This window comes from Gossypium arboreum, chromosome 2, assembly GCF_025698485.1.
Source record: "Gossypium arboreum isolate Shixiya-1 chromosome 2, ASM2569848v2, whole genome shotgun sequence".
Lineage (NCBI taxonomy): Eukaryota > Viridiplantae > Streptophyta > Magnoliopsida > Malvales > Malvaceae > Gossypium > Gossypium arboreum.
Window position 1 is genome coordinate 70649730 of NC_069071.1, and position 60948 is coordinate 70710677.

The following is a 60948-nucleotide window of genomic DNA, read 5'->3' on the forward strand; positions in this document are numbered from 1 at the left end:
GATTTGATTTGAACTAATTGCTTAGCTATGTTTTATTTTTCGTTGCAACAATTAAGTTCTATGTTATTTGATTCAAGTTTTAAAAAAAACTTACATACATATTAGTAGTAATTCGTCATTTTTGAGCTTGAGTGTTAATTCCATATTCTGAGAAGAAGCTCACTTGTATTCAACTAATAATTTGTTATTTTTCTAGTTAAGTGATTTCTTCAATTCAATCTCGATTCTAACCTTTTCTTTCAGCTTGTGACCACACCCCCTAACCAAAGCCTCATTACAACCCTCTAAAGGCCTTTTTGATTAATGTATCATCTCAATATATAGTGGTGGAGATTTGATTTTCATGCAAGCCTATGGTAATAACTTTTCATATTGACTAATGAGTACTTTATTTGATGTCCTTAAACACCTCGAGTGATTATAGTGAATCTTTAGTGAGGATGTTAAACTCTGTGATATTTTGATCAAAGGTGATTACTCAGATGAGGGGGGACACCTATGTTTTCATGATAAAATGCTCAACTTAGAAATGTTTGAAACTTTGATGTACTTTTAGTTGAATTTTCAATGTATGGTTACTTATGGATTATTTTGAGATATTATTGATAGGGATTATAAATTGAGTAGAATTTTTTGATTGTGAGTTGAGGATTTTGCTTGAAGACAAGCAAACGCTTAAGTGTGGGGGTATTTGATAAATCGTAATTTATACATATTTTTATCCCATGATTAGCACATTTATGGATGGTTTCTCCTTAGACTTGGTGATTTCGATGCTCTTAGTCCTTTAAATTCATGTTTTATATTAGGTTAGCATAGGAGAGTACAAAGAGCGAGAAACGGGCTAAAAACGGAGAAAATGGACCCACATGAGAAATCAACACGACCAGGACTTCCTCATACGGGTGTGTCACACGGTTGTGTCCATTTGGCATGATCGAAGCATGACTTACACGAGTAGACTACACGCCCGTGCCTATTCAACAGCCTTGACCATAGGCTGGAGTAATCGCACGCGGGCGTGTCATACAGTCGTGTCCTTGCCGAGCCCAAGCATAGCCATATTCAGAAAAGGCCACTTTTGAGGGCTCTTAGGCATTCTAAAGCCTATTTAAACACCAGAGGAGACACTTAGAAGGGGACACGGAGTATGAGGCAAGGAATTACTCAAGGGAAGCTGATTGATCCATCGCACAAGCCGGATTCATCGTTAAAACTGAAGATCTCCCTTCAATTTCCATTCAAGGGTTTTGGGTTTTCTTTATGTTTTGTTATTTTTATTCTTGTGAGATGTTTTCTTTCATAAGTATGAAATAAACCCCTTAAATACCTAAGGGGAATGAAACCTAAAACAGATCTTGTTATTATTATCTAAATTGTATGATAAATATTTGACTTGTTCTTAATTATGTGTTCTTAATTCTTGTTTTAATATTCCAGGATATTGATTCAAGTTTATGCTCTTATTCAAAGGAGGAATTGACCCTGTCTCAGAGTAAATTTGTCATAATTAAGCGTAGTTGATTACACGCCTAGAGATAGGGTGATAAGATTTTTCCGTATTAGGTGAAACCTAATAAAGGGATCCATAGATCGAGTTAATGCAACACTAGGTCATTAATTAGAAAGAGATTTTAATTAATCAACCTAGGGATTAGTCTCGAGAGATAATAATATAACTTAGGGATTTCTACGGGTCAAGTCAAATGAATAAATCGTCTGATTCAGAGTCAAATAACAAGTGAAGTCTAGGTAGATTTTTCCTAGGGTATTGTTTTAATCAATCAAATTTTCCCAAAAGCTTTTCCCCAATTTCTCTCTGTGCATTCTTAGTTTAGTAAGTCAGTTTAGATAAACAAATCCCTTAATTTTTAGGCTAGATAATAAGAAGAAAGTAATTACTAGTACTCTTGGTTCCTTTGGGTTCGACAATTCGGTCTTGCTGAAGCTATACTACTGTTTGATAGGTACACTTGCCATCATTGTGATAATAGTTAGTTTCAAGAATGATTAATTATAAATTTTTAAAACCTGTCGCGAATATCACGTATTATAAACATACAACATAATGTAGCTCAATGACACATACCATCAAATGATACTAGTAATCCATTCTCATTCATTATCAAAGGTAACCAAAGGTACTTTCTAAAACAAGCATTTCAACCTATTATCGATACATGACACCAATACACAAACACATTTAGTTATTAACCTACATATTCATCAAACATCACTTTTAAGCATCCTAAATACATTACAACCATAAATCAACTACATGAGTTTATACATGCCATTACTCTAGGAGATACAAAAACTACAAATATCGATGGATAGTGTGAGCTGAAGGTTTGATCCGTTAAAAATGTCAGCAACAATGATTTGTAAAACAATCCACAAGAATGAATAAGCTTATAAAGCTTAGTAAGAACATAGTATATCATTTAATCTAACAATAAATTGAATATGCTTAATATATTATTCGACTCAGAATTACCAAAGTTTAAACAGGGTACAAAAGTGCATTCAAGGGTACCAAAGTACAAACAGGGACACAAATGTGCAATTCAGGGGGTGATGAAGTACAAACAAGGGCATGTATGTGCAATTCATGGGTACTGAAGTACAAATAGAGGCACAGATGTGCAATTCAGGGGTATCGGAGTACGAACAAGGGCACGTATGTATAGTTCAACAATATTCTTCCAAATACTTAATAATTAAAACATCATAATTGTAACACCCCCACACCTGAAACCGTCACCGGAGTCAAGCTTGAGGTGTTACTAAACTTATCTTACCTTTTAAACAACTCTAAACCACTTATTTTAATTTTCGGAATAAACTATTTTTCTGCGTCATGGTTGCTTAAAAGTTTATTTCTCGAGTTTCAAAACTCAAAATTAAGATCTGTAAATTTTTCCTGAAACTAGACTCATATATCTATCTACTACTTTTTTTCTAGAATTTTTTACTTAGCAAATTAGTACATTTTATTAGTTAAAGTTACACCTGTTTCAGAATTCAACTGCACTGGCCTCTACTTAATACGAACCACTTTTCTCTCTGTAAAAAAATCATATGACTATACCATTTGTTTCTATTAAAACTAAATTCAATAAGGATTCTAACCATATAAATTAAACCACCTAATTATTTTAAAATTTATGGTGAATTTCTAAAGTTGGAACAGGGGATCCAAAATTGCTCTGGCCCTATTTCACCAAAACTCGATACCTATAAAATACAAAACCTTTACCTATTTTGCTTATTCCATATGAAAATAGACACAACGAGCTTTAATTTCATATATTATTCACCATCAACCCATGTCTCTACAATTTCTTGTGATTTTCAAAATCCGTTATTTCGATACTTGAATCATTTTTAAGTTACTTTCACATTTTCTTAGTTTTCATGTGATAGTTACTACTTAATCATACATACTATTAAACATGTATATCATCAGCCACTCTATTAGCTAATCACTAGCAAGTATTTACACATCATTCATTGATCATATCATATCAAAAGAAACCAAGTTCCTATACATGCCATACACAAAACGAAACGTCTAACTATACCAATGCGATTTCTTCGATAGTGTGATCGGGTCTCCGACGTTTCCTTCGATCCTCGAGTGGCTTGATAAAAACTATAAGAAAAAGAAAATAAATAGAGTAAGCACTAGGCTTAGTAAGCTTACAAGCAAATAAATTACAACATTCAACATAATGAATAATTATACATAATGTCACCTAGCCTCATAAACTTTCTTTACTTCTCATTTTCTACCTTCTTCTTTACTCACTTACCTTATTTCTTACCTGACCTTTCACTATTCATAAATATAATCTACCTTCCCTTTTGCTTATAATTCACTGTAATTTAACGTGTACAATGACCCGTTGAACCACTCAGAATACTAAGGATACTAGGGTCGTTCCTGTCTATCAATATCCTGCCAATGCCATGTCTTCGATATGGACTTACATGAATTATTCCTGTCTCCAATGCCATAAATATATATATATATATATATATATATATAATATGGGCTTACACGGCTCATTCCTATCTCTAAAGCCATATAACTGATATGGACTTATATGGCTCATTTCTGTCCTGTCCTGTCTTGTCAACCCCAATATCCTAACATTCCTAAGTTTCAAATGGGGCTTCCTAATGCTTTTTCTCTGTCACTTCACCTTTAATTCAACTTTAAATATTCAAAGAAAATAAGTATATAAATACTGGAAATTGACAATAATAATGTAAAATAAAAGAATATTGCATTTATTTACTGTAAACTTACCTTGATATAAAATATGACTAAACTTTACAATTTAGTCCTTTACTTTTTCTTTTCCCCGATCTACTCCCGAATTTCGCTCTTCTTGATCTATAATAGCAAATTTAACTTATTTAATATTCACATTTATCAAAACAGTCCTTGACCCAAACTTTGGCAAAATTACATTTTGCCTTAAACTTTCACATATTTGCACTTTTCCCCAAGGCTCGTAATTTAAACTTCATCCTATTTTCTTATGTTTTATGACATGCTGATCATTTTTCCTTCTATGACAATATCAAATTCACACTCTAACATGTACTTATGACTATTAGGTATTTTTACCGATTAAGCCCTTTTACTCGTTTTCACTTAAAACCGAGTAGCACAAGTTGTCTAACATAATTTAAAACCTCATATTCTATCATAAAACATCAAAATAAACACTTTTCACCTATGGGTATTTTTCCAAATATGAACCCTAACTTAAATTATTGCTAGCATAAGCTTTATCGAGCTATCGGGACTCCGAAAATGTAAAGAACATTAAAAACGGGGTTGGAATCACTTACTATGGAGCTTGAAAGCTTGAAACAAACCCTAGCTATGGAGAACCCTTGAAATTTCGTGCTAATGAAGAAGATGATGAATTTTGGGTTATTTTTCCCTTTTTATTTCATTTAATATCCAAATGACCAAAATGCCCTTCCTTATTTAACTTTCAAAAATTCCATCCATGTCCTATTTTGTCCATGAACTTAGAAATTGGTCAAATTGTTATTTAAACCCTCCTAATTAATATTCCAAAGCAATTTCATACTAAAAACTTCTAGAATGCAAGTTTTGCAAATTATTCGATTTAGTCCCTAATCTCAACTTAAGCACTTTATGCATAGAATTTCATCATGAAATTTTCACACAATAATGCAATCATATCATGAACCTCAAAATAATAATAAAATAAAATTTTCTAGCTTGAATTTGTGGTTTCGCAACCACTGTTCCGTTTAGTCCCTATTTCGGGATGTTACAATAATATAGATACACAATTAGAAATTCATTTACATATTAAAACAATATGAACATACCTTAACGACTAGGGCGGAAAACAAAGTCAAACTAGTCTGAGGCTTTAGCTTTTCCCTGATCTAAATCTATACGCGATCTATCCTAATCTAAATAGAAAATTTCAATCCATTTAATATCTCTATTATTCAATTCAGACCATATTTCATATTTTTCAAAATTACTATTTTACCCCTAACATTTTAACTTTTCATAATTTAGTCCTTAAACTCATAAATTGAAATTTAAACATTTTAATCCTCTTCTCATGCTAGTCGAGTTCTCTAAGGACCTCAAGCAATCCAAAAAATTCATCATTTCACAAATTGACCATGAACTTTAACCATTTTTAGAAATAAGTCCCTAAATACAATTTTCATAATAAATCTCTTGACAAAACTTGTTTATTTATCAACAAGGAACCATAATCTACCATTAGACATCAAGAATCACAGAAGAGCATTCATGGTACAATTATAAATCTGTAACAGTTTTGCAAATTGATCATCGGACTAGCTAGATTAAGCTACAACAACTTCAAAAACATAAAAATCATTGAAAACGATATCTAACTTACTTACATTCAAGGTAATTTTTCTTAGTCGAAACTCCTTCCTTTCTCAACAATGATGGACGGTTCTTAAGTTTAAAATGATGAAAATGATATTTTATTTCATATTTTATCATTTACATTAACTTATTTTATCTAATTACAAAATTAGCCTTCATAACTTATTAAAATTTCATTAAAACCACATCATGGGTATCCATTAACCACACTAATGGTCTAATTATCCTTTAAGTCCACTCACTTTAAAATTTCGTAGTCATTTAGCCCTTTTAACAAATAGAATTTTACTTTTGTACCTTTTACGATTTAGTCCTTTTCATTTAATTAAACATGCAAACGTCGAAATTTTAAATGAAGTTTTAATATGACCTTACTAACATCCTATAGACATTAAATTAATAATAAAATAATAATTTACTTGTTAGATTGTTGTCCCAAAACTACTGTTCCAATTTAACTTAAAACGAGCTATAACAAATTGCTAAGGAATGAAAAATTTTCCATTGTGGTAAGACCGGATACTGGAAGAGGAACTGCCATGCCTATCTTGAAGAGGTTAAGAAGATAAAGGAAAATGGAGCGTTTGCTTCAGGTATTTATATTGTTGATATAATTTATCAATATCTACTTATTGGGTATTAGAATACTTAAGCTTAGAGTTTGACGAGTTTTTCAAAGAATGTGGGATTGTCTCACAACTTAGACCTCATGGTACTCTACAATGGAATGGAGTTTCTGAAAGGAGAAATCGATCACTATTAGACATGGTTCGATTAATGATGAGTCATGCTGAACTTTCTACTTCCATTTGGGGACATGCACTTGAAACAACTACTTTTACATTGAATCGTGTTCCATCTAAATCAGTTCAAAAGACACCATATGAGATGTGGACTGAGAAACATCCTAGTATATCTTTCATGAAGATTTGGGGTTGTGAAGCTTATCTACTAAGCTCAAACCCAAATCTCAAAACTGTATTTTTTTGGGATATCCTAAGGAAACTAAAAGATATTATTTCTTCAATCCTACCAAGAATAAAGTGTTTGTTGTTCGAACAAGACTCTTCATTGAAACAGAGTTTGTCTCTAGAAAAAGAAGTGGTAGAAGAATAGAACTTAGAGAAATTCAAAAACAACAACAGATCACTGAATCAAAGATTGAACAACAACAGGTCCTATAAGTTGTTGCTGAACAAACAATTATTTTGGAAACACAACTGTCGTGAAGATCTTTAAAAGAACGCCACGTATCTTAGAGATGTGAAATTCTCATTACAACACATGGTGATATTCTACTTACAGATCAAAATGAGCCTATGACTTATCAAGAAGCGGTGGTAAGCCTAGATTTTGAGAAAAGGCTTGAGGCATGGTGTCTGTGATGGATTCCATGTTAGAAAACCAAGTATGGATCTTGGTTGACACACCTCAAAAGGTTAAACCCATAGGGTGCAAGTGGGTTTTCAAAAAGAAAAGCAACATGGATGGTAACGTACAAACATACAAATGGTGATTAGCCGCTAAATGTGTTCTCCAAGTTCATGGTATTGACTATGATGAAACCTTTTCTCCTATTGCTATGTTTAAATCCATCCAGATCTTACTTATAATAGCTACATCTCATGATTATGAAATCTGGCAAATGGACGTCAAAACAACTTTCCTTGATGGGAAACTGGAAGAGGATGTTTATATGACACAACCTGAAGGTTTTTTCGAACCAAAAGATGCTGGTAAGATATGCAAGCTACAAAGATCCGTTTATGGATTAAAGCAAGCTTCTTGAAGTTGGAATCTTCATTTTAATGAAGCGATAAAAAAGTTTGGTTTTATAAAAAATGAAGATGAGCCTTGTGTTTACAAGAAAAACTAGTGGGAACACTATTGTATTCTTGGTACTTGGAAACATAAAAAAATTTAAACATTTTCAACTCCTCTTTAGCCCTAATTCATGTAGTTTCATAGTATTTTTATGTCAAAATTCATACTTTAATTACAAAATAATTAAACTGCAATCAAATTATGAACATATTAAATTTTCATTATTTTTATGATATATTTACACAGATTTAATTTATTTTTGACAATTTTGCACAAAGGGTGAAAATTGACTCGGCAGATACCTTAAGAAGTTTGAACCGTTGAGGCAATTTTTGTACCAAGCAGCATAATAGCATGGTAGATTATATGTTTCAGCCAAGGGGTAGTATAATAATAATCATTAGACATATTTTATAATTAATTTTAATCCAACACAAATTAGCCCATGTTGTGCTAAGTGAAGAGGATTAATCCACAAAAAAGATGACAATCCAAACCGTCCACATTAGCTAACCCAATCAGCTTATTTTAGCTGATTTTTATACTTTCAAATCAGCCCTTTGACTTTTCCTAAATGCCACTCAAATCCCTTCTCTTTTCATGCCCTCTATTTTTATCCATAAGCAAAAAATAGCAAGTTTGAATTAGTCAAACCTTCCACGTAGCATGACTAGCCATGAAAAGGGGGATTGGCTGCTATTTTTAGCTAATTTTAGTAGCCATCTCCCACTATAAAAATCCCTCTTCACTCCCTTATTTCTCATCCCTCACTTCACACATCTTTCTGTCATACATTTTTTCTCTTTCTCCCTTCTAATTGCCTTTTCATTCCCTTTTTTCCCCTCTTGAAAAAGATCTTGCACGCCTCTTGGAGTACTAACAATCGAGTGTTTGTGAAGGCCTTGGATCATTAGAATAAGTGGAGAAGAGAGGAGTGCACTAGTTTGGCTTCAGAAAACCACCGAGATTTGTTCTTCTAGTTCCCTTCTCTTAAACTTTGTTTTAAGTTTTTTTTTATCATGGACATGAATATTTGTGTTATTGTTCTTCAATTAATTAAAATGACTTAAATTCTTTCTGTGTTAGATTAATTGCATTCTATTCACTTAAATTATTAAAAATGTGTTTGTGTTGTTATTAGGTCTTCGTAAATTGTTCAATTAAATAAAACCATGCTTATGTTATGCTTGCATTTTAATTGTGAGGTAACATTTGAATTAATTATTTAACTAGATTGAAATTATAATTAATGGACGCAATATTTAATTGGTGCATGTTTAATCTTCTAAGGTAGATGAGGGCTAAATTAGTGACGATATTAAACAATACATTATCCCTACATAACTTGAAAGAATATTATAAATGTAACACCTTTAACTTGTATCCATCGCTAAAACAGGTTTACGAAGCATTACCGAAGATTTTAATTCAAACGAACACATATTTATAAACATATCATAACATATTAAAACCAATTCAAAACATGCACATTGTCCCTTAAGCGAGCCCTTAAGGCCCAAAATATACGTTAGAAACAAGTCAAAAATAAATTGAAAAATTAGAGAATTTTTCAGAAAACAGTGAAAATTTTAAACACTGTAGAGGTCACACGGCCGTGTGGACATTTGAAGTAGGGACACACGGCCGTGTCCTAGCCTGTGTCTGTGCCCATGTAACTCACTAACTCGGGTCACACGGCCAAGCCACACGCCTGTGTGCCAGGTCGTGTACCCTTCAAAATAACCTCATATGCCCGTGTGCCAGGCCATGTACTAGGTCATATAACAGCCTGAATTGCAACCCTTCAAAAGCTACAAGGGATACACGGTCATGTCACCGGGCCGTGTGTCCCACATGGCTAAGACACACGCTCGTATGGACGAAAATAGGTCAGTTTACAAGCCATTTTTCTCACCCATCAAGGCATATGCCTACAACCAAAAATGCACATAAATACAAGCTATAACAAGGCACCAAATTCATGCATATTTTTGCTCTATACATATAGTATAATCACATACAACCAATATGCCCTTAGGCACCTCAAATGACAATATGTAAACATGTATAATCATGTACTCTATTTGACCAAAATACTCAACTAACTTTTAGGCGTATTTGGATCAATACATAGCATTGAATTTACTTACTAATAAAAACTTACCAAATGGTGTCAAATATACCATTCAACGAATAACATCAATAACCATATGAGCCATTCAAAACAAAGCACCAATTCATCATATTTCCAAACAAGACACATGACATATATAATATGGATATTTAAGCTATAACTTCATCTTCTATAATTCAAGCATATCAAGCCAAACATCATCCATATTAAGGTTATTGTTTACATGCCAAAACTAAGTTCATCTTATCACCAAAATGCCATAACCCAAGCCAAACCAATTGGCTATTTCATCAACCAAAACGCATAGGCCAACATTAGCCAAAATACCTATACATGCCATTATAACCAAAATTAAACATCCAAACGTACAAAAAGAGCTAATGGATAGTGTGATATAGCTCCGACAAGCTTCGAACTCCAATGATCTTTCGATTCACTATAAAACACGGAAAATAACAGAGTAAGCATTTAAGCTTAGTAAGGTCGTATAACATAGAGTAAAACTTACCATTAAGTCACATAATAGGTAAGTAAACATAGCATATCCCAACATAATTTGGCAAAATCCCTAAGCACATATACCTCAACGATGTTAGTCATGTAAATACCTATATAAACTAATAATCATGGATGAGCAATGTAACAACCCATTTTCGGTGACATCAGAACAGTGGTTTCGAGACCACAAATCCAAGCCAAAATTTAAAATGTATTTTATTTTATTTTATGGTTGGCATCATGATAGGAAGGTCACATGAAAATTTTGGTACTAAAATTTGCCGATTGTGTGTTCAATTAGGGAAAGGAGTAAATTGCATAAAATGCAAAAGTTGGGTTCTAGTAGCTGTAGGTATTAAATAACTACGGAATTCAAAACTTAAGGTCCTTATATGGTAATTAGACCATTAAGGAGTAGTTAATAGATATTTTAAAGACTCGTCTGTGGAAAAATTAGAAAAGGGTAGGGACTAAATTGGAAATCAATAAAATTATTAGATGATAATTAATTAAAAAGAAAAAAAATCATCTAATTTCATACCATCTTCCCCAATGTTTCTATGGAAACCTTAGGAGAGAGGAAGAAAACTTTTCAAGCTCAATAAGGTATGAAATCAAGTCTCGTTTTTAGTAATTTCTATACTTTTGGAATCGGGATAGCCCAATGTCTCTATTTAAGGGATTTACTTGAAAAGTTATCAAGGTATGAAATTTTGGTCATGGATGAATATGCTAAAAATTAGAAACTTATGGTAGAAAATGAAAACTTATTCATAGATAAACAACTTTTACAAAGCAATTTTTGATGAAAACTTGATTTAGGGACTAAAATGAAAGTGGGAAAACCCATGGAAAATTCTGAAATTTGTGAAATGTATGTGCTGTAAATGTAGTATATAAATTTTGACTAGGCTTGGAAATAGGGTTAAATTTCATGAATTTTATTTTCCGGGCCTAAGGACAAAATCATTTTTTTTGAAAAAGATAGGGGCAAAATGGTAATTTTGCCTAGGTTGTAATAGAATGAAAATGTAAATGACATGTGAGAGATTGAGGAAAGGAAAAGGTTTCAGATTCGTCAAAAAACAAATACGAACCATTTTCAAGGTAAGTTCGTGTAACTTAAATATGTATGTTAATATGCTTGAATGGAATTGTATGATTGTGTCGATATGTGTGAGATGATATATACATAATGAAATAGTCCTAAGTTGTGAATTATGGACAAATTGTCATGTTCCGGTTGAATGTTGAATTTCGATGGATTAAGGTAATTTCTTGAATAAGAATAATACTGCATGTGTTGCAAATATAATTTAGCCTGGACGGGTAATTCTAATGTAAGCACTCCTGAGCTTATGTTATAGATTGGATTTGGCCCAGACGCGTAATCCAAATTAAGCTCTTTATAGCATATGCTACGGATAGGATTTAGCCTGGACTGGTAATCTTGTTGTCAAATGTGTGGCTCAAGAGTGTGCCATCTTATTTTGTACCCTAATGGGTACTTTTGGCACATGAGTATATTACCCGGACATCCATCGAAATTTCAATTGTTCGACGGAAAAGACTCTTGTAATGTGGAAAGGTGAAATTAATGGAAGCTTGTAATGTGATGAGCTCATTTATGTTTACTTGATATTCATATGAGATTATGTGACTAACTTGTTTGAATAAGTGTATGTGTTTAGGTAACTTACCCAAAATTTATAGAATGTAAATTTATGTATGCTTGTATTAATAAATATGACCTGTAAGTTTATTTTCCATTATACAAAATTACTAAGTATAAAATGCTTACTCTGTTTAATTTTCCCTATTTTCTAGTGCTCAAAGCTCAAAAAGTTGGAAGTCGGTTAGAGCAGTCATCACACTATCACTATCTCATTTTGGTATAAATAGAAATCTTGTTTTGGTATAATGACATGTATAAGCTTATTTGGCCAATGATGGCTTGTAATTGTGGTTTTGTAATCTAGCCATTGGAGTGGCTAGTGATGGTCTAAGTTTCGCTATTTTTGAAGTAATATTTTGGTAATCACATAAGTGCTTATTAGGTGTTAGTTTATTGGAATTATGTTAGCATATTAGTTTATTGGAATTATGTTAGAATATAAGTTTATGTTAAGAGTAAGTTCATATCCTTTGATGCATGAGATAACACCACATGATTGATGGCTAATTTTATGTGAATATGATGTTGGATTAGTGGATATATGCTTGAGTGTTTTGGTATAGGAAAATGGAAATTTTTGGGTGACAAATGAGGCTAGGAAATAGCCTTATTTTGTCCACAGGGGTAGACACACGGGTGTGTGTGACACATTGTTAGTCCCATGGGCATGTAGTCCGGCTAAGCGTCCCTTGCATCTTAAAAATGAGAAATAGAATGCCTATAATTGCATACATAGACAGAGACACAGGCGTGAGTCTCATCCGTGTAACACGGCCATGTGAAAACTGCACCTAAAATTAAAAAATAAAATTTTCCACACGGCCTAGCACACAGGTGTGTATCTTGGCCGTGTGACTTAAATTTCTTCTTGCCTTAAAAGTTAGAGAGTTACACGGGTTAAGGAAATGGGCGTGTGTAGTCACACGGCCTGACCACACGGGCGTGTCCCTAGACCACATGGGTGTGTGAGTCTTGCACCTTAGAAAATTTTTGAAATGCCGTGAAATATTTTTTGAGTTTTCGAATAAGTCCCGACTCGATTCTAATGCTCCTATTGGACCTCGAGGGTCCAATTTGTAACAGCCCGATTTAGGGCCAAAATGAAAGAGTGTTTCAAAACCACTGTAGAATATGAATGTTTGAAGTTAGGAGAACGATCTTTTCTAAGCGATTTTTAGCGAAAACGAGCAAAACGGCATAATTGGTAAAAATACCTATTGTTCATAACTATGTGTTAGAGTGAGAATTTGATGTTGCCATAGAAGCGAAAAATGATCATCATGTCATAAAACATAAGAATAAGGGCTGAAATTAAATTTCTGAGCATAGGGGTAATATCATAATTTTGTAAAAGTTAGGGGGCAAAAATGTAATTTTTCTATAATGTGATTTTTGGATTGAAATAGATAGTATAAGTGTTAAATGAGCTAAATATGTTGTTATAGATCAAGAAAGAGGTGGAATCGACCTCGAACAGGGGAAGGAAAAGATTTTGGACTAAATTGCAAAATTTCCATATTTTGCGCCAAGGTAAGTTTGTATGTAAATAATACATTATCTTTATTTATGTTTTTATATTGCAGCATATTTTATATATTTTAGCTGATTTTGAATCATAATAGACTATTGGAAGAATGAAAATAAGTAATAGAGAGAAAAATCCCGGTTGAACTGTGACAGCCCAAAATTGACCCTAGTCGGAAGGTGGTCTCGGGACCACAAAACCGAGGCATAAAAATAATTAAAAATTTATTTTGATGCCTATAATATGTGTGTGCTCATGTATGACATTTTATGATGATTGATTTAGTGTTATAAGGGTGAATTCTACAAGAAAGGACTTAGTAATGAACTTTGAAAGTATGATAGGAAATGTGTGATGACTAATTAAAGCATGCATGCAAAATAATGGACTTGCATGTCAAATTCCCCTTTTATAGGTGGTGGCCGGCCATGACAAGGAGGATGGGCTAAACATGTCATCAAACATGTTTTGTTGGTGCATTAGGGTGAAATAATAAACAAAGGTGTATGGGTGATAAAAAATGAAAAAAAAAAATGTGTGTGAGTGTGGTAATCCCCCATGGCCGTGAGTTGTAGAGAAGGAAAGAAAAAATTTTGTTCATCCTTTCTTTGAGCCAAAACTAAGGAAGAAGGAGGATTTTTGCTTCATGCTTGGTTTGGAAGAGATCTAGAAGGAGATTTGGCTAAGTTTGCATCAAGATTAAGGTATTATGAGGTTGTGTTAGGAGTTTCATGCATGTTTTGGTTGCTAACTTGATGTGCATGTTAGCCATGGCTCAAATCTTTGTTAAGCCATGGAAATGGTATTTGGCCAAAGTTGTTATGGTGATAAAGCCATTGCATGCTAAGTGTGAAGCTTGATGATGATGCATGCAATGATGGATTGTCTACTCTTGAGTAAGATTTTGAGCTTTCTTTTGTTTTATCATGATTGAAGTTGAAAAGGAGCATGATTGTCATATTCGCCATGATGCATTCATGAGCATGGTTCATGCTTCTTGCATGTTAGTTAAAATTTGTGTTTTGGATGGCTATGGACACCTTGAAATTCGGCCATGCTCATATATGTATATATATGTTTGCACATGATGTTTTGGTTATGAAGGAAGTGATGAATAAGTTTGTTTAAAGAAGAAGATGTTGAAGAATAATTGTGAAATTGTAAGCACATTCTGCCTAGCACACATATGAGTGCTTGATGCTATATTGTAAGTTTTGAGCTACAATATGCAAAGCATTAACTAGTAAAATGCATGCTGTTTTTGTGTGGTATTAAGTGCATAATTGGCCTCAACATGGACAAGTATATTCGGCCTTGGGTAGCCTATTGAAGGCCTTAGCTTTTCCTTGATGCTCGAATAAATTGTATTGAATTGCTTGATGTAGTATAAAATGTGCATGACCATCGTGTATTCAAGCTAAAGGGTGGCCATATGACCATTTAAATTCCTTGTCATATTCGGCCATAAGCTAGCACAATGAGGTTTTGATAAATTGAATTTGTTTGAATTAGCTCAAGAGCTAAGAGGGCCACAATTGGAAAAGGGGAAGGAAAAAGTGATCGAATAGCCGTAAAAGCCGTTCGACAACATCCGAGGTAAGTCCTCAAGAAGTGACCTTACTTGAATTATGTGGAATGAAATATGGATGTATTGATTATTGATTTATGTGTGTATGAGTATTCGAATGATACCGGGCTAAGTCCCGAAGGCGATTATGTTAGTGATTATAATTGTGTTTGAGCCTTAGTAACGAAAATAAATATGTATGTCCAATGATTATTGATGTATGTGTGCATGAGAAATTGATTGATATCCGGGCTAAGCCCAAGACAATTATGCTGGAAATTATAACCGGGTTAAGACCAAGGCAATTGTGCTAGTGGCTACATCCGGCTAAGACCAAGGCATTCGTGCGAAGTCATTCTATCTGGGCTAAGAGCCAAGGCATTTGTGTAAATCGTGATATCCGGGTTAAGTCCCGTAGGCCTTGGTGCGGGTTACCATAACCGGGCTATGTCCCGAAGGCGATTGATCAAGTAGCGACATCCGGTTAAACTCCGAAGGTATGTGATTTGAAAATTATAAGCTTGCTGTAAAATTTCAGCTAATGCACTTGTGAAATTTCCCAATGACAAGGTAAGTGCAGTGTGTGCTTTGCGCGCTAGGAGTAAGAGCGTGTGAATATCCGCTCCTATGATGGAACGAGTTATCGGCCTTAATGAAGCCGTTATTTGTGTATGAACATAAGAGTTGGGATGGTGAAGTAAGTATGATTATGTGAATGTGCATTAATGAAATGATGCATTTAACTATGTGAATGTATTGCTGTAATTAGAGTTGATTATATTCCTTGAGACTTACTAAGCATAAAAATGCTTACTCCGCTGCTTTGGCTCTCAGTTTTCTTGATTTCGCTTGATAGCAATCGGATTCGGGATCGTTGAAGTCGAAGTCCTCCACACTATCAAGTCCCCATTTTGGTATAAATTCTTGGTTGAACTTGAAATGGCATGTATAGGACTACCCCTTGTTGGTTTAAATATGTTATGATGTATATGTGTACGGCCATGCGAAAATGGCTCGTAATAGTGAAGTATCAACTTAAACTATTTGCGGTTTGTATATATATATATGGTGTCATGATGTGACTATGAATTGGAAATGGGAATGTTGGTCACATGATCAGCCATTGGCATGGTTAAAATGATCATATGTGGACCTATGTAAGGCAAGACTAGTTGGTTCATGGAGACTACAAAATAGGTAAGACCTACCTTAAAACAGATGCTGCCAGCTGCAGTAACGTGAATGTGAAAAATCACCAAAATTTGTAGGAATGGTATTAAATAGTGAATCAGCTATGTAAATGAACATTGATGAGTCTATTTTCATATGGAAGAAACGAAATGGTCATAGGAGTTACATGTTAAGAGATATTAAAGCTATTGTGAGACAGGGCCAGAACGGTTTCTGGGTTCCCTGTTGCAACTTTAAAAATTTACTATAAATTATCCAGAAAGAATTAGGAGACATACCTTATATGTACAGATTCAATTTTTAGACTAGTTTCATTAGAAATAAACGGCACCAGCATTAAAGCCCTGTACAGAGATATATTCAAGTTATACGGCGCGAAGGTCAGAGCAGTCGATCCCTGTAACATGGGTGAATTTAACTAATAAACTGTACCAATTGGCCCGACCAAAAATTCTAGAAATAAATAAATGGATGGATATATGAGTCTAAATTCAGGGAAAATTTACGAAACCAGTTTCCGAGTTTTGAAACTCGAGATATGATTTTTAAGGCGACAGTGACGCAGTTTTTCCAGCCTGACCGAAATGTCCAATGGATGGGCAAAACAAGTGAACTTGGCTTGCTACCCTCGTGTCCGATAACCGGCGATGGTCTCGGGTTCGGGTGTTACAATTTTATTGGTATCGAGCCACGGTTTAGTCGATTCTAGGACTACCGTGAGGTGTTTGGGGTCTAGCTATACATGCCATTAAATGATGAATCGATAGTGTGGTGATTTCGACAATTTGACTTTGAGTTTGTTTATAGCAATGGATCCCGATCCCAACCGAGCAATAGCTGATGATGTGGAGAGTGTGGCGCTGCTCCCCACAAGGGACAGCGCCGCGGACTCTCAACCTATGGCCAACAATCCGAATGATGAGGCTAGGCAAGCCTTTTATAGTGTGATGAACGAATGGTTTAATCAATACATTCGAACTAACACGGCTGTCCCACAACCTCCATTCCCGACAAATGCAACCCCAGACCTACAATACCTCCGGTAATCGACCAAATAAGGTCAAGTAAGCCCCAATGATAGGATTCAAAACATGGGGCCACTTGAATTTAAAACTACGGATGATGATGATGCCGAACGAGCTGAATTTTGGTTGGACAACACTATCCGGTGCTCGATGAGCTATCTTGTACACCCGATGAGTGCTTAAAGTGTACCATCTCCTTGCTACGTGATTCCACCTACTATTGGTGGAGTACTCGACTTCGTGGTACCTAGAGAGCAAGTGACTTGGGAATTCTTTCAAACCAAGTTCTGAAAAAAAAAAGTATAATGATGAGATTCATCGACCAAAAGCGAAGGGAATTTCTTGATCTTAAGCAAGGTTCTATGTCGGTTACCGACTATGAACGAAAATTTGTGAGGCTTAGCCGACACTGCGAGAATGCATTTCGTCTGAAGCTATTATGTAAACGCTTCGAGGATGGGCTGAATGATGATATAAGGATGTTCGTTGGCATTCTCGAAATACGAGAGATCGTAGTACTTGTTGAGCGAGCTTGTAAAGTCGAAGAGCTTAGAAAGGAGAAACAAAAGGCGATATGGGAACCGGAGAATTCGAAGAGGTCTCTCAGAAAGTCTCTTCAACAGCAATCAAGAGATTTCGAGATGATGTGAACCGGTCTAGAGGCGCTTTGGGCTTTTCTAGACGAGGACACGATCGACCCCCTGTGACCACACGAGTCACTTCGATCGTCATCATGGTGGAAATGATCGCCAGAGAGAGGGCGAGTGTCAACATTGTGGCAAATGGCATTCGGGAGCTGTTGGTTTCGTGATTGCTCCTGCTATAAGTGTGGATCGGCCGACCACTTTAGGAAGGATTGCCCGAGGATGCTTGAATGAATGTGAGTCGAGTGGAAACTCGGGTGCTACCATCGCCGAGGTAGGCCACCTAGAAATATGGGCAATGTCATTGGCGGTCGAGAGGATCTAGAGATGCTACCATCGATCTCGAGGCTCGTGCTTCTGCGAGGACTTATGCCATACGCGCACGCCGAGGATGCCGCCTCTCCGATGTCATTACGGTGCTTTCACTCTTTTCAATACTAATGTGATTGCTTTGATTGACCCCGGTTCTACTCAATCTTATATATGTGAAACCTTAGCATCCAAAGAAGACTTTGCCTATTGAGTCTCATCGAGTTTGTAATTCGGTGTCAAACCCTTGGGTCATTACGTGCTTGTCAACAAAGTGTGCAAGAAAAGTCCCCTAGTGTTCCGAGGTTCTTGTTTCCGCGGACTTGATGCTTTTGCCGTTCGATGAATTCGACGTTATTCTTGGTTTGGATGGGTTGACCATGCACGATGCGGTCGTAAATTGCAAAAGCAAGACTATCGATTTGAGGTGCGCGAATAACGAGATAATTCGGGTTAAGTCTACGGACTTAAAGGGTTGCCACCGTAATATCGCAATGTTGGCCCGAAAATATGTAAGAAAAGAGTGCGAAGCGTACCTTGCGACGTGTTCGATGACAAGGAATCGAAAAGAAACCCGAATCTGCGCCGTGGTTTGTGAATACCCGGATGTTTTCCCAAGAATTACCTGGGTTTACCATTGCTCGGAAATAGAATTTGGCATCGAATTGGTACCGGTACCACTCCAATTTCGATAGCTCCGATCGTATGGCACCAACGGAATTAAAGGAGTTGGAAGCTCGATTGCAAGAATTGGTGGATAGAGGTTTTGCTCGCCCGAGTTTTTCGCCTTGGGGTGCGCCGGTGTTGTTCGTGAAAAGAAGGATGGAACCATGCGGTCATGCATCGATTATCGCCGACTTAATAAAGCGACAATAAAGAACAAATATTCGTTGCCACGATCGATGACTTGTTCGATCAACTAAAGGGAGCCTCGGTGTTCTCGAAAATAGATTTGAGATCGGGCTATTATCAATTGCGAATCCGAGATTCTGGACGCACCCAAGACCGCCTTGAGCGAGATATGGTCACTATGAGTTCCTAGTGATGCCATTTGGGCTCACTAATGCCCTCGCGGTATTTATGGATTTAATGAATCGGATCTTTAGACCATATTTGGATCGATTCGTAGTCGTGTTCATTGATGACATCTTGGTCTATTCAAGAAATGAGACCGAACATCTTTGAACACCTACGGTTAGTGCCGCAAATTTTACGGATAAGCAATTATATGCTAAGTTCAACAAGTGTGAGTTCGTTAAGAGAGGTTAGCTTCTTGGGTCATGTGGTATTCTGATCGGGTATTCGAGTCGAACAGAATAAAATTTCAGCCATACTTAATTGGAAGCCTCCGAGAAATATTATCGAGGTTCGAGCTTTTTGGGGCTTGCTTAGGTTATTACCGACGATTTGTAAAAGGCTTCTCAACGATAGCCATGCCGATGACGGTTACTCCAAAAGGATGTTAAGTTCGAATGGATTGAGAAATGCCAAAAAGTTTCGATCAATCGAAAACTTATTTGATGAAGCCCCAATTCTAGTGCAACCCGAGTCCCAAGCAAAGAGTTTGTCATCTATAGCGACGCCTCTTTACTTGGGTTAGGTTGCGATTAATGCAAGAAGGTCGAGTTGTGGCCTATGCGTCGAGGCAATTAAAGCCACATGAGAAAAATTATCCGACTCATGATCTCGAATTGGTCGCGCCATATTCGCCTTTAAAGATTTGGCGACATTACTTATTTGGTGAAAGGTGCCATGTATACTTGGATCACAAAAGTCTCAAATATTTGATGATCCAAAGAGACTTAAATCTGCGACAAAGACGTTGGCTCGAGCTGTTAAAGGATTACGAGCTGGTCATTGACTATCACCCGGAAAGGCGAATGTGGTTGCGGATGCCTTGAGTCAGTAAATCATTATTCGCTTTACGAGCGATGAACGGCACTTGTCTGCTTGATTCGATAGTGTGTTAGTAGCTGAATTGAAAGCCAAACCACTATTGATACTTCAAATTCGAGAAGCTCGTAAAGTCGACGACGAGTTGGCTCGCAAAACGGGCCGAGTGTGTTCGAACAAGGATTCGAGTTTCAAATCGATGATGACGATTGTTTGAGGTTCAAAAGTCGTCTGTGTGTTCCAAAGAATTTGAACTCATTTCGATAATTCAATGAAGCCCATTGTAGCCGAATGGCAATCCACTCGGGAGTACGAAGATGTACAATGATTTGAAACGCGTCGGTTTTAGTGGCATGGTATGAAGCGAGACATCTCCGACTTTGTTTGAGATGTTTAATATGTCAACAAGTGAAAGCAGAACATCAGGTGCCTTCAGGATTACTTCAGCCAATCACAATACCCGAGTGGAAATGGGATCGAGTCACAATGGACTTTGTATCCGGACTGCCATTGTCAGCAAGTAAGAAGGATGCGGTTTGGGTCGTAGTAGATCGATTGACTAAGTCGGCCCACTTTGTCCCCATACGCACGGATTTTTCAATGGACAAATTAGCTGAATTGTACGCTTTCGATTGTGAGATTACACGGGTGCCTATTTCCATCGTGGTCGGATAGAGATCCGAGATTTACCTCGCGATTTTGGAAAAAGTTGCAAGAAGCTTTGGGTACCAAGTTGCATTTCAAGACCGCTTTCACCCCAAACCGATGGTCAATCCGGCGGATAATTCAGATACTTGAGGATATGTTAAGATGTTGCGTCCTCGAGTTTAGTGGTTCATGGGAACGGTATTTGCCGTTGATTGAATTCGCTTACAACAACAAGCTTTCAATCAAGTATTAAGATGGCACCTACGAGGCCTTGTACGGTCGTAAATGCCGTACACCATTGTTTTGGACCGAGCTCGGTGAAAGCAAGATTTTCGGTGGATTTGATTAGGGATGCTGAATGTAAAGTGAAAGTAATCCGTGAAAGTCTCAAGATAGCCTCCGATCGCCGAAGTCGACGCGACAAGCGTAAGGATATCGAGTATCGTGGGTGATAAAGTGTTTCTCAAGGTATCGCTTGGAAAAAGATACTCGATTCTACCGTAAGGGCAAGTTGAGCCCGAGGTTCGTTGGGCCATATGAGATATCCGATCGAGTCGATCCAAAGGGCATATCGCTTGATTTTGCCCCTCGAACTCGAAAAGGTTCACGATGTCTTTCACGCTTCGATGCTTCGACGCTATAGATCCGATCCATCGCACGTGATTAGTCCATCGAAATTGAAATTCAAGCTAATATGAGTTATGAGGAAGAACCGATTCGTATCCTATCACGAGAAGTGAAAGAGTTGTGAAACAAGCGGGTTCCGCTAGTAAAAGTGTTATGGCTCAAGCACGGGATAGAAGAAGCTACTTGGGAGACCGAGAACTCTATGAAAGAGCGATATCCAAACCTATTTACGGTAAGATTTTCGGGACGAAAATTTCTTAAGTGGGGAGAGTTGTGACAGCCCAAAATTGACCCTAGTCGGAAGGTGGTCTCGGGACCATTAAAACCGAGGCATAAAAATAATTAAAATTTATTTTGATGCCTATAATATGTGTGTGCTCATGTATGACATTTTATGATGATTGATTTAGTGTTATAAGGGTGAATTCCACAAGAAAGGACTTAGTAATGAACTTTGAAAGTATGATAGGAAATGTGTGATGACTAATTAAAGCATGCATGCAAAATAATGGACTTGCATGTCAAATTCCCCTTTATAGGTGGTGGCCGGCCATGACAAGGAGGATGGGCTAAACATGTCATGAAACATGTTTTGTTGGTGCATTAGGGTGAAATAATAAACAAAGGTGTATGGGTGATAAAAAATGAAAAAAAATGTGTGTGAGTGTGGTAATCCCCCCTATTGCCGTGAGTTGTAGAGAAGGAAAGAAAAAATTTTGTTCATCCTTTCTTTGAGCCAAAACTAAGGAAGAAGGAGGATTTTTGCTTCATGCTTGGTTTGGAAGAGATCTAGAAGGAGATTTGGCTAAGTTTGCATCAAGATTAAGGTATGTATGAGGTTGTGTTAGGAGTTTCATGCATGTTTTGGTTGCTAACTTGATGTGCATGTTAGCCATGGCTCAAATCTTTGTTAAGCCATGGAAATGGTATTTGGCCAAAGTTGTTATGGTGATAAAGCCATTGCATGCTAAGTGTGAAGCTTGATGATGATGCATGCAATGATGGATTGTCTACTCTTGAGTAAGATTTTGAGCTTTCTTTTGTTTTATCATGATTGAAGTTGAAAAGGAGCATGATTGTCATATTCGCCATGATGCATTCATGAGCATGGTTCATGCTTCTTGCATGTTAGTTAAAATTTGTGTTTTGGATGGCTATGGACACCTTGAAATTCGCCATGCTCATATATGTATATATATGTTTGCACATGATGTTTTGGTTATGAAGGAAGTGATGAATAAGTTTGTTTAAAGAAGAAGATGTTGAAGAATAATTGTGAAATTGTAAGCACATTCGGTCTAGCACACATATGAGTGCTTGATGCTATATTGTAAGTTTTGAGCTACAATATGCAAAGCATTAACTAGTAAAATGCATGCTGTTTTTGTGTGGTATTAGTGCATAATTGGCCTCAACATGGACAAGTATATTCGGCCTTGGGTAGCCTATTGAAGGCCTTAGCTTTTCCTTGATGCTCGAATAAATTGTATTGAATTGCTTGATGTAGTATAAAATGTGCATGACCATTGTGTATTCAAGCTAAAGGGTGGCCATATGACCATTTAAATTCCTTGTCATATTCGCCATAAGCTAGCACAATGAGGTTTTGATAAATTGAATTTGTTTGAATTAGCTCAAGAGCTAAGAGGGCCACAATTGGACAAGGGAAGGAAAAGTGATCGAATAGCCGTAAAAGCCGCTCGACAACATCCGAGGTAAGTCCTCAAGAAGTGACCTTACTTGAATTATGTGGAATGAAATATGGATGTATTGATTATTGATTTATGTGTGTATGAGTATTCGAATGATACCCGGCTAAGTCCCGAAGGCGATTATGTTAGTGATTATAATTGTGTTTGAGCCTTAGTAAAAATAAATATGTATGTCCAATGATTATTGATGTATGTGTGCATGAGAAATTGATTGATATCCGGGCTAAGCCTCAAGACAATTATGCTGGAAATTATAACCGGTTAAGACCAAGGCAATTGTGCTAGTGGCTACATCCGGCTAAGACCAAGGCATTCGTGTAAGTCATTCTATCCGGCTAAGACCAAGGCATTTGTGCAAATCGTGATATCCGGGTTAAGTCCCGTAGGCCTTGGTGCGGGTTACCATAACCGGCTATGTCCCAAGGCGATTGATCGAGTAGCGACATCCGGTTAAACTCGAAGGTATGTGATTTGAAAATTATAAGCTTGCTGGAAAATTTCAGCTAATGCACTTGTGAAATTTCCCAATGACAAGGTAAGTGCGGTGTGTGCTTTTGCGCTAGGAGTAAGAGCGTGAATATCCGCTCCTATGATGGAACGAGTTATCGGCCTTAATGAAGCCGTTATTTGTGTATGAACATAAGAGTTGGGATGGTGATGTAAGTATGATTATGTGAATGTGCATTAATGAAATGATGCATTTAACTATGTGAATGTATTGCTGTAATTAGAGTTGATTATATTCCTTGAGACTTACTAAGCATAAAAATGCTTACTCCGCCGCTTTGGCTCTCGGCTTAGATTTCGCCGATAGCAATCGGATTCGGGATCGTTGAAGTCGAAGTCATCCACACTATCAACCCCCATTTTGGTATAAATTCTTGGTTGAACTTGAAATGGCATGTATAGGACTACCCTTGTTGGTTTAAATATGTTATGATGTATATGTGTACGGCCATGCGAAAATGGCTCGTAATAGTGAAGTATCAACTTAAACTATTTGCGGTTTGTATATATATATATGGTGTCATGATGTGACTATGAATTGAAATGGAATGTTGGTCACATGATCAGCCATTGGCATGGTTAAAATGATCATATGTGGACCTATGTAAGGCAAGACTAGTTGGTTCATGGAGACTACAAAATAGGTAAGACCTACCTTAAAAACAGATGCTGCCAGCTGCAGTAACGTGAATGTGAAAAATCACCAAAATTTTAGGAATGGTATTAAATAGTGAATCAGCTATGTAAATGAACATTGATGAGTCTATTTTCATATGGAAGAAACGAAATGGTCATAGGAGTTACATGTTAAGAGATATTAAAGCTATTGTGAGACAGGGCCAGAACGGTTTCTGGGTTCCTGTCGCAAATTTAAAATTTACTATAAATTATCCAGAAAGAATTAGGAGACATACCTTATATGTACAGATTCCATTTTGAGTCTAGTTTCATTAGAAATAAACGGCACCAGCATTAAAGCCCTGTACAGAGAGATATTCAAGTTATACGGCGCGAAGGTCAGAGCAGTCGATCCCTGTAACATGGGTGAATTTAACTAATAAACTGTACCAATTGGCCCGACCAAAATTCTAGAAATAAATCCATGGATGGATATATGAGTCTAAATTCAGGAAAATTTACGAAACCAGTTTCCGAGTTTTGAAACTCGAGATATGATTTTTAAGGCGACAGTGACGCAGTTTTTCCAGCCTGACTGAAATGTCCAATGGATGGGCAAAACAAGTGAACTTGGCTTGCTAACCCCTCGTGTCCGGCTAATTCGGCGATGGTCTCGGTTCGGAGTGTTACAATTTTATTGGTATCGAGCCACAGTTTAGTCGATTCTAGGACTACCGTGAGGTGTTTGGGGTCTAGCTATACATGCCATTAAATGATGAATCGATAGTGTGGTGATTTCGACAATTTGACTTTGAGTTTGTTTATAGCAATGGATCCCGATCCCAACCGAGCAATAGCTGATGATGTGGAGAGTGTGGCGCCGCTCCCGCACAAGGGACAGCGGCGGACTCTCAACCTATGGCCAGCAATCCGAATGATGAGGCTAGGCAAGCCTTTTATAGTGTGATGAACGAATGGTTTAATCAATACATTCGAACTAACACGGCTGTCCCACAACCTCCATTCCCGACAAATGCAACCCCAGACCTACAATACCTCCAGAATCGACCAAATAAGGTCAAGTAAGCCCCAATCGATAGGATTCGAAAACATGGGGCCACTGAATTTAAAGCTACGGATGATGATGATGCTTAACGAGCTGAATTTTGGTTGGACAACACTATCCGGTGCTCGATGAGCTATCTTGTACACCGATGAGTGCTTAAAGTGTACCATCTCCTTGCTACGTGATTCCACCTACTATTGGTGGAGTACTCGACTTGTGGTACCTAGAGAGCAAGTGACTTGGGAATTCTTTCAAACCAAGTTCTGAAAAAAAAAGTATAACACCAGAGATTCATCGACCAAAAGCGAAGGGAATTTCTTGATCTTAAGCAAGGTTCTATGTCGGTTACCGACTATGAACGAAAATTTGTGAGGCTTAGCCGACACGCTGCGAGAATGCATTTCGTCCAAAGTTATTATGTGTAAACGCTCGAGGATGGGCTGAATGATGATATAAGGATGTTCGCTGGCATTCTCGAAATACGAGAGATCGTAGTACTTGTTGAGCGAGCTTGTAAAGTCGAAGAGCTTAGAAAGGAGAAACAAAAGCTGATGTGGGAACTGGAGAATTCGAAAGAGGTCCTCGGAAAGTCTCTTCAACAGCAATCAAGAGATTTCGAGATGATGTGAACGGTCTAGAGGCGCTTTGGGCTTTTCTAGACGAGGACACGATCGACCCCTGTGACCACACGAGTCACTTCGATCGCTGATGGTGGAAATGATCGCCGAGAGAGGGCGAGTGTCAACATTGTGGCAAATGGCATTCGGGAGCTGTTGGTTTCGTGATCGCCCTCGCTATAAGTGTGGATCGGCCGACCACTTTAGGAAGGATTGCCCGTGATGCTTGAATGTAATGTGAGTCGAGTGGAAACTCGGGTGCTACCATCGCCGAGGTAGGCCACCCAGAAATATGGGCAATGTCGGTGGCGGTCGAGAGGATCTAGAGATGCTACCATCGATCCGAGGCTCGTGCTCTCGCGAGGACTTATGCCATACGCACGCCGAGGATGTCGCCTCTCCGGATGTCATTACGGTGCTTTCACTCTTTTCAATACTAATGTGATTGCTTTGATTGACCCCGGTTCTACTCAATCTTATATATGTGAAACCTTAGCATCCAAAGAAGACTTTGCCTATTGAGTCATCGAGTTTGTAATTCGGTGTCAAACCCTTGGGTCATTACGTGCTTGTCAACAAAGTGTGCAAGAAAAGTCCCCTAGTGTTCCGAGGTTCTTGTTTCCCGCGGACTTGATGCTTTTGCCGCTCGATGAATTCGACGTTATTCTTGGTTTGATGGGTTGACCATGCACGATGCGGTCGTAAATTGCAAAAGCAAGACTATCGATTTGAGGTGCGCGAATAACGAGATAATTCGGGTTAAGTCTACGGACTTAAAGGGGTTGCCAGCTGTAATATCAGCAATGTTGGCCCGAAAATATGTAAGAAAAGAGTGCGAAGCGTACCTTGCGTACGTGCTCGATGACAAGGAATCATAAAAGAAACCCGAATCTGTGCCCGTGGTTTGTGAATACCCGGATGTTTTCCCTGAAGAATTGCCGGGTTTACCACTGCTCGGAAATAGAATTTGGCATCGAATTGGTACCGGTACCACTCCAATTTCGATAGCTCCGTGATCGTATGGCACCAACGGAATTAAAGGAGTTGGAAGCTCGGTTGCAAGAATTGGTGGATAGAGGTTTTGCTCGCCTGAGTTTTTCGCCTTGGGTGCGCCAGTGTTGTTCGTGAAAAGAAGGATGGAACCATGCGGTACGTGCATCGATTATCGCCGACTTAATAAAGCGACAATAAAGAACAAATATTCGCCGCCACGTATCGATGACTTGTTCGATCAACTAAAGGGAGCCTCGGTGTTCTCGAAAATAGATTTGAGATCGGGCTATTATCAATTGCGAATCCGAGATCGGACGCACCCAAGACCGCCTTGATCGAGATATGGTCACTATGAGTTCCTAGTGATGCCATTTGGGCTCACTAATGCCCTCAAGGTATTTATGGATTTAATGAATCGGATCTTTAGACCATATTTGGATCGATTCGTAGTCGTGTTCATTGATGACATCTTGGTCTATTCAAGAAATGAGACCGAACATGCCGAACACCGCGGTTAGTGCCGCAAATTTTACGGATAAGCAATTATATGCTAAGTTCAAGCAAGTGTGAGTTCGTTAAGAGAGGTTAGCTTCTTGGGTCATGTGGTATTCGTGATCGGGTATTCGAGTTAATTCAATAAAATTTCAGCCATACTTAATTGGAAGCCTCCAGAAATATTAACGAGGTTCGAGCTTTTTGGGGCTTGCTTGTTATTACCGACGATTTGTAAAGGCTTCTCAACGATAGCCACGCCGATGACGGTTACTCCAAAAGGATGTTAAGTTCGAATGGACGGAGAAATGCCAAAAAGTTTCGATCAATGAAAACTTATTTGATGAAGCCCCAATTCTAGTGCAACCCGAGTCCCAAGAAAGAGTTTGTCATCTATAGCGACGCCTCTTTACTTGGGTTAGGTTGCGATTAATGCAAGAAGGTCGAGTTGTGGCCTGCGCGCCGAGGCAATTAAAGCCACATGAGAAAAATTATCCGACTCATGATCTCGAATTGGTCGCCATCGATTCGCTTTAAAGATTTGGCGACATTACTTATTTGGTGAAAGGTGCCATGTATACTCGGATCACAAAAGTCTCAAATATTTGATGATCCAAAGAGACTTAAATCTGCGACAAAGACGTTGGCTCGAGTTGTTAAAGGATTACGAGCTGGTCATTGACTATCACCCGGAAAGGCGAATGTGGTTGCGGATGCCTTGAGTCGTAAATCATTATTCGCTTTTACGAGCGATGAACGTGCACTTGTCTGCTTGATCCGATAGTGTGTTAGTAGCTGAATTGAAAGCCAAACCACTATTGATACTTCAAATTCGAGAAGCTCGTAAAGTCGACGACGAGTTGGCCGCAAAACGGCCGAGTGTGTTCAACAAGGATTCGTAGTTTCAAATCGATGATGACGATTGTTTGAGGTTCAAAGTCGTCTGTGTGTTCCAAAGAATTTGAACTCATTTCGATAATTCAATGAAGCCCATTGTAGCCGAATGGCAATCCACCCGGGAGTACGAAGATGTACAATGATTTGAAACGTCGGTTTTGGTGGCATGGTATGAAGCGAGACATCTCCGACTTTGTTTGAGATGTTTAATATGTCAACAAGTGAAAGCAGAACATCGTGCCTTCGTGGATTACTTCACCAATCACGATACCCGAGTGGAAATGGGATCGAGTCACAATGGACTTTGTATCCTGACCGCCATTGTCGCAAGTAAGAAGGATGCGGTTTGGGTCGTGGTAGATCGATTGACTAAGTCAGCCCACTTTGTCCCCATACGCACGGATTTTTCAATGGACAAATTAGCTGAATTGTACGTTTTCGATTGTGAGATTACACGGGTGCCTATTTCCATCGTGGTCGGATAGAGATCCGAGATTTACCACGCGATTTTGGAAAAAGTTGCAAGAAGCTTTGGGTACCAAGTTGCATTTCAAGACCGCTTTCACCCCCAAACCGATGGTCAATCCGAGCGGATAATTCGGATACTTGAGGATATGTTAAGATGTTGCGTCCTCGAGTTTAGTGGTTCATGGGAACGGTATTTGCCGTTGATTGAATTCGCCACAACAACAAACTTTCAATCAAGTATTAAGATGGCACCCTTACGAGGCCTTGTACGGTCGTAAATGCCGTACACCATTGTTTTGACCGAGCTCGGTGAAAGCAAGATTTTCGGGTGGATTTGATTAGGGATGCTGAATGTAAAGTGAAAGTAATCCGTGAAAGTCTCAAGATAGCCTCCGATCGTCGAAGTCGACGCGACCTAAAGCGTAAGGATATCGAGTATCGTGGGTGATAAAGTGTTTCTCAAGGTATCGCCTTGGAAAAGATACTCGATTCTACCGTAAGGGCAAGTTGAGCCCGAGGTTCGCTGGGCCATATGAGATATCCGATCGAGTCGATCCGGTGGCATATCGCTTGATTTTGCCCCCGAACTCGAAAAGGTTCACGATGTCTTTCACGCTTCGATGCTTCGACGCTATAGATCCGATCCATCGCACGTGATTAGTCCATCAGAAATTGAAATTCAAGCTAATATGAGTTATGAGGAAGAACCGATTCGTATCCTATCACGAGAAGTGAAAGAGTTGTGAAACAAGCGGGTTCCGCTAGTAAAAGTGTTATGGCTCAAGCACGGGATAGAAGAAGCTACTTGGGAGACCGAGAACTCTATGAAAGAGCGATATCCAAACCTATTTACCGGTAAGATTTTCGGGACGAAAATTTCTTAAGTGGGGAGAGTTGTGACACCCAAAATTGACCCTAGTCGGAAGGTGGTCTCGGGACCACAAAACCGAGGCATAAAAATAATTAAAATTTATTTTGATGCCTATAATATGTGTGTGCTCATGTATGACATTTTATGATGATTGATTTAGTGTTATAAGGGTGAATTCCACAAGAAAGGACTTAGTAATGAACTTTGAAAGTATGATAGGGAAATGTGTGATGACTAATTAAAGCATGCATGCAAAATAATGGACTTGTATGTCAAATTCCCTTTTATAGGTGGTGGCCGCCATGACAAGGAGGATGGGCTAAACATGTCATGAAACATGTTTTGTTGGTGCATTAGGGTGAAATAATAAACAAAGGTGTATGGGTGATAAAAATGAAAAAAAATGTGTGTGAGTGTGGTAATCCCCCATTGTCGTGAGTTGTAGAGAAGGAAAGAAAAAATTTTGTTCATCCTTTCTTTGAGCCAAAACTAAGGAAGAAGGAGGATTTTTGCTTCATGCTTGGTTTGGAAGAGATCTAGAAGGAGATTTGGCTAAGTTTGCATCAAGATTAAGGTATGTATGAGGTTGTGTTAGGAGTTTCATGCATGTTTTGGTTGCTAACTTGATGTGCATGTTAGCCATGGCTCAAATCTTTGTTAAGCCATGGAAATGGTATTTGGCCAAAGTTGTTATGGTGATAAAGCCATTGCATGCTAAGTGTGAAGATTGATGATGATGCATGCAATGATGGATTGTCTACTCTTGAGTAAGATTTTGAGCTTTCTTTTGTTTTATCATGATTGAAGTTGAAAAGGAGCATGATTGTCATATTCGCCATGATGCATTCATGAGCATGGTTCATGCTTCTTGCATGTTAGTTAAAATTTGTGTTTTGGATGGCTATGGACACCTTGAAATTCGCCATGCTCATATATGTATATATATGTTTGCACATGATGTTTTGGTTATGAAGGAAGTGATGAATAAGTTTGTTTAAAGAAGAAGATGTTGAAGAATAATTGTGAAATTGTAAGCACATTCTGCCTAGCACACATATGAGTGCTTGATGCTATATTGTAAGTTTTGAGCTACAATATGCAAAGCATTAACTAGTAAAATGCATGCTGTTTTTGTGTGGTATTAAGTGCATAATTGGCCTCAACATGGACAAGTATATTCGGCCTTGGGTAGCCTATTGAAGGCCTTAGCTTTTCCTTGATGCTCGAATAAATTGTATTGAATTGCTTGATGTAGTATAAAATGTGCATGACCATTGTGTATTCAAGCTAAAGGGTGGCCATATGACCATTTAAATTCCTTGTCATATTCGCCATAAGCTAGCACAATGAGGTTTTGATAAATTGAATTTGTTTGAATTAGCTCAAGAGCTAAGAGGGCCACAATTGGACAAGGGAAGGAAAAGTGATCGAATAGCCGTAAAAGCCGCTCGACAACATCCGAGGTAAGTCCTCAAGAAGTGACCTTACTTGAATTATGTGGAATGAAATATGGATGTATTGATTATTGATTTATGTGTATGAGTATTGAATGATACCCGGCTAAGTCCCGAAGGCGATTATGTTAGTGATTATAATTGTGTTTGAGCCTTAGTAACGAAAATAAATATGTATGTCCAATGATTATTGATGTATGTGTGCATGAGAAATTGATTGATATCCGGCTAAGCCTCAAGACAATTATGCTGGAAATTATAACCGGTTAAGACCCAAAGGCAATTGTGCTAGTGGCTACATCCGGCTAAGACCAAGGCATTCGTATGAAGTCATTCTATCCGGCTAAGACCCAAGGCATTTGTGCAAATCGTGATATCCGGTTAAGTCCCGTAGGCCTTGGTGCGGGTTACCATAACCGGCTATGTCCCAAGGCGATTGATCGAGTAGCTACATCCGTTAAACTCAAGGTATGTGATTTGAAAATTATAAGCTTGCTGGAAAATTTCAGCTAATGCACTTGTGAAATTTCCCAATGACAAGGTAAGTGGAGTGTGTTTATGCGCTAGGAGTAAGAGCGTGAATATCCGCTCCTATGATGGAACGAGTTATCGGCCTTAATGAAGCCGTTATTTGTGTATGAACATAAGAGTTGGGATGGTGAAGTAAGTATGATTATGTGAATGTGCATTAATGAAATGATGCATTTAACTATGTGAATGTATTGCTGTAATTAGAGTTGATTATATTCCTTGAGACTTACTAAGCATAAAAATGCTTACTCACCGCTTTGGCTCTCGCTTAGATTTCGCCGATAGCAATCGGATTCGGGATCGTTGAAGTCGAAGTCATCCACACTATCAAGCCCCCATTTTGGTATAAATTCTTGGTTGAACTTGAAATGGCATGTATAGGACTACCCTTGTTGGTTTAAATATGTTATGATGTATATGTGTACGGCCATGCGAAAATGGCTCGTAATAGTGAAGTATCAACTTAAACTATTTGCGGTTTGTATATATATATATGGTGTCATGATGTGACTATGAATTGAAATGGGAATGTTGGTCACATGATCAGCCATTGGCATGGTTAAAATGATCATATGTGGACCTATGTAAGGCAAGACTAGTTGGTTCATGGAGACTACAAAATAGGTAAGACCTACCTTAAAAACAGATGCTGCCAGCTGCCGTAACGTGAATGTGAAAAATCACCAAAAATTGTAGGAATGGTATTAAATAGTGAATCAGCTATGTAAATGAACATTGATGAGTCTATTTTCATATGGAAGAAACGAAATGGTCATAGGAGTTACATGTTAAGAGATATTGAAGCTATTGTGAGACAGGGCCAGAACGGTTTCTGGGTTCCCTGTCGCAACTTTAAAAATTTACTATAAATTATCCAGAAAGAATTAGGATACATACCTTATTTTTACAGATTCCATTTTGAGTCTAGTTTCATTAGAAACAAACAGCACCAGCATTAAAGTCCTGTACAGAGATATATTCAAGTTATACGGCGCGAAGGTCAGAGCAGTCGATCCCTGTAACATGGGTGAATTTAACTAATAAACTGTACCAATTGGCCCGACCAAAAATTCTAGAAATAAATCCATGGATGGATATATGAGTCTAAATTCAGCGAAAATTTACGAAACCAGTTTCCTAGTTTTGAAACTCGAGATATGATTTTTAAGGCGACAGTGACGCAGTTTTTCCAGCCTGACTGGAAATGTCCAATGGATGGGCAAAACAAGTGAACTTGGCTTGCTAACCCCTCGTGTCCGACACCGGCGATGGTCTCGGGTTCGGGGTGTTACATGAACCTTCGGAAAAGATTGGATAATAAAGATGGTACGTAGCTGGGTCACATGTATGGTGCTAAGTGCACATCATGTGTACAAGAGAGCTACGAGGTACTATATGGTAGCTAGGTCACATGTGTGATATGGGATGTATACCATGTAGACAAGAGAGCTAAGGGAGAGGATAAATGTAGCTAAGTCGCATGTGTGGTTCCAAATGAAGGACACCATGTAGACAAGAGAGCTACGAGATAAACTGGCTAGGTCACATGGGTAGTACTAAGTGTTCACCATGTGTACAAGAGAGCCGAACTATATGAAATATGATGGGTGGAGCTATGTGCTGAAACCACCAAGTAACGAGGATTGATCCGAAGTGTTCAACGGGATGATTTTATGGTGACATTGTAATCATGGACCTATACTTGTGATGTATGAAATGTGGTGAAAATGAATTATGATATGCACGTTAAAATGAGGTTACTACAAAGAAAGTGTGAAAGAGTGAATTAACAATAAAACTGTTTTGGAAAGTTGCAGTAACGTGAATTTGAAAAATCACCAAAAATAGTACGAAGTTAGTTAGGGGCTGAATGAGATATGAAATTAAAGCTAAATAAGTCTATTTTCATACAAAAGAAACAGAGCAAGTAAAGAAATCCTATATTTTGAGATATTTATATTTTTATGAGACTTGTTCAGAATGACTACGTGATCCCCTGTTCTGAATTTAAAAAATTATTAAAAATTATAAAAAAATAATTAAGAAATATAGTTTATATTCCTAGATTCCTTATTGAGCCTAGATTTAAAGGAAACAAATTTTATGGCTATGTGACTTTTGTACTGGGAGAAAATCAATTCGTAGTGAACAGAGGGCAGATCAGTCTAGCTGTATAACAGAGGAAACTTTAACTAATAAACTGTACTAATTGGCTGGACCCAAAATTCTGAAACATTTTAGTAATAAGTAATATGAGTCTAGTTTCAGGAAAATTTTATGGATTTGAATTTCGAGTTTCGTAACTCGAGTTATAATTTATTCAGTGAACATGACGCAGAGAGACAAGCTTGAACAAATTGGAGTAAATAATGAAATTAAAATAGATATACTTGAGTTATTTTGTAAACATATTAGAGTCCTTAATTATTATTTATATACTTACTTACTAAGCTATAAGCTTACTTTCTTTTCTCTCTTCGTCTTATAGTGTCATCCAAAGAAGCACGGTGAGTTAGAGATCGTTGAAGATCTCGCCTCAAGACTATCAAGATTTCTTTTGGTATTAGAACTAAACATTTTGAATTATGGCATGTATAGTAGGCTTAGTTATTTTGTTACGTGTCATAATTGCCTAGGTATAAAATATTAGTTACGATTTGATGATTATTTTGTACAAAGCCATTGAAATTGGCTAATATTGTTAAAGGCATATGTTATAATGATTTATGATCTAATTGGATGCCATATTTTTGTCTCGGTTTTATTTAATGGTATGTATTATGATCTGGTAATACCTCGTACCCTGTTCTGGCGTCGGATACGGGTAAGGGGTGTTACACAATTAAAGGACGTTTTGAATGATCTCAGTAAATGAATAGTAATGTATAAGAATTTGTTGTAAAATGTTTCGGTAATACTCTGAAACCCTGTTGCAACGATGGGTACGGATTAAGGTGTTACATTAATGGTATCAGAGCTTTGGTTTAGCCGATTCTCGGACTAACATAGCAAGTACGAGTCTAGTTAAACATGCCATTATATAAATTATGATAGTGTGATATCTCCCGACCCCTTTTAAATGTGTTTTCATATAGTAATGTCTTCCAACCAAGCTAGAGCCGAGGCTGAAGAAGCTTATAGCGCTGCTCAAGCTTTCGGTCAACGAGCTGCATCTAGTGGTAGTAGAAGGCCAGTATCTGAGGGCCGAAGTGAGAGGGCAAAAGTAGCCTTCTTTGAGTTGATGGATGTGTGACATCCCTAAATCGACCCTAGTCGGAAAGTGGTTTCGGGACCACCAAACCGAGTCATAATAATAATTAACCATCATAATTGATGCTCATTATATGTATATATGCATGTGTGAAAATTTCGTGTTTGGATTTTGTTAATAGTAAGTGAATTTTTATCAAATAGGACTTATGTGAGAAAATTTAGAAATGTGCTAGGCAATTGTAAAGTGGCCTATTAATACATATGGGAAAATAGTTGTCCTTGCATGTCAAATAACCCACTTCCTAAGGTGAGTGGCCGGCCATGACAAGAATATAAGGGAACATGTTTCCAACATGTTTAGTTAGTGGATTATGTAGAAAAATAAAGAAATGAAAAAAAAAATGAGTATGGATGCCCCCCTTTGTTGCCGTGAGTAGAGGAAAAGAAAGGAAAAAATTGTTCATCCATTCTCAAAATCTTGGCTGAAAATACTAAGGGAAAAAGGAAGGATTTTTGCTTCATGCTTGGTTTAGAAGAGAACTAGAAGGAGATTTGGTCATACTTGTGTCAAGATTAAGGTATGTTTGAGGTTGTGTCATGAGATTCATGCATGTTTTAGTTACTAACTTGATGTTCATGTTAGCCCATGGTTCAAATCCTTGTTATGCCATGGAAATGGTATTTGGCCAAGGTTGATATTGTGTTAAAGTCATTGCATGCTAATTGTGAAGCTTGTTGATGATACATGTAATGATGGATTGACTACTCTTGAAATTTCTTTTAGCATTCTTGAGTAAGACATGGAGTTTTCTTTGTTTAACCATGACCAAAAATTGAAAGGGGATGGTGTGGGATGTATTCGCCATGGCATGCTCATAAGTGCTATTTATGCTTGTTGCATGATAGGTAAAAATTTGTGTTTTGATATATGTGTATATGTGTTTGTACATGATGTTACAAATGGATGTGAAAATATATGCTAGATTGGGAAAATTTGATTAAATGTTCATGAGATGAAATTAGGTGATTAAAAGATGTTAGTTGACATTGTACATATATATATATATATATTCGCCATTAAAGTGAGTCTGTAGGTAATGTTGAATCAAGTTTTGGTGCATATTCGGTTAGGTGTATAATCGACCAAATGGGCGATTAGTAAGAATGGTTGCCGAATATACAAGCATACATATGCATGTGTAGTTGAATTATGAATGTTTAGCAAGATGGTTAAACTAGTGATTTATTGATTAAGCTCAAGGAGTTAAAGAAGGAGAATCAAGCAAGGGAAAGACGAAGGTCATCGAGTAGCCGACTTGGAACTATTTTACCCAACACGAGGTAAGTCATTAAGCACGATTTGATATTGCTTAAATGATTGTAAAATTTATGCAATTGTGTTTAATGGGATGATATATATATATAAATGAAAATGTATGTGTATGGAGTGATGACAATTGTTGAATGTAAAAGAAATAGTGAAATGTGTAGAAAGTTTGCTTTCGGCACTAAGTGTGCGGGCAATACGTGTGTACGGTGATTTAGATTGGCACTAAGTGTGCGTGCTGGAAATATATGGCACTAAGTGTGCATGCTGGAAATATATGGCACTAAGTGTGCGAGCTCAAGGGCATGGCACTATGTGTGCGGGCTTAAATCGCATGGCACTAAGTGTGCGAAATCGAGTATTAAGCATCGTGTGTGCGTACTCTATATATATATATAAATATCTCCAATCGAACAATTATATGGAGGTGTGTCTCCATCGAGTGAGTATGGACAGCGGATCGGTAAGTACCTTGAGCTCATGACGAATAGGTAATACGCTCATGCTTGGGGTTGAATTTGGTAAGCCTTAAATCTATGTGATGATTGAAATTGTATGGTTGTGCTGGAAAATGAGTTAATGTGTAAAAATGCTTCGATTATCTTGTTGTGTAGAATATGAAATGTGGATGTATGAATTGGTGCAGATTGGACCGAAAGGTCCGAGGTATTATGGTATAGATTCGATATGGACGAGTACCTAGCCTCATTTGTTGTACATGTAGTAGTAACTTTATCGGTGGATTGACGAATGCTTATGACTTACTGAGTTGTAAACTCACTCGGTGTTTTCTTGTCACCCATTTTAGGTCTCTTGGACTCGTATTGTTGCGTGCTCGAACCGTCGTTGAAGTCATCACACCGCTGAAATCTTGTGGTATTGTTTTTGTTGTTGAAGAACATTTGGCATGTATAGGCTATTATATTTTGTCGAATTGTGGGTTGTAAACTTTAAGCCATGTGAAAATGGCCTATGTGGTCGCCGAGTGGGATGTTAGAACCTATAGCCACGAGTCTTAGAAACTCAAATTTTGTTAAGGTGGCCATAATTTGTGTCATGTATGATGGATGATTAAGGCCAAGGAAAAATTCATGAAATTGGCATAGTTCACTGCAGTAACTGTTGCGGACAGCAGCAGTGAGATGAGATTGAAAAATCACTAAAAATAGTAGAAGTAGAATTAAATAGTGAGTAAATTATGGAACTGATCCTTGATGAATCTATTTTTATATGGACGAAACGAAACGACCATATGAGCAGTATACTGGGAGATATTAAAGTTCTCGTGAGACAGGGCCAGAACGATTTCTGGGTCCCTATCGCGACTTTGAAAATTTACCATAAATTATCCAGAAAGAATTAGGAGTCATGCCTTATATGTACAGATTCCATTTTGAGTCTAGTTTCATAAGAAACAAACGGCACCAGTATTAAAGCCCTGTACAGAAAGATATTCAAGTTGTAACGCGTGGAGGTCAGAGCAGTCGATCCCTGTAACATGGGTGACTTTAACTAATAAACTGTACCAATTGGCCCAACCAAAAATTTTAAAAATAAATACATGGATGGGTATATGAGTCTAAATTCATGGAAAATTTACGAAACCAGTTTCCGAGTTTTGGAACTCGAGATATGATTTTTAAGGCGACGGTGACGCAGTTTTCCAGCCTGTCCAGAAATGCCAAATTGGTCGGTACTTTAAGAGGATTTGTCTGTTAACCCTCGTGTCCGGCACGGCGCCGGTCACGAAGTTAGGGTGTTACAATTTTATTGGTATCAGAGCTATGGTTTAGTCGGTTCTAGGACTACCATAGCGTGTGAGTCTAGCTATACATGCCAAATTGATAGTGCTTAATAATGTGATGACTTGACGGTTGAAATTTTTGTTTTGATTAGCGATGGAACCCGGTAGAGAGACCCTTGGCGGATGACGTTGAAAGTGTAGCGGCTGCTCCTGCGCAAGGGACACCGCTGTTGAGCCTCGGTCATCCGCGAATAATCAAAATGAAGGGCGAAACAAGCCTTCTTCACTATGATGAATGAGTGGGTCGCATAATATGCCCGAACCAACCCCGCTGTCCAACCATTCCCGAATTTAAATACTCCACCCAAGAGCCCGCAATGCCTCCGATTCATCGATCCTGTGAGGCTGAGTAAACCACCGTGGACTTGATTAGGAAGCGTGGGGAGGAGTTCAAGGCCATAGTTCTTGATGATGCCGAAAAGGCCGAAGTTCGCTCGATAACACCATTAGAGTGTTAGATGAATCGTCATGCACACCCGACGAATGTCTTAAGTGTGCTATATCCTTGTTAAGTAGACTCACTTACTATTGGTGGAGGACTTTAATTTCCATAGTCCCAAATGAACGAGTTACTTGGGATTTCTTCCAATCCGAATTTCGAAAGAAATACATTAGTCAACGGTTCATCGATCAGAAGCGTAAGGAATTCTTGGAACTCAAGCAAGGCGGATGATCAGATTCGAATCTGAACATGAGTTCGTAAGACTTAGTCGGTATGCTCGGGAGTGTGTGGCTGATGAGGTTGCGATGTGCAAAAGATTTGAAGAAGGATTGAATGAAGAGTTAAAGTTACTAGTGGGAATTTTGGAGATAAAGGAGTTCGTGACACTAGTTGAACGAGCTCGCAAGGCGGAAGAACTTGGGAGGAGAAGAAGAAGGCTGAATTTGAAGCAAGAGATTACCGTAAAAGATCGACGAGTAAAGCTCCGTTCTCGGCTGTAAAGAGGTTCGTGGAGGACACTAGTAAGTCGAGGACGATCGGGAATTTCCATTAGAGCCCGACCATTGACGGACTCGAGCTACTTCAGTAGCTAGTGTGGGCAATAATCGCCAAGAGAGACCTGAATGCCCCAATGTGGAAGACGACACCTAGGTGAATGTTGGGGTAAGTCCATTAATAGGGCTGTTATGGATGCGGTTCAAGGACCACTTCATTAGAGATTGCACGGAGCTAGATGAGAGGAATAAGACGAAGGTGCAAGACCTAGTGGAACGACGGTGGAGGTAGGCCCCGAGAATCTCCGGAGGTAGGGGTGGTAATCGAGAGGAGCCTCTAATACTACCGTCCGATCCGAGACCCGTGCTCTGCTAGAGCATATGCCATCCGCGCACGAGAGGAGGCATCCTCCCGACGTTATCACCGGTACTTTTACTCTCTTTGATACTATTGTGATTGCATTGATTGACCCCGGCTCTACTCACTCATATGTATGTGAAACCTTAGCATCCAAAGAAGACTCTACCGTTGAGTCTATCGAGTTCGTAATTGAGTGTCAAACCCTTTGGGTCAATACGTGCTTGTTGATAAAGTGTGCAAGAGATGCCCCTAATAATTCGAGAATCTGCTTTCCTACCGATCCGATGCTTCTACCATTTCATGAATTGATGTTATTCTTGGTATGGATTGGTGACCGTACATGATGCAAAGTGGTGGATCGCAAAAGGAAAACCATTAATTTGAGGAGTGCAAATAATGAGGTAGTCCGAGTCGAGTCTCTTGATTTAAAAGGAGTGCCGAGAATAATATCTTCTATGACCGTCAAGATATGTGAAAAGGGTGTGAAACATACCTTGCGTATGTGTTTGGGAGTAAAGAGACGGAAAGGAAACTCGAATCGGTACCAGTGGTTTGTGAGTATTCGGATGTTTTTCCCGAGGAGTTACGAGATTGCCACCGGTTCGAGAAGTGGAATTGCATCGGTTGTACCGGTACTACGCCGATTTCAATAGCCCCGTGATCGTATGGCATTAACGGAATTAAAGGAATTGAAGGTTCAATTGCAAGAATTGACGGATAGAGGTTTCACTCGACCGAGTTTTTCTCCATGGGGCGACTTTGTATTGTTTGTGAAGAAGAAGGACGGAACCATGAGGTTGTGCATCGACTATCGTCAACTCAATAAAGTGACGATAAAGAATAAATATCCATTGCCACGAATTGACGATTTGTTTGATCAATTAAAGGGAGCCTCGGTGTTTTCAAAGATAGATTTGAGGTCGGGGTACTATCAGTTGAGGGTCCGAGAATCGGACATACCCAAAACCGCTTTTAGAACGAGGTACGGTCACTACTAATTCTTGGTGATGCCGCTTGGGCTCACTAATGCCCTCGCGGTGTTTATGGATTTAATGAATAGAATTTTCAGCCATACTTGGATCGGTTCGTAGTTGTATTTATCGATGACATTTTGGTCTATTCGAAAGATGAAACCGAACATCTTGAACACCGAGGCTAGTGTTGCAAATCTTACGAGATAAGCGGTTATACGCAAAGTTCAAGAATGTGAATTTTGGTTGAAAGAGGTTAGCTTTTGGGGCACGTGGTGTCCGTGACGGTGTCGTGGTGGACTGAAAAAATTTCGCCATAGTCAATTGGAAACCTCCAAGGAATGTTACCGGTTAGGAGCTTTTTGGGGCTTGCGGTTACTACCGACGGTTTGTGAAAGGATTCTCGATGATAGCCACACCCATGACAAAACCGCTTCGAAAGATGTCAAATTTGAATGGACGGAAAAGTGTCGGAAAAGTTTCACCAATTGAAAACCCATTTGACGAAAGCTCCAGTTCTAGTACAACCGAATCGGCAAAGAGTTTGTCATCTATAGTGATGCCTCCCTACTTGGGTTAGGTTGCGTATTGATGCAAGAAGGTCGAGTTGTGGCCTATGCGTCGAGACAATTAAAGCCACATGAGAAAAATTATCCAACCCATGACCTCGAATTGGTCGCCATCGTATTCGCCTTTAAAGATATGGCGACATTACTTATTTGGTGAGAAGTGCCAAGTGTATTCGGATCACAAAAGTCTCAAATATTTGATGACTCAAAGAGACTTAAATCTGCGACAAAGACGATGGCTCGAGTTGTTAAAAGATTATGAACTCGTTATTGATTATCACCGGGAAAGGCCAATGTGGTTGCGGATGCCTTAAGTCGGAAATCACTGTTTGCTTTATGAGCGATGAATGTACACTTGTCTATTCTACCCGACAATGTGTTAGTAGCCGAATTAAAGGCCAAACCATTGTTGGCTCATCAAATTCGGGAAGCTCGTAAAGTTGATGAGGAGTTGCTTGCAAAACGGGTGAGTGTGTTCGAACAAGGAATCGAGTTTCAAATTGATGATGACGATTGTTTGAGGTTCGAAGTCGTCTGTGTTCCAAAGAATTGAACTTATTTTGATAATTCTAAATGAAGCCCATTGTAGTCGAATGTCAATCCACCCGGTAGTACTAAAATGTACAATGACCAAACGCCAATTTTGGTGGCCCTAAGATGAAACGAGACATTTCGAATTTGTTTCAAGGTGTCCGATATGTCAACAAGTGAAAGCGAACATCAAGTGCCATCGGGATTACTTCACCGATCATGATACCCGAATGGAAATGGGATCGAGTCACAATGGACTTTGTATCCGACCGCCATTGTCGTGAGTAAGAAGGATGCGATTTGGGTCGTTGTCGATAGACTAACTAAGTCGGCTCACTTTATCCCCCGACGCACGGATTTTTCAATGGACAAATTAGCGGAATTGTACGTTTCTCGATTGTGAGATTACACGGGTGCCTATTTCTATCGTGGTCGGATAGAGACCCAAGATTTACGTCGCGATTTTGGAAGAAATTGCAAGATGCTTTGGGTACCAAGTCGCATTTTAGCACCGCTTTTCATCCCCAAACCGATGGTCAATCCGAACGGATAATTCAAATACTCGAGGATATGTTGAGATGTTGCATCCTTGAGTTTAGTGGTTCATGGGAACGGTATTTACCTTTGATTGAATTCGCCTACAACAATAGCTTTCAATCAAGTATTAAGATGGCGCCTTACGAGGCTTTATACGGTCGTAAATGCCGTACCCCATTATTCTCGGTGAACTTAGTGAAGGTAAATTCTTCGAGTTGATTTGGTTAAGGATGCCGAGCAAAAGTTCGAGTAATTCGTGAAAGTTTGAAAGTCGCTTTGGATCGCCAAAAGTCGATGCGGATTTGAAAAGAAAAGATATTGAATATCGGGTTGGAGACAAGGTCTTTCTCAAAGTTTCACCTTGGAAGAAGGTGCTTAGATTTGGTCGTAAGGGCAAATTGAGTCCGAGGTTTATCGGGCCATATGAAGTATCCGAACGAGTTGGGCCATCGATATCGATTAATTTTGCCCTCGAGCTCGAAAGGATTCACAACGTTTTCATGTCTCGATGCTTGACGATATAGGTCGATCCATCGCACGTAATTGCTCCATCCGAGATTGAGATTCACCTAATTTGAGCTATGAAGAGGAACCGTTCGCATTATGAGGCGTGAAGTAAAAGAGTTGCATAATAGGAAAATCCCGTTAGTGAAGGTGTTATGGCATAAACACGGAATGGAAGAAGCCACTTGGGAACTTGAGGACTCTATGAAAGAGCGATACCCGAGCCTATTTATCGGTAAGATTTTCTGGGACGAAAATTTCTAAGTGGGGAGAGTTGTGACATCCCTAAATCGACCCTAGTCGGAAAGTGGTTTCGGACCACCAAACCGAGTCATAATAATAATTAACCATCATAATTGATGCTCATTATATGTATATATGCATGTGTGAAAATTTCGTGTTTGGATTTTGTTAATAGTAAGTGAATTTTTATCAAATAGGACTTATGTGAGAAAATTTAGAAATGTGCTAGGCAATTGTAAGGTGGCCTATTAATACATATGGGAAAATAGTTGTCCTTGCATGTCAAATAACCCACTTCCTAAGGTGAGTGGCCGGCCATGACAAGAATATATAAGGGAACATGTTTCCAACATGTTTAGTTAGTGGATTATGTAGAAAAAATAAAGAAATGAAAAAAAAAATGAGCATGGATGCCCCCCTTTGTTGCCGTGAGTAGAGGAAAAGAAAGGAAAAAAATTGTTCATCCATTCTCAAAATCTTGGCTGAAAATACTAAGGGAAAAAGGAAGGATTTTTGCTTCATGCTTGGTTTAGAAGAGAACTAGAAGGAGATTTGGTCATACTTGTGTCAAGATTAAGGTATGTTTGAGGTTGTGTCATGAGATTCATGCATGTTTTAGTTACTAACTTGATGTTCATGTTAGCCCATGGTTCAAATCCTTGTTATGCCATGGAAATGGTATTTGGCCAAGGTTGATATTGTGTTAAAGTCATTGCATGCTAAATGTGAAGCTTGTTGATGATACATGTAATGATGGATTGACTACTCTTGAAATTTCTTTTAGCATTCTTGAGTAAGACATGGAGTTTTCTTTGTTTAACCATGACCAAAAATTGAAAGGGGGATGGTGTGGGATGTATTCGGCCATGGCATGCTCATAAGTGCTATTTATGCTTGTTGCATGATAGGTAAAAATTTGTGTTTTGATATATGTGTATATGTGTTTGTACATGATGTTACAAATGGATGTGAAAATATATGCTAGATTGGGAAAATTTGATTAAATGTTCATGAGATGAAATTAGGTGATTAAAAGATGTTAGTTGACATTGTACATATATATATATATTCGGCCATTAAAGTGAGTCTGTAGGTAATGTTGAATCAAGTTTTTGGTGCATATTCGGTTAGGTGTATAATCGACCAAATGGGCGATTAGTAAGAATGGTTGCCGAATATACAAGCATACATATGCATGTGTAGTTGAATTATGAATGTTTAGCAAGATGGTTAAACTAGTGATTTATTGATTAAGCTCAAGGAGTTAAAGAAGGAGAATCAAGCAAGGGAAAGACGAAGGTCATCGAGTAGCCGACTTGGAACTATTTTACCCAACACGAGGTAAGTCATTAAGCACGTATTTGATATTGCTTAAATGATTGTAAAATTTATGCAATTGTGTTTAATGGGATGATATATATATATAAATGAAAATGTATGTGTATGGAGTGATGACAATTGTTGAATGTAAAAGAAATAGTGAAATGTGTAGAAAGTTTGCTTTCGGCACTAAGTGTGCGGGCAATACGTGTGTACGGTGATTTAGATTGGCACTAAGTGTGCGTGCTGGAAATATATGGCACTAAGTGTGCATGCTGGAAATATATGGCACTAAGTGTGCGAGCTCAAGGGCATGACACTATGTGTGCGGGCTTAAATCGCATGGCACTAAGTGTGCGAAATCGAGTATTAAGCACTCGTGTGTGCATTCTATATATATATATAAATATCTCCAATCGAACAATTATATGGAGGGTGTGTCTCCATCGAGTGAGTATGGACAGCGGATCGGGTAAGTACCTTGAGCTCATGACGAATAGGTAATACGCTCATGCTTGGGGTTGAATTTGGTAAGCCTTAAATCTATGTGATGATTGAAATTGTATGGTTGTGCTGGAAAATGAGTTAATGTGTAAAAATGCTTGATTATCTTGTTGTGTAGAATATGAAATGTGGATGTATGAATTGGTACGAGATTGGACCGAAAGGTCCGAGGTATTATGGTATAGATTCGATATGGACGAGTACCTAGCCTCATTTGTTGTACATGTAGTAGTAACTTTATCGGTGGATTGACGAATGCTTATGACTTACTGAGTTGTAAACTCACTCGGTGTTTTCTTGTCACCCATTTTAGGTCTCTTGGACTCGTATTGTTGCGTGCTCGGAACCGTCGTTGAAGTCATCACACCGGCTGAAATCTTGTGGTATTGTTTTTGTTGTTGAAGAACATTTGGCATGTATAGGCTATTATATTTTGTCGAATTGTGGGTTGTAAACTTTAAGCCATGTGAAAATGGCCTATGTGGTCGCCGAGTGGGATGTTAGAACCTATAGCCACGAGTCTTAGAAACTCAAATTTTGTTAAGGTGGCCATAATTTGTGTCATGTATGATGGATGATTAAGGCCAAGGAAAAATTCATGAAATTGGCATAGTCTACTGCAGTAACTGTTGCGGACAGCAGCAGTGAGATGAGATTGAAAAATCACTAAAAATAGTAGAAGTAGAATTAAATAGTGAGTAAATTATGGAACTGATCCTTGATGAATCTATTTTTATATGGACGAAACGAAACGACCATATGAGCAGTATACTGGGAGATATTAAAGTTCTCGTGAGACAGGGCCAGAACGATTTCTGGGTCCCCTATCGTGACTTTGAAAATTTACCATAAATTATCCAGAAAGAATTATGAGTCATGCCTTATATGTACAGATTCCATTTTGAGTCTAGTTTCATTAGAAACAAACGGAACCAGTATTAAAGCCCTGTACAGAAAGATATTCAAGTTGTAACGCGTGGAGGTCAGAGCAGTCGATCCCTGTAACATGGGTGACTTTAACTAATAAACTGTACCAATTGGCCCAACCAAAAATTCTAAAAATAAATACATGGATGGGTATATGAGTCTAAATTCAGGGAAAATTTACGAAACCAGTTTCCGAGTTTTGGAACTCGAGATATGATTTTTAAGGCGACGGTGACGCAGTTTTCCAGCCTGTCCAGAAATGCCAAATTGGTCGGTACTTTAAGAGGATTTGTCTCGTTAACCCCTCGTGTCCGACACCGGCGTCGGTCACGAGTTAGGGGTGTTACAGGATGAATGGTTTAGTGAATATATGAGAACAAACCTTGTTGTTCAATGACCTCCCCCACCTGCTTCACAACATGATGAAACGCCAGAGGATGCTAGAACTATTAAAATTGGTAAGGCTCTAGTAGATAAAATCAGAAAACATGGGGCTGAGGAATTTAGGGCTACGGCCGATGACAATCTAGAGAGGGCCAAGTTCTGGTTGGAAAATACTATTCGGGTTCTAGATAAGTTATCATGTACACCAGCCGAATATCTGAAACATGCGGTATCCTTATTGAAAGACATAGCCTACCATTCGTGGAAAACCATATCTTCTATGGTACCAAGGGAAAATAGTACATGGAAATTTTTCCAAAAAGAGTTTAAAAAGAAGTATATTAGTCAGAGATTCCTATACCAAAAAAAGAAGGAATTTCTAGAGCTCAAACAGGAAAATATGACAATGTCCGAGTATGAACGAGAATTTGTTAGATTAAGCAAGTATGCTAGTGAATGAGTTCAGACTGAAGCCGAAATGTTCAAACGATTTGTAGAAGGGTTAAACAAAGATATTAAGTTGTTAATAGGAATTCTAAAATTAAGAGAATTCGTGGTGTTGGTTGAACGAGCACACAAGGCCAAGGAATTAAGCAAAGAAAAGAGGCAAGTGGAAAGGGAAGCTCGGGTTACGAGCAAAAGATTTATGAACAAGATGGAATCATCTGCTTCAAAGAAATCAAAGAATTATCATGAGCGTTTTGCTACATCAAGGGAGTATTCGGGAAAGGAATGAAGTTCTAAATGCACCAACCTGAGCTCTTCGTCTCCCTTAACAACTAGTGTTGGGAGTGTTGGAAACCCCAAACCATGTGCATTTGGAAACACAAAAATTTACACACTTTTTCGTACCCTTTTTAACTTAAATTCATGCGAATTTGATTAAATTCTTGTCGAAAAATAATTATTTTTTTATAAAATAATTCAAGTGAACTTAAAATATGAACATGTTGAAAATTTTAGTTAATTTTATAATTATTTTTGATGAATTTTGGTTATTTTCGACTGATTTGCACAAAGGGCAAAAAATGGTGCACAAAACCGAGAAGCAGTTTAAAGTATCTAGACAAATTAATTTCTAGCCTAAGACGGTCCAAAATTATATGTATTAAATCATAATTAATTTTAATTTATATCCAAGTTAATTTGGGTTAATAGAATATTATTAATTAATTATGAAAAAATGGTCAAATTGAACCAAACCGAGTAAACCAAAACAGCCAAGGAGAGCACATCCCAAAACCGTCCAAGTGCTGACCTAATTCAGCTCATTAGCTGATTATTGAAGCTGCAAAGAAGCCCTTGAACACTTGTTCAAATTGCAAATCAGCCCCCCCACAATTGATGGCTTTGAAGATTTGCCCCAAGCCAAATTTAGCAAAGTTGAAGCCATCAACTTTGCCACATAGATGGCCAGCCAAGGGGTGGCTCTTTGGCTGTTATTTTTAGCAAATTTTAGCTGCCACATTCAGCTATAAAAATCCCCATTGGCTGATCATTCAAAGCGTCCCTCATTCATTCACATCTCTTCTCTTCTCTCTCACTTTCTCCTCTCATTTTCCCATTCAAAGCCCTTGCTTTCTTGCCGATTTCTCCTCTTGGAAAAGGGATATTCATCAGTAATTTTGGAGCAGCATTGAAGTGCTTATAGCTGCCTTGATTGGCGAGGACAAAAAAGAATAAAGTCGGAGCAAACTAGTCAAGCCACGGAGAAACACTGAATTTGATTCTTGTTCCCTATCTCTTTAATTTTTGTTGTTGTTATAATGAACATATCTATGAATATTTATGTTGTTGGAATGGTTAATTTAATCAGCTTAGCTTGAATTTAATTCGTGTTGGTTTGATTGCATTTCATCTACTTAAATTATTAAAATTGTGTTTATGTTGTTATAGGCCTCGATAAAATGCTTGATTAAGTAAAATCATGCCTAAGTTATTCTTGCATTACAATTGTGAGGTAGCTAATGAATGAATTATTTAAACAAATTGAAATTGTAATTAAATGACACAACACTTAATCAGTGCATGCTTATTCTTCTAAGGTAGCTGAAGGTTAAATTAGCAATGTATCGGGTGATACACTTGCCTTGCATAACTTGCAAGATTATTGTGATTAAACTGTTTCAAGGTAAGGATACCTTGTTACCTCACATAGTCTTTTATGTGCTTATTAGATTTAATTAATTTGAATTGACATAGGGATATGCAAGATATTAGTTCAATTTAATGAGTATGTATGCGCAATAACATGTTTGCTTATTAAAATATGTTTAATCGTTTGAATTAACATAGGGATATGCTAAGAGATGAATGGATTTGTATAGGTGAGTGTGTTCATAAGTTAGCAAATTACCGAGTTGTCGTGAATTTATTCGTAACAACATAAACATGGGTTTAATAATTGTAAGTTAAACAAATGTAATTAAATCAACACAATTATGTCATCTTGATTAAATCATATTTTGAAATCGTGCATTAGAACTTTTATTTTTATTTAGTTTAAAATCTTATTTTTTTAATCACCCTTTTTCAAAACAAATATTTTTCTTTGCCAAAGTGATTGAAATAGCATTTGTAAATAATTCTTTTCATAGTCCTTGTGGGTACGATAACTCAACATGTAACACCCTACACCCGAGCCCTATGCCTGGACGGGATACAAGGCATTACCACACTTAATCACATACATACAATCATTTCATGTCATTAAGACTCGGTCAAATTAAAAACTTTTTTGAACTTTGTCTCAACTCCTTAATATTGGCCTACGAGGCTCCAAACATCCATTGGAAGAAAATCGGGACCAACCCGTGTCTTTTAACTAACTTTAGGAAAATAACTCTTGTAAAGGGCACACGCCCATGTGGAAGGACAACATACCCGTGGGGTCATTATAACATGGCTGTGCTGATGGCTCATGTGACACACACGGCCTAAGCATCTAGGGACACACCCGTTTCCCATGCCCGTGTAAATTAAATTCTAAATTCGAACCTACAAGGGTTTTCACATAGCCTGACACACGTCCGTGTTTATGGCTCGTGTCCTTCACAAGGCCATGACACGCCCGTGTCCTAGTCCGTGTCTAAAAACCTTGACATTCTATTTCTGACGCCAGCATCCAATAAGGGGCTCACGGCCAAGGCACACACCTGTGGCCAGAGGCCGTGTGCTCCACACGGCTGAGACATATGGCCGTGTCTCTACCTGTGTGTTTACTACCATGCATACTAACTTCTAAAATTAACATTCAAGGGACACACGGTCGAACAACACGCCCGTGAGGCTGACCGTGGGTCACACATGGGCCTAGACACACACCCGTGTGTCTACCTGTGTGGGCCATATAACTCCATCTACCAAGCCTTTTGCCATCTTGAAACACCATCTAATGTCAACCAACATATCAAAGTGTAACTTAATATGATTTCTCAGCCAAACAACCATAGCTAAGGCCTATATACATTTCTTATATTCAACTATGCCAACAATTTCACATTCATGAAAGACTATCTTGCATTCATATATAAACTTTCAATATTAGCCATTTTCCATGGCCTTATACAAAATGAATCAAATGCTAAAGTAAGCCATCACATTTGGCCAATTAACAATCACACAAACTCAAAAGTCAAGGTCCTATACATGCCATAATCAAAATAAAAGATCTAACTATACCAAGTGCTTCAGATGATAGTGTGACTTGCTTCCCCGACTAGGCAATGATCCTCGAGCTACTTTGGCGACACTTTAAGAAAATGGAAAGAAGAGGGAGTAAGCATAAAGCTTAGTAAGTTGCATGCAAATAAATATAACAAAAACTTTACCATTTATCATCATGCTCATAATACAAAAGTAGGCATAAGCACAACTTACTCATCACTGTCCAATACAATTCACATAGCATATATTTAGCTCACATCTCATACATTTCAAATAGGTATTTGTACCACTTACAACATGGTTATACTTTTCTTGTTTAACTCAAACTGTAACTCTCACCGTTGAACCATTTGGAATGCTATTGGATATTCACTAAGCCTCAAACATAGGGTATAATGCCGATGCCATGTCCCAAATATGGTCTTACATGGGCTCATCCATCAAGTCGATGCCATGTTCCAAACATGGTCTTACACTAACTATCAAAATCAAGGCTGAGGCCATGTCCCAAACATGGTCTTGCACTAGCTCTCACATATCTGTGCTTATGCCATGTCCCAGACATGGTCTTAGACTGACACATCTCGTAGCCAATGATGTCCCAGACATGTCTTACACTGGCTTATATCTCGAGGCCGATGCATGTCCCAGACATGTCTTACACTAGCTCTCGTCTCAATGCCGATGTCATGTCCGAAACATGGTCTTACACTAGCACACAAATAACCTGAATGTCATGGCATGAATATCTAATTTATTTTTGAAGGTTCAAACGGGAGTTCTACTATCTCAATATTCATCATACATAATCATTTCCACATATAAGAAATTTATGGTATATCAATTCAAACACATATAATAACAATGTAGTTGTATTATTTACATGCAACTTACCAAGGTATACAAAATGTAGGCGACTAGTTTGGCTTAGTCCACTAACTTTATTTTTCCCCGGTCTAGGCCGAAATTTGTAATTCTTGATCTAAAATGATAGAAATTCATTTATTTCATCAGCACATTAATCTAGACACTAGAAAATTCATAATTGGGCAAAATGACCATTTTTCCCTAGACTTCCACAAAATGACCATTTTACCCGAGGCCCGAAAATCGATTTTTATCACATTTTTTCATTACTCAAGCCTAGCTGAATACTTTTTATACTAAGAGCAGCCCACAATTCTCATTATTCACACATTTATCAAATATTTTACAACTTATGCAAAATGGTCCTTAGTTAGGGTTTCCATGAAAACTACACAAAAGTTTTTATTTCACAACCATGATTCATTTTCTTCCATAAAATTTCAGAAAACAACATGCACACTCTCATGGTAAAACCCTAGGCTTTCAATCATTTTATAAAACAGTCCCCTTATTTGAAAGCTCATGCTACAAGGGTTCTAAAAGTACAAAAATATTTAAGAAAAGCCCTCAAAACCACTTACTTGCAAAGGATTTAAGTTACTGAAATTTTTCAAGCTTCCAGGGCAATATTCTTGGAGGAAATATTGGTGAAGAAGACGTAGCAAAACAAAAAGGATGATAGCCTTTTTCTTAGGTTTTATTTTAATCAAATTAGGGCACCTAACTTTGACTTTCTCATCCCTTTTTGTCCCTATGGCCGGCCACATCTATTTTAAGGGTCTATTTTCCCTTTAAAGACCCCCAATTTTGGTTCTCTAGCTGTTTGACACTCTTAGCTATCAAAATAGGACTTTTGCACTTTATGTTATTTAGTCCTTTTTCACAATTAAGCACGAAATCGCTAAAATTAATTCACCAAAATTTTCATACTCTCATATAATCATGCCACAACACATAAAATAATATTAAAAATTATTTCTCTGACCTCAAATTAGTGGTCCCAAAACCACTGTTCTGACTGGGCCCAAAATCGGGCAATTACACGACATTTACTTGTCACTTTATTACTTGTTGCAGTTGTTTTACACTTGCACATTTCCGTTGTTCCAATTTTTTGGCGTCGTTGCTAGGGACTATTTTAAAAAGTCATTATTTGTGAATTTGTTATTTTTACATTTTGGTTTATTTTTCTATTTAATTTTTAACTTAATTAATTTTTCTGTGATTATTTCAGGTGTTTATGAGTATTGACGAGATTATTGACCTACTTCCTGTAGATCCTAAGATAGAACGAACTTTTCGATAGTGAAGAAGACAAGCAAATTAGAGAAGGACCGAAGAGATGAACTTTGAAAATCGAAATCAAGGAAATAGAGCAAACCCTGTTCAAAATTCTATCCTTATTGTTGATGATAGGGATAGAGCTTTAAGATAGTATGTTGTGCCAATATTTAATGATCTTAATCTGGGTATTAGGAGACCTGAAATTGAGGCACAACAGTTTGAGATGAAGCTAGTCATGTTTCAGATGCTTCAGACAGTGGGCCAATTCAGTGGAATGCTTACCAAAGATCCTCACCTACACTTAAGACTATTTATGGAGGTGAGCGATTCTTTCAAGTTAGCCAGAGTACTCGAAGATGCATTATGATTAAAGTTATTCCCATATTCACTAAGGGATAGAGCTCAAGCCTAGTTGAACTCATTGCCACCAAACTCAATTTTTACATGGCAAGAGTTAGCAGAAAGATTCCTTATGAAGTATTTCCCGCCTAGCAAGAATACTAAGTTAAGGAATGAGATCACTGCCTTTCAACAAATGGATGATGAGTCCTTGTATGAGGCATGGGAAAGGTACAAAGAGTTATTACGAAAGTGCCCTCATCACGGAATCCCACATTGTATCCAACTTGAGACATTTTATAATGGTCTCAATGCTCACACGAGGATGGTGGTGGACACTTTTGCTAACGGTGCTCTCCTTTCTAAGTCTTATAATAAGGCTTATGAAATCATTGAGAGGATTGCCAGCAACAATTACCAATGGCCAACCAATCCAGCAGTGTCAGGAAGACGAGTTACCAGAATACATGAAGTAGATGCTTTTACTTCACTCGCATATCAAGTATCATCAATATCCTCAATGTTAAAAGCTCTTACTACTAATGGGTCTAATAGTTTTACAGCATAACCACCAACCCAATTTGAAAATATAGCCTATGTCTATTGTGGGGAAGGACATTTGTTTGAAGAATGTCGATCAAACCCATAATCCATGTCCTACATAGGTAACCAAAACCAAAATTGAGGAAGGCAAGGACTGCAATCCAATTTCTATAACCCATCATGGTGAAACCACCCAAATGTTTCCTAGAGTAACTAAGGAGTTGGAACCAGTAATACTTACGTCTAACCTATATCGACCCAACCAGCTAGTTTTCCCCAACAAGTTCAGAAACCAACCCAAGCTGAACCATCCAATGGCTTAGAAAATCTGTTGAAGGCATACATGGCCAAGAATGATGCCTTAATCCAAAGCCAAGCAGCTACATTGAAAAACCTGGAAAACCAAATGGGCCAGCTTGCAACTGAACATAAAAACTGACCACAAGGTGCTTTACCTAGTGATACGAAGAATCTGAGGAATCTGGGGAAGGAGCATTGCAAAGCGTTGACATTGAGAGTGGAAAGACAGTAGAGCCCAACACCATTGAAGCTAAAAAGGAGTAAGCTGATGCTCAAGATTTAGAGGAAGTTCAATTGAGTGTTGAAATTCCAGTTTCACAAGAACCAGAATTTGCAAAACCTGACAAGGTAATTTTAGAACCGACTAATTCTAATCAACTAACAACTCCATTAGATGCAGAATTGCAACAGAGGACGAATCAACTAGTTTTAGTAAAGAAACCACCACCACCCTACCCTCAAAGACTTCAAAAGAAGAAGCAAGAGATTCAATTCAAGAAGTTCCTATACATACACAAGCAACTTCATATCAACATCCCGTTGGTTGAAGAACTTGAGCAAATGCCGAACTATGTAAAATTCATGAAGGATATCCTGTCCAAAAAATAAAGACTTGGACAATTTGAGAGGTAGCTCTGACGAAGGAATGCAGTGCATATCTTCAAGACAAACTACCCCTAAAGTTGAAGGATCCTGGATGTTTTACCATACCTTGCAACATTGGAGCAACATATTGTGGTAAGGCATTATGTGACTTAGGTGCAAGTATTAACTTGATGCCTAGGTCAATATTTAGGAAGTTGGGGATAGGTGAAGTTAGAGCTACTACAATACACTTCAATTAGCAGATCAATCCTTAGCACATTCGGAAGGAAAAATCGAGGATGTATTGGTACGTATAGATAAATTTATCTTCCCCGCTGATTTTGTTATTCTAGACTTTGAAGTAAACAAAGAAGTGCCAATTATCTTAGGAAGATCGTTCTTAGCAACTGGAAAGACCTTTATTGATGGTAGAAGGGAAAGTTTACTATGCGTGCTTAGGATGATCAGGTAACATTTAACACTTTTATGTCTATGCGATTTCTTGCCAGAATTTATGATTGTTCTGCAGTATCCGGTTTAGAGGATTTAATAGTGGAGAAGGAGCTCAACTACATTGAGGATGCATTGGAAAATATTTTGACATTAGATCCTCCGAATGGTGAAGAAGAGGATGAATACTTAGCGTTGTTAGAAGCTAATCAAAAGGGATTTAATCCACACTTAGCGTTGTTAGAAGCTAAACAAAAGAGATTTAATCCGCAATCCCGTTTTAAATCTTTAGAATTAGAGAAAAGGGATTATGCCCAACCAAAAGCGTCAATCGAGGACCCACCTAAATTAGAACTAAAGATACTACCTTCACATTTGAAATATGTTTATTTAGGTAATGCTTCTACTTTTTCTATGATTGTTTCAGCAAAATTAACTAGTGAGCAAGAAGAGAAACTCATCCTAGTGTTGAAACAATTCAAGAAGGCTATCAGATGGACTATAACCGATATTCGCAAAATTAGTCCATCTGTATGCATGCATAAGATTATCCTTGAAGATGGTGAAAAAGGGACGATTGATGGACAACAAAGACTGAACCCTATCATGAAGGACGTAGTCAAGAAAGAAATCATCAAGCGGTTAGATGTGGGTAAGTCTGGTCCAGTGCGTGCCAAAGAAAGGACATATCACGGTCATTGAAAACAAGAATAACGAGTTGATACCGACTAGAATGGTTAAGGGATGAAGAATTTGCATCGATTACTGGAAGCTGAACAAGGTGACTAGGAAAGATCACATTCTTTTACCGTTCTTGGACCAGATGCTAGATAGACTCGCGGGGCGAGACTGTTACTATTTTCTCGATAGATACTCGGGGCATAATCAGATTACAGTAGCACTGAATGATCAGCACAATACAACATTCACCTGCCCGTATGGTACATTCGCATTTAGACGCATGCCATTTGGTTTATGTAATGCACCTACTACATTTCAAAGATGTATGATGTCTATTTTTACTGACATGGTTGAGAAGTATTTGGAAGTTTTTATGGATGATTTTTCAGTATTCGGAGATACTTATGAAGATTGCTTAGCCAATCTAGCAAACGTACTAAGGCGATGCGAAGAAACAAACCTAGTACTCAACTGGGAAAAATTTCATTTCATGGTACAAGAAGGGATTGTTCTAGGGCATCAGATAACAAGACATGGAATAGATGTTGATAAAGAAAAGGTAGATGTTATATAGAAACTCCCACCTCCAACATCTGTAAAGGGTGTTAGGAGCTTTTTGGGTCACGCCGGTTTCTATCGAAGATTCATCAAGGACTTCCCCAAAAATGCTAAACCCTTATGAAAATTATTAGAGAAGGACACGACATTCAAATTTGATGAAGAATTCTTAAGATCTTTCAAAGAATTGAAAATTCGGTTAGTTATGACACCCATAATCGTCACACCAGCCTGGGATTTGCCATTTGAATTGATGTGTGACGCAAGTAACTTCACGATAAGAGCTGTCATGGACCAGCGAAGGAACAAAGTTTTTCATCCATCTATTATGCAAGTCGAACTCTGGCAGGAGCTCAACTAAATTATAGGGTAACAGAGAAAGAGTTACTTGCTATTGTGTTTCCTTTTGAAAAGTTTCGATCTTATCTTGTAGGTACTAAGGTGACTGTCTATATGGACCACTCCGCAATTAAGTATTTACTTGCCAAGAAAGATGCTAAGCCGAGACTAATCCGGTGGGTACTTCTACTTCAAGAGTTTGATCTAGAAATTCAAGATCGAAAGGGAGTAGAAAATCAAGTAACAGATCAGTTGTCTAGATTGGAGTTGCAAGAAGGGAACTTTCCTCTTATACCAGTTCGAGAGATGTTTTCAGATGAACACATATTAAAGGTAAATCATGTCCATAATACCCCTTGGTTTGTTGATATTACTAACTTTTTAGCTTGTGGTTTGATGTCGAATGATAAGATGTATCATCAAAGAAAAAAGTTTCTTCACGATGTGAAGTACTATTTTTGGAAAGAGCCATATTTGTTTAAAACCTGTGCAGATTAAATGATCAGGAGATGCATGGTAGAAGGTGAAGTACAAAAGATTCTAAACCATTATCATTCAACTCCAAGTGGGGGACACTTTGGAGGTACTCGTACTACGACCAAAGTATTGCAAGCTGGAGTATTTTGGCCAACACTATTCAAGGATGCATATGCTTACGTAAAGAGTTGTGATCGATGTCAAAGGGTTGGAAATGTCACCAACAGAAATGAGATGCCTCGAAAAATAATCATTAAGGTAGAATTGTTCGATGTATGGGGTATTGATTTTCTTGGTCATTTTCACCGTCTTTTGGTCACAAGTACATATTAGTAGTAGTAGACTATGTGTCTAAGTGGGTCGAGGTTGAAGCTTATCCGATAAATGATGCTAGGGTTGTGATGATGTTTTTGCAGAAACACGTGATCAGAAGGTTTGGAACCCCAAGAGCTATCATCAGTGATAATGGGTCCCATTTTGTGAACAAGTGGTTGAAATGATTATTAGATAAACATGGAGTAAAACACAAGGTCGCTTTAGCTTACCATCCGTAGACGAATGGGCAAGCTGAACTACTGAACAAGGAGATCAAAGGCATACTTGAGAAGGTAGTTTACCTGAACCGAAAAGATTAGTCCAAAAGATTGGATGATGATTTATGGGCTTACAGAACAGCATACAGGACAACTTTAGGGATGTCACCCTACAAGTTGGTTTTTGGAAAAGCCTGCCATCTACCCCTGGAGTTAGAGCACAAAGCTTACTGGGTCCTACGAAAACTCAACTTGGATCTTAAGCTTGCTAAATAGAAACGGATGCTCCAACTCAATGAGCTAGAGGAATTTCGGATGTTCTCATACGAAAATGCAAAATTACTCAAGGAGAGACATAAGAAATGGCATGACAAGCACATACGAGTTCGAGAATTTGTAGTAGGTCAGAAAGTCTTGTTATTTAATTCCAGATTAAGGTTCTTTCCAAGTAAACTAAAATCACGTTAGTCCGGTCCATTTACGATTCATCACGTCTATCCATACGAAGTTATTGAACTCTAAGGTAAGGGAGGTAATTTTCAATTTAATGCTCAGCCTCTGAAATATTACCGGGGAGATAAGACTGAACGGAATCAAATTTCGTTCATTTTATCGAATGTTTAGATTTTCTTATTTTATTTTTATTAAATGATTTAGGGTATATTTTTGGGATTAGTATGTTTAAATAAATTCTGTCTAGGAGATTGGAACTTAAACGGGACTACTTGTGACCCCTCCAATCTTTCCTGGGAATTAAGTTTAACATAATTTTCCAAGAAATTATTCCCTAAGTAGAAAATAAAATTTTTGGTCTTTCAAACAAAAGGATCAATTTTGATCCAAGTTTTAAATTGCAACTCAATTTCAAATTTTCAAGAAGTCTAAGGACTTAATTGAATTATTTTTAAAATTTGGTTGCTCTTTTAAAAATAATAAAAATTAGATACCTCTTTTGTAAATATTTTCAAAAGGCTTCTAGAATAATTTTTTAGTTTAATAAAAAGATGATAATTATTAATATATAATTATATCTATTATAATATATATTAATTATTATCAACTTTATATAGAGTTAGGATTAGTGTTAATTTAATCATATTTTATTTGATAAGTTTTTCAAATAATTATAAGATGATAATCTTTAATATATAATTATATCTATTATAATTTATATATTATTTTTATCAATTTAGCATAGAATTAGGATTAGTTTTAATCATATTTCATTTTGTTTAAATAAATTAAAAGCATTAATAATTTAATATGCATATATTTGATTATTAATTGTTGTTAACTTTGAGTAGAATTAGAATTAGATTTTCTTTAGTTTGTTAAATTATATTAAGAATTCTACTCTAATTCCTACTATTCTTACTATAAATACCACCAACCTTCTCCTTCATTCACCACTCAAACTCCAGTCCCACCAAATACCCAATCACCTAGTGCTGCAAGCCCCCTCAGCCACTACACCGCCCGACAGCCATTTGGCTAGCAGCTCACACCGTACGCACCCAGCAACCGCTCCTTGTCACTGCACCTGTGCACGTCTAGCTCCAGCACTCGCTAGGAGGGCACCTTGGCCCCGCACCTGCTCCTCGCTCCAGTTCACGCACGCCCACGTTGCGGCCTGTTGCCCGTGCAGCTCATCATGCCAAGTTGTGCCTCTCCTAGCTCCTGCTCGACGAGTCTACTTGCTACCCAGCATCCGTGCGGCACATCAGCCTCATTAAACGCACTAGCCCTGCACCAATATCCTTAGCCGATATCCTCCAACCTACCCTAAATTGACCTTTTTTGTTCATTAATTATTTTTAAGAGTTTTTAATTTTTATAGAAAGGGTGGTAAGACAAATTTTTTCTCCTAAATTTTAATTTTATTTAATTATTTAATTTTTAGTTTATTGAATCATTAATAATTTTATTTAATTAAATTTTGAGAAAATAAATTTTCCCATCTTTTGTTCAAGTTAATCATGCCTCGCAAGAGAACTCGCGCCTGCACCCAAATTGATGAAACACAAAACAAGTTCCATTGTGAAGAAGCAAAAGTAAGATACGAGAGTATCTTCAAAAATCAACAGATGCATCCAGAGAAAGGCTTTACATTAAAAAAGAGTAACTACAAAGACTTTATGGCATGTATTCGTCAAGTTGCTAAAGCGCTCAATTGGGAATTGTTTTGGGAGAAGAGACCTAGTGTAGATGAGGAATTAGTGCACGAATTCTATGCGAATTTAACCTCAAGCGAGATGATGGAAGTTTCAGTTCGTGGAATCAAGGTACCAATAACTTCAAATGCTATTAATGAGTTCTTTGAATTGCTTGATTTCGAAAACGATAATTATTCTTCCTTGATGAGCAATATAAAACCTGAAAATTTGTAAGAAATTCTCGAGGAACTTACAGTTCCAGGCTCTAAGTGGATTGTGTCAAAGCAAGGAATCCACACTTATTGAAAAGAATATTTGACACCACTCGTAAAGGTATGGTTCTATTTCATCCGATTCAGCCTTATGCCTAGTTCACATGGAACTACAATTTCATTAGAGAAAATGATCTTATTATACTCGATTTTAACTGGAAAGACCATTGATGTGGGAAAAATCATCCTGAGAGAAATGCAGAATTGTGCCGTTAGACGTTCAGGCCTAGTCTACTTTCCTTTTACGATTACAATTCTATGCTTGAAAGTTAAAATTCTTGCAAACGTAAAGAAGACATGCTATAGCCAGGGCACAATCACAGATTGGGACCTCTACCGAATAGCTGGAGATTCTGTTCTACAACAACAAATTGAAGAAAGTAAGGATCTCGAAGAAGAGGAAGAAGATCGCACAAAGGCCGAGCCAATGCAATCAGCTGAAGTCCTTAATAAGGTGGAATCAATGGAACCAAAAGTTGAACCTAATGACGGAACTTCAATGTTTAGAGCTTAATCGCCTAGCTTAGATCTTAGAGGCGAGCTGTCAAAGTTGATGGAAATAATGCAGCATATGCAATGGCAGTAACAAGCTTACTAGAGATACTAAAAAATAAGAGATGACTCGATTAGTAGTGCTCTTAAGAAAATTTAAATGATCTATATATTTTTGTGCCTGAATTTCCATATTTTATATTAGAACCTTGGAGTCCATTATTGAAGAAGGAGCAAAGCGATTCACGCAAAGGCAATAATGATGGAACAAAAGATTTGTCAAATTCAGAAAGGTCTGTAAATAAATAAAAAGGGGGATCTTGACCTTATTTTATTTCTGTTCTTAGGTCATTTTAGGATTAAGTTTAATTAAGAATTTTTATTTTTCACATAATAAAGCAAGAGATGGAAATCATGAATAATGAACAAGTCCCAAAGTATAAAGTGTGGCAATAGGTATATACATGTCTAGGATTGGATCTAGAGAGAGCTTGGTACTTAAGCAATCAATTTGACTCACCTCCTCTTTTCTAGAATCCTACCTGGTGTATAGTATCTATTCACTTTAAACAATGAAGACATTGTTCATCTTAAGTAAAGGGACCGAAAAATTGAATTTGAGTTATTTCCATTCAGAATAGAATTTTCTTTTAATTATGATTAGGATATATTTTGTTCAATAATTTGAAATTTTGTTAAGTATACTAAACTTCAGTATAAATAAAGTTCTATCATTTTAATAAATTATTATGTTAGCTTAATAATGATATGAATATATTTCTAATAAAGCATGCAAATCATACCATAAATTTTTAGTTACTTACGAAAGTTAGGCATGCATGAAAGTTTAAGTCTTTAGAATTGACTTAGTAGTTTCTTGAGGCGAAATCCTAGGAATCATGGAACATTGGAAATGATTTAGGCAACTTTTGTTTGGACCGTTTAAGCCTTTCAAGCCAACCATGATGAAATTTTTATCCTTTGAAACCCAACTTTGAGACTATATGACCTAAATTTATTTGAACCCTTGCAAATTTAGCCATCACTTCTCTCTTAACTATCTTAAAATTGTCCCCAAACACTAGACTTAGTACTATTCAAAGTATTCTTTAAAAATAAGTTTGAGGGAGTTGAAAAGGAGTATCGAATGCTCTAAAATCGTAGTACATTCAGCAAAATGCTCGAATTTGGAAAAAAAAAGAGAGAGCACAAGTTCTTAAAATAAGATGTACAAAAAAGCATATGAAAGCAAAGAAAGTTGATGTATTGAAGGTAATTATTTCGAAGCTCCGATACAAGTTGAGTCTAGGGTTTAAAAGCCTAAATTTATGTATCTTTTTCCTACCCTTAAGCCCAACCACATTACAACCTTGTTAAAGACCTATTGATTCAAAAGTTCGAATGCTACCTACATTAGTGGAGAGAAATTGCTACGTACAACATATGAAGACATAAGTTAAACTTAATGATTGCTGCTTATTCTTGAATAAAGGGAATAAAATTACATTGGTAAGGTTTAACATGACTTTATTTGGAAGCATTTAGTCTACTTTTTGCTATCAT

The 60948-nt window shown here is 37.7% G+C and overlaps 1 non-coding gene across 1 annotated transcript; it reads right to left on the bottom strand.

The window, feature by feature from the left end:
• Positions 1-52165: 52165 nt before the first annotated feature.
• LOC128289593 (small nucleolar RNA R71) lies at positions 52166-52272 on the bottom strand. The gene has a single exon (XR_008279238.1). It is a non-coding gene; the product is annotated as a small nucleolar RNA R71 (small nucleolar RNA).
• Between the last annotated feature and the right edge of the window lie 8676 nt (positions 52273-60948).